The sequence below is a fragment of the Leptodactylus fuscus genome, chromosome 7, assembly GCF_031893055.1.
Source record: "Leptodactylus fuscus isolate aLepFus1 chromosome 7, aLepFus1.hap2, whole genome shotgun sequence".
Lineage (NCBI taxonomy): Eukaryota > Metazoa > Chordata > Amphibia > Anura > Leptodactylidae > Leptodactylus > Leptodactylus fuscus.
Genome location: NC_134271.1, coordinates 25,410,382 through 25,471,329, shown reverse-complemented (window position 1 = coordinate 25,471,329; position 60,948 = coordinate 25,410,382). Strand labels below are relative to the sequence as shown.

The 60,948-nt window shown below is 41.9% G+C and overlaps 1 long non-coding RNA gene across 1 annotated transcript; it reads right to left on the bottom strand.

Annotated features, from left to right (window-relative positions):
- Positions 1-209: 209 nt before the first annotated feature.
- On the bottom strand, positions 210-20,929 carry LOC142213182 (uncharacterized). The gene is made up of 2 exons (XR_012717228.1): positions 20,871-20,929; positions 210-12,668 (listed from the first exon to the last, which is right to left on the bottom strand). It is a non-coding gene; the product is annotated as an uncharacterized LOC142213182 (long non-coding RNA).
- Between the last annotated feature and the right edge of the window lie 40,019 nt (positions 20,930-60,948).

Genomic DNA, 60,948 nt, shown 5'->3' with positions numbered 1-60,948 from the left:
CAGCGGCATCCAGTCACTGCTACCGGTTTTTTGGTCTGGAATCTGAGGCCTCAAATTCTGGACCAAGAAACTCTGTTTGAACTCAGCCTTATTGTGTTTTAGGGTGTGAAGGAGCTTACTTTGCCAAGCCACTTGGAAACCCCTGCAATCACCTTTCTTACCTTCCCACTCACCCCGTGTTTAGGCTCATAGGATAATACGAAACGTGCTTTATAAATTTTATATATTTATTAACCTCAATAGGCTGGTACTAGCCACTAACATATACAGAAATATATATATCAATGGATCGTCAAGCAAATACAAGTAACAGTACAGTACAAAACGGAACATAAAATGGCGATAAGAGTAGACAAGATAGAATACCAAACGAAGTTATGGTTTGGTTCGCTGGGGCGTCACTCCTACATGTCAGAGCGCCTTCTTAAATCAGTGTCCTTTACATGATGTCCCAGAGTCAGCACTCTTCTTATTGAGGGACCAAGAATCTAGGTCTTCCTGTCAGCATATAGCCAGTGTCTGACCGCCCCTCACTCCCAAGGCGCCCCCCCCCCCCCCCTGCTCCTTCCAGAATCCAGGGAAAGAGTGGTGTTTTCCTGGCTCAGGAAAAGCTGTTTGTCTTTGGTTCAATTGAGTGTCATTTGCCCTCCCTCGTGGACATCTGCCTGGGAAGAAAGGGCCATTCCCCATGATATATACATAAAACCAAGATAATAATTTCTAAAGCACAAGTTATATAGTAGTAGACAGAAGTAATTTTATTAACAACCTTGGCAAATAGAATTAAATAAAAAGGGTATAAAGCACAAAGTAGGTAACAGATTTACAGATCTTTATGTACAAAGTGACAGAGGAATCTCACAGTCCATTCAGGACATGCCAGTCTCTCAAGTCTTTACATTCGAAATCACAATTCAATTGCAGTTTTTTCATAGACAACTGGTGAAGACGCGGTGTAACTTTTATCTTCACGTCTAACATTTCAGTAAAGTGAAATGAGTCTTAGTTGTATGAAGTGAGGTAGCCATGAGAACTGCAGATAAAGGAACTATGGCATGTGGTTCTCTGCCGATGTCTCGATTTCTCAAAGCAAGGCGGCCACGGTAAACATCAGAACTGGAGAATGAAGAATTAGGGGATGTGGTTCTTCAGACGACGACTTGGATTCTCAAAGCAAGGTGGCCATGGTAACCAGCAGAATTGGAGATCAAGGAACTAAGGGATGCCGTTTTCTGATGTCTTCTAAGATCCTCAAGGCAAGATGGCCATGGTAACCATCAGAATTGGAGATCGAGGAACTACGCAATGTGGCTCTCAGGCGTCTTCTCAGATTCTCAAGGCAAGATGGCCACAGTAACCATTGGAACTGGTGAAGACGTAACTAAGGGGATGCGGTTTCTCATCTGCAGTCATCATTAGCAAACAAAGGAGGAGCACGGCATGGGGGCAAAACTGGGTCATCATCACAAGTGCTTAACTGGACTAAAAGAGAATATATTTTAAAAAATAAATTTGACGCTGATATAATTTCTTCATATTATTAAATTATTCGAGTGTGTAAAATAAAATGGCTATGATGATACAAGAACCTTGGCACTTGAGACTACACTAGTAAGATCAATAAGTCCCAAAAGCACTCAAAACCCACTCAAACAAATGACAATTTAGAAAAGGTCTTGCTCAAAACGGAAATGTACCCATTTTAGTTGGGGTTGTCTTTGTTCTGTACAGAAGCCAATGATCGTTTGGTTGTAGATGTTTATAGAACAGATTTAATAACTATAACTTTCTGTAAAAACATGCAAAGGTTCCTAACACTTGGACTGGACATCTGGAAATACATTAGGTGACCTCAGATCTAGTCCAGCTGAAATGAATACTAATAGTGTACTTGTGGCTTGTGTGGGCTGTGTTCAATATTAATAGCCTACTTGTATATCGTGGGGTCTGTATTCTTCAACCGCTAGGGTCTATTAAAGTGTGACTGATGGTAAATGGATTGGAAAAATACCAAGTGAGAAAAGCCTTTCCTGCCCTCACCTCATCTATAAAGGAATTACAATGTACCTCCGCTGCATCACTGCTCCCGGCATTATCCTCTCATAGATCTGTAATGAATTCCAATTCCAACTAAGGACAGTCTCCGACATCCATTTCCAACTTACACCAAAGATATATCCATATCAAAATCATATTATAGCAGAAAGTCCAATCTGAAAGTGCCCTTACATTTTTAGATGGGACGCTGGGTCTAATTCAGTGTCTTCCATGAACTGTGGTGATAAACAGTAAAGCAACACAAATATTCCCCCCCCAAATAACCGTGTATAACAAGAACACATACTGGTAAATGACTGTAGTCTAATGTATGTACAGTATATAGTTATGTATATTTACCACAGTACGCAGGGTCCTAGCAATCCTCAGTGATATCATACAGGGCTCTTGGCACTTGAGCTGCTCTGTGGAGACCAATAGAAGGACAAGAGACCCCAAACCCAATCCAACCAAACTGACAAGTGGGTAACGCTGTTGCTCAGGACTGACAGTGTACCTGCATGTTGTGTGGGGCTTAATTCTTCCGCCATTTTCTTCTACCAAAGAGACGATGATATCACATGTATCTGAAATATACCAAGTGAGAAAAGCTATTCCTGCACTCACCTGAACTACAAAGAACCTGCAATATTCCTCTGCCCCATCACTGTTCCTGGCATTATCCTCTCACATATCTGTAATGATTTCCAAATAAGGACACTCTCCATAGTCACCCAACTCCAACTTGTACCTCAAATATATTGACGTTGAAATCTATTCCCCATATTGTAGTATATAGTACAATATAGAACTGCTCTTACATTTCTGGACAGGGCGCTGTGTCAGAGACAGATTCTTCTGTTAACTCTGGTAATTAAAAACAGTAAAAAGCAACACAAATCCCCCCTCAATAACAGTGTATAACAGGAATACACACTGGTAAATGACTGTAGTATAATCTATGTACAGTATATATATCTGTGTATATTTACCACAGTACGCAGGGTCCCGGCAATCCTCAGTGATATCATACAGGGCTCTCGGCACTTGAGCTGCTCTGTGGAGGCCAATAGGAAGACAAGAGACCCCAAACCCAATCCAGCTAAACTAACAAGTGTGACACAATATTGCTCAGGACTGATCGTGTACTTGAATATTTTGGGTCTGTATTCTTCATCCACTGTTGAAAGAGACACTGGCAGAACATCTGAAAAATACCAAGCGAGAAAAGCCTTTCCTGCACTCACCTCATCTGACAAGGAGCTGCAATGTCCATCAGGTCTATGATCGCTCAACATTCTCCTCCTATAATACCAACTATATACAGTCTCCATCAACACCCAATTCCAGCCTATACCACCAATGGCTAGTCAATGTCCAAGTCAAAATCTTCACCACTTCATAGCTATAGCAAAGTGTATGAAATGAAAGAAGTCTTACATTTCTAGATGGGGCGCTGGGTCTAATTCAGTGTCATCCATGAACTCTGGTGATAAAGAACAGTAAAGAAACACAAATCCCCCCCACAACAATACAGACTGGCAAACAACTGATCGTATACTTGTATATTTTGGGACATTACTTTTCACCATATTCTAGCAAATAGTACAATATGGCAACTCTCATATTTCTAAATGTTGGAGGGGTAAAATTCTGTGTATTCCATGAACTCTGGCGAGAAAGAACAGTAAGGCAACACAAACCCCACACACAACAATACATACTGGCAAATGACAATAGTGTAATCTTTGTACAGTATATATGTGTGTATATATTTACCACAATACGCAGGGTCCTGGCAATCCTCAGTGATATCATACAGGACTCTCGGCACTTGGGCTTCACTGTGGAGATCAACAGGAAGACAAGAGACCCCAAACCCAGTCCAACTAAATTGACCATTTAGAAACCCTGTTCCTCAGGACTGATAATGTACTTGCATATTGTTAGGGCTTTATTCCTCAACCATTTTCTTCTACCAAAAAGATGGTGGTATCACACGTATCTGAAAAATACTAAGCGAGAAAAGCCTTTCCTGCTCACCTTCACTGAAAGGGATCGGCCTGTTACCTCCGCTGCACCGATCGTCATCGTCCTGTCAGAGATCTGTAATACATTTCATCGGCACCAAAAACCCAATCTTATAGCACAAATATGTCCAAGTGAAAACCTTTTCACCATATTCCAACAAATTGTACGACATGAAATATCTCTAACATTTCTGGATATTGGTGGGGTGTAAATTTAGTCTTCCTTTAACTCTGGAAAAAAAAAAATAAAACGAGCAACACAAATCCCCCCTTAACAATCCTGTACCACAACAATATATACTCAGTCATATATATCTGTATATTTACCACAATACGCAGCGTCCTGCCAATCCTCAGTGATATCATACAGGGCTCTCAGCACTTCAGCTTCACTATGGAGAGCAATAGGAAGACAAGAAACCCCAAACCCAATCCAACTAAATCGACCATTTAGAAACCCTGTTCCTCAGGACTGATAATGTACTTGCATATTGTTGGGGCTTTATTCTTCAACCACTGTCTTCTACCAAAGAGCCTGTGATATCACGTGTATCTGAAAAATATCAAGTGAAAAAACCTTTCCTGCACTCACCTTCACTACAAAGGACATGCAATGTACGTCCGCCCCATCACTGATCCTTGTCATAATCCTCTCATAGATCTGAAATAAATTCCAACTATGGACAGTCTCCGACAGTCGATTCCTCCTTACACTACACATATAACTGCTTCAAAATCTTTTCACCATATCATAGAAAATAGTCCGATATGAGAGAGCTCTTACATTTCCGGATGGGGGCGCTGTGTCAGATTCAGTTTCATCCTTTAACTCTGATGGTATAAAATAAAGAAAAAGCAACAAATCCCCCCCTCAACATAGAATTACAACAATACAGACTGACAACCAACTAGAATATGTGATTACATTTCTGCTTATTTACCAGAGCTGGCAGAGTCTTAGCAATATTCAAGAAATCTTACAGTACAGCAATCCAACAAAACAGGCAAGTATGTAACACTGATACCCCAGAGCGATTGTGCACTCACATATTGTGGGGCTGTATTCTTCAACCACTTCTACCAAAGAGACCCTGATGTCACATGGACCTGAAAAATACCCAGTGAGAAAAGCCTTTCCTGCACTCACCTCAACCAACAAGAAACTGCAATATTCCTCCGCTCCATCACTGCTTGTCATTATCCTGTCAGATCTGTAATAGAATCCAACCAAGAACAGTCTCCACTGACACCCAATTCCATCTTATACCACAAGTCAAACCCTTTTCACCATATCATAGCAGACAGTAGGGGAGGAAAGTTCTCTTACATTTCTGGACAGGGCGCGGAGTCTAATTCAGTTCCTTACATTTACTCTGGTGAATAAAAACAGTGAAAAGCAACACAAATCCCCCCTCAGTAACAGCGTATAACAGGAATACATACTGGGAAATGACTGTAGTATAATCTATGTACAGTATATATATCTGTGTATATTTACCACAGTACGCAGGGTCCCGGCAATCCTCAGTGATATCATACAGGGCTCTCGGCACTTGAGCTGCTCTGTGGAGACCAATAGGAAGACAAGAGACCCCAAACCCAATCCAGCTAAACTAACAAGTGTGGCACAATATTGCTCAGGACTGATCGTGTACTTGAATATTTTGGGTCTGTATTCTTCATCCACTGTCGAAAGAGACACTGGCAGAACATCTGAAAAATACCAAGCGAGAAAAGCCTTTCCTGCACTCACCTCATCTGACAAGGAGCTGCAATGTCCATCAGGTCTATGATCGCTCAACATTCTCCTCCTATAATACCAACTATATACAGTCTCCATCAACACCCAATTCCAGCCTATACCACCAATGGCTAGTCAATGTCCAAGTCAAAATCTTCACCATTTCATAGCTATAGCAAAGTGTATGAAATGAAAGAACTCTTACATTTCTAGATGGGCGCTGGGTCTAATTCAGTGTCATCCATGAACTCTGGTGATAAAGAACAGTAAAGAAACACAAATCCCCCCTCAACAATACAGACTGGCAAACAACTGATCGTGTACTTGTATATTTTGGGACATTACTTTTCACCATATTCTAGCAAATAGTACAATATGACAACGCTTACATTTCTGGATGTTGGAGGGGTGAAATTCTGTGTATTCCATGAACTCTGGCGAGAAAGAACAGTAAGGCAACACAAACCCCACACAGCAATACACACTGGTAAGTGACTATAGTGTAAGCTTTGTACAGTATAAATATATATATTTACCACAGTACGCAGGGTCCTGGCAATCCTCAGTGATATCATACAGGGCTCTCAGCACTTGGGCTTCACTGTGGAGATCAAAAGGAAGACAAGAGACCCCAAACCCAATCCAACTAAATTAACCATTTAGAAACCCTGTTCCTTAGGACTGATAATGTACTTGCATATTGTTAGGGATTTATTCTTCAACCACTGTCTTCTACTAAAAGATGGTGGTATCACACGTATAATAATAAGCGAGAAAAGCCTTTCCTGCTCACCTTCACTAAAAGGGATCGGCCTGTTACCTCCGCTGCACCGATCGTCATCGTCCTGTCAGATCTGTAATACATTTCATCGGCACCAAAATCCAACCTTATAGCACAAATACATCCAAGTGAAAACCTTTTCACCACATTCCAGCAAATTGTACGACACAAAATAACTCTTACATTTCTGGATGTTGGCGGAGGGTGAAATTTAGTCTTCCTTTAAATCTGGAAAAAAAAAAAAAAAAAAGAGCAACACAAATCCCCCCTCAACAATCCTGTACCACAACAATATATACTCAGTCATATCTGTATATTTACCACAGTACGCAGGGTCCTGGCAATCCTCAGTGATATCATACAGGGCTCTCGGCACTTGGGCTTCACTGTGGAGACCATTAGGAAGACAAGAGACCCCAAACCCAATCCAACTAAATTAACCAATTAGAAACCCTGTTCCTCAGGACTGATAATGTACTTGCATATTGTTGGGGTTGTGTTCCTCAAACAGTGTCTTCAATGAGACTGTGATATCACGTGTATCTGAAAAATATCAAGTGAAAATACCTTTCCTGCACTCACCTTTACTACAAAGAACCTGCAATGTACGTCCTCCCCATCACTGATCTTATCATAATCCGCTCAGATCTGAAACAAAATTCCAGCTATGGACAGTCTCCGACAGTCGATTCCTCCTTACACCACAAGTATAACCACTTAAAAATCTTTTCTTCATATGATAGCAATAGTACAATATGAGAGAGCTCTTACATTTCTGGATGGGGGCGCTGTGTCAGATTCAGTTTCTTCCTTTAACTCTGATGGTATAAAATAAAGAAAAAGCAACACAAATCCCCCCCTCAACATAGACTCACGACAGTACAGACTGGCAACCAACTATAATATGTGGTTACATTTCTGCTTATTTACCAGAGCTGGCAGAGTCTTAGCAATATTCAAGAAATCTTACAGTACAGCAATCCAACAAAACAGGCAAGTATGTAACACTCATACCCCAGAGCGATTGTGCACTCACATATTGTGGGGCTGTATTCTTCAACCACTTCTACCAAAGAGACCCTGATGTCACATGTACCTGAAAAATACCAAGTGAGAAAAGCCTTTCCTGCACTCACCTCATCTGACAAGGAGCTGCAATGTCCATCAGGTCTATGATCGCTCAACATTCTCCTCCTATAATACCAACTATGTACAGTCTCCATCAACACCCAATTCCAGCCTATACCACCAATGGCTAGTCAATGTCCAAGTCAAAATCTTCACCATTTCATAGCTATAGCAAAGTGTATGAAATGAAAGAACTCTTACATTCCTAGAGGGGGCGCTGGGTCTAATTCAGTGTCATCCATGAACTCTGGTGATAAAGAACAGTAAAGAAACACAAATCCCCCCCCCTCAACAATACAGACTGGCAAACAACTGATCATGTACTTGTATATTTTGGGACATTACTTATCACCATATTCTAGCAAATAGTACAATATGAAAACTCTTACATTTCTGGATGTTGGAGGGTATAGTGTAATCTTAGTACAATATATATATATATATATGTATGTTTACCACAGTACGCAGGGTCCTAGCAATCCTCAGTGATATCATACAGGGCTCTTGACACTTGGGTTTCACTGTGGAGATCAACAGGAAGACAAGATACCCCAAACCCAATCCAACTAAATTGACCATTTAGAAACCCTGTTCCTCAGGACTGATAATGTACTTGCATATTGTTAGGGCTTTATTCCTCAACCATTGTCTTCTACCAAAAAGATGGTGGTATCACACGTATCTGAAAAATACTAAGCGAGAAAAGCCTTTCCTGCTCACCTTCACTGAAAGGAATCAGCCTGTTACCTCCGCTGCACCGATCGTCATCGTCCTGTCAGAGATCTGTAATACATTTCATCGGCACCAAAATCCAACCTTATAGCACAAATACATCCAAACGAAAACCTTTTCACCATATTCCAGCAAATTGTACGACATGAAATAACTCTTACATTTCTGGATGTTGGCAGAGGGTGATATTTAGTCTTCCTTTAACTGTGGGAAAAAAAACCGAGCAACACAAATCTCCCCTCAACAATCCTGTACCACAACAATATATACTCAGTCATATATCTGTATATTTACCACAGTACGCAGGGTCCTGCCAATCCTCAGTGATATCATACAGGGCTCTCGGCACTTCAGCTTCACTATGGAGAGCAATAGGAAGACAAGAAACCCCAAACCCAATCCAACTAAATTGACCATTTAGAAACCCTGTTCCTCAGGACTGATAATGTACTTGCATATTGTTGGGGCTGAATTCTTCAACCACTGTCTTCTACCAAAGAGCCTGTGATATCACGTGTATCTGAAAAATATCAAGTGAAAAAACCTTTCCTGCACTCACCTGAACTACAAAGGACCTGCAATGTACGTCCGCCCCATCACTGATCTTATCATAATCCTCTCATAGACCTGAAATAAATTTCAACTATGGACAGTCTCCGACAGTCGATTCCTCCTTACACTACACATATAACTGCATCAAAACCTTTTCACCATATGATAGAAAATAGTCCGATATGAGAGAGCTCTTACATTTCTGGATGGGGGCGCTGTGTCAGATTCAGTTTCATCCTTTAATTTAACTCTGATGGTATAAAATAAAGAAAAAGCAACAAATCCACCCCCCTCAACATAGAATCACAACAATACAGACTGACAACCAACTAGAATATGTGATTACATTTCTGCTTATTTACCAGAGCTGGCAGAGTCTTAGCAATATTCAAGAAATCTTACAGTAAAGCAATCCAACAAAACCGCCAAGTATGTAACACTGATACCCCAGAGCGATTGTGCACTCACATATTGTGGGGCTGGATTCTTCAACCACTTCTACCAAAGAGACCCTGATGTCACATGGACCTGAAAAATACCAAGCGAGAAAAGCCTTTCCTGCACTCACCTCAACCAACAAGAAACTGCAATATTCCTCCGCTCCATCACTGCTTGTCATTATCCTGTCAGATCTGTGATAGAATCCAACCAAGAACAGTCTCCACTGACACCCAATTCCTTCTTATACCACAAGTCAAATCCTTTCCACCATATCATAGCAGATAGTAGGGGAGGAAAGTTCTCTTACATTTCTGGATAGGGCGCTGAGTCTAATTCAGTTCCTTACATTTACTCTGGTGAATAAAAACAGTGAAAAGCAACACAAATCCCCCCTCAGTAACAGCGTATAACAGGAACACATACTGGGAAATGACTGTAGTATAAACTATGTACAGTATATATATCTGTGTATATTTACCACATACGCAGGGTCCTAGCAATCCTCAGTGATATCATACAGGGCTCTCGGCACTTGGGCTTCACCGTGGAGAGCAATAGGAAGACAAGAGACCCCAAACCCAATCCATGTAAACTGAAGCGTGAAACCCTGTTGCTCAGTACTGACAGTGTACTTGCATATGGGGCGGGGGATTTATTCTTCAATCACTTTCTTCTACCAAAGAGCCAATGATGACAAATCGAGCTGAAAAATACCAAGAGAAAAGACTTTCCTGCACTAACCTCAATGAAAGTGACCTGCGGTGTTTTCTCTTCTGCTCTTCTCACCATCTTGTCACAGATCTGTAATAGAGCCCAACTAAGGACATTTCTCCATCGATACCCAAGTCCATCTTATACCACAAATATATCCCAAGTCACAATATTTCCATCATATTCTAGCAAATTGTACCACGTGAAAGTACTCTTACATTCCTAGAGGGGGCGCTGGGTCTAATTTCAGTGTCATCCATGAACTCTGGTGATAAAAAACAGGAAAGCAACAAAAATCCCTCCCTCAACAATACATACTATATATATATGCGTATATTTACCACAGTACGCAGGGTCCTGGCAATCCTCAGTGATATCATACAGGGCTCTTGGCACTTGCGCTTCACTGTGGAGATCAACAGGAAGACAAGAGACCCCAAACCCAATCCAACTAAATTGACCTTTTAGAAACCCTGTTCCTCAGGACTGATAATGTACTTGCATATTGTTGGGGTTGTATTCCTCAACCACTGTCTTCAATGAGACTGTGATATCACGTGTATCTGAAAAATATTAAGTGAAAAAACCTTTCCTGCACTCACCTGAACTACAAAGGACCTGCAATGTACGTCCGCCCCATCACTGATCTTATAATAATCCGCTCAGATCTGAAACAAAATTCCAGCTATGGACAGTCTCCGACAGTCGATTCCTCCTTACACCACAAATATAGCCACTTAAAAATCTTTTCACCATATGACAGCAATAGTCCGATATGAGAGAGCTCTTACATTTCCGGATGGGGGCGCTGTGTCAGATTCAGTTTCATCCTTTAACTCTGATGGTATAAAATAAAGAAAAAGCAACAAATCCCCCCCTCAACATAGACTCACGACAATACAGACTGGCAACCAACTAGAATATGTGATTACATTTCTGCTTATTTACCAGAGCTGGCAGAATCTTAGCAATATTCAAGAAATCTTACAGAGCTATTGACATTTGAGATGAGACTAATATAAAAGGACAAGAGACAGCAATCCAACAAAACAGGCAAGTATGTAACACTGATACCCCAGAGCAATTGTGCACTCACATATTGTGGGGCTGGATTCTTCAACCACTTCTACCAAAGAGACCCTGATGTCACATGGACCTGAAAAATACCAAGCGAGAAAAGCCTTTCCTGCACTCACCTCAACCAACAAGAAACTGCAATATTCCTCCGCTCCATCACTGCTTGTCATTATCCTGTCAGATCTGTAATAGAATCCAACCAAGAACAGTCTCCACTGACACCCAATTCCATCTTATATCACAAGTCAAACCCTTTTCACCATATCATAGCAGATAGTAGGGGAGGAAAGTTCTCTTACATTTCTGGACAGGGCGCTGAGTCTAATTCAGTTCCTTACATTTACTCTGGTGAATAAAAACAGTGAAAAGCAACACAAATCCCCCCTCAGTAACAGCGTATAACAGGAACACATACTGGAAAATGACTGTAGTATAATTATGTACAGTATATATCTATGTATATTTACCACAGTACGCAGGTCCTAGTAATCTTCATATCATACAGGGTTCTCGGCACTTGAGCTGCTCTGTCGAGACCAATAGAAGGACAAGAGACCCCAAACCCAATCCAGCTAAACTAACAAGTGTGACACAATATTGATCAGGACTGATCGTGTACTTGAATATTTTGGGTCTGTATTCTTCATCCACTGTCGAAAGAGACACTGGCAGCACATCTGAAAAATACCAAGCGAGAAAAGCCTTTCCTGCACTCACCTCATCTGACAAGGAGCTGCAATGTCCATCAGGTCTATGATCGCTCAGCATTCTCCTCCTATAATACCAACTATGTACAGTCTCCATCAACACCCAATTCCAGCCTATACCACCAATGGCTAGTCAATGTCCAAGTCAAAATCTTCACCGCTTCATAGCTATAGCAAAGTGTATGAAATGAAAGAACTCTTACATTTCTAGAGGGGGCGCTGGGTCTAATTCAGTGTCATCCATGAACTCTGGTGATAAAGAACAGTAAAGAAACACAAATCCCCCCTCAACAATACAGACTGGCAAACAACTGATCGTGTACTTGTATATTTTGGGACATTACTTTTCACCATATTCTAGCAAATAGTACAATATGACAACGCTTACATTTCTGGATGTTGGAGGGGTAAAATTCTGTGTATTCAATGAACTCTTGCGAGAAAGAACAGTAAGGCAACACAAACCCCACACAGCAATACACACTGGTAAATAACTATAGTGTAATCTTAGTACAGTATATATATTTCTATATGTGTGTGTATATATATATATTTACCACAGTACGCAGTGTCCTGGCAATCCTCAGTGATATCATACAGGGCTCTCGGCACTTGGGCTTCACTGTGGAGATCAATAGGAAGACAAGAGACCCCCAAACCCAATCCAACTAAATTGACCATTTAGAAACCTTGTTCCTCAGGACTGATAATGTACTTGCATATTGTTGGGGCTTTATTCTTCAACCACTGTCTACCAAACAGCCTGTGATATCACGCGTATCTGAAAAATATCAAGTGAAAAAACCTTTCCTGCACTCACCTGAACTACAAAGGACCTGCAATGTATGTCCGCCCCATCACTGATCTTGTCATAATCCTCTCATAGATCTGAAATAAATTCCAGCTATAGACAGTCTCCGACAGTCTCCGCCCCATCACTGATCTTGTCATAATCCTCTCATAGATCTGAAATAAATTCCAGCTATAGACAGTCTCCGACAGTCGATTCCTCCTTACACTACACATATAACTGCTTCAAAACCTTTTCACCATATGATAGAAAATAGTCCGATATGAGAGAGCGCTTACATTTCTGGAAGGGAGCGCTGTGTCAGATTCAGTTTCATTCTTTAACTCTGATGGTATAAAATAAAGAAAAAGCAACAAATCCCCCCCTCAACATAGAATCACAACAATACAGACTGGCAACCAACTAGAATATGTGATTACATTTCTGCTTATTTACCAGAGCTGGCAGAGTCTTAGCAATATTCAAGAAATCTTACAGTAAAGCAATCCAACAAAACAGGCAAGTATGTAACACTCATACTCCAGAGCGATTGTGCACTCACATATTGTGGGTCTGTATTCTTCAACCACTTCTATCAGAGACCCTGATGTCACATGGACCTGAAAAATACCAAGCGAGAAAAGCCTTTCCTGCACTCACCTCATCTGACAAGGAGCTGCAATGTCCATCAGGTCTATGATCGCTCAACATTCTCCTCCTATAATACCAACTATGTACAGTCTCCATCAACACCCAATTCCAGCCTATACCACCAATGGCTAGTCAATGTCCAAGTCAAAATCTTCACCATTTCATAGCTATAGCAAAGTGTATGAAATGAAAGAACTCTTACATTTCTAGATGGGGCGCTGGGTCTAATTCAGTGTCATCCATGAACTCTGGTGATAAAGAACAGTAAAGAAACACAAATCCCCCCCCTCAACAATACAAACTGGCAAACAACTGATCGTATACTTGTATATTTTGGGACATTACTTTTCACCATATTCTAGCAAATAGTACAATATGACAACGCTTACATTTCTGGATGTTGGAGGGGTGAAATTCTGTGTATTCCATGAACTCTGGCGAGAAAGAACAGTAAGGCAACACAAACCCCACACAGCAATACATACTGGTAAATGACTGTAGTCTATTCTGTGTACAGTATATATATATGTATATTTACCACAGTACGCAGGGTCCTAGCAATCCTCAGTGATATCATACAGGGCTCTTGACACTTGGGCTTCACTATGGAGATCAATAGGAAGACAAGAGACCCCAAACCCAATCCAACTAAATTGACCTTTTAGAAACCGTTTCTCAGGAGTGATCGTGTACTTGCATATTGTTGGAGCTCAGATCTTCAACCACTGTCTTCTACTAAAGAGACGGCAATGTCCATGTATCTGAAAAATACCAAGGTAGAAAAAAAACCTTTCCTGCACTCACCTTAACTACAAAGGACCTGCAATGTGCGTCCGCCCCATCACTGATCTTGGCACTCTCCTTTCATAGATCTGAAACAAATTCCAACTATGGACAGTCCATCGACCACAAATATAACCACTTCAAAAACCTTTCACCATATGATAGAAAATAGTCCGATATGAGAGAGCTCTTACATTTCTGGATGGGGGCGCTGTGTCAGATTCAGTTTCTTCCTTTCATTCTGGGAAAGAAAAAAAAAAAAACAACACAAATCCCCCCCTCAACATAGAATCACAACAATACACAATGGCAACCAACTATAATACACGAGTAGATTTCTGTATATTTACCACAGTAAGCAGAGTCCTAGCAGTCCTTAGTGACGTCATACAGGGCTCTTGTGGAGAATAATAGACACTTGACCCCAAACCAAATTGAAATAAATTGTCCATTTACAAACCCTGTTCCTCAGAGCTAATTATGGACTTCAATATTGTGGGAGCCTTGTTCTTCATTCTATTGAAAACACCCTGATGTCACATGTACCTGAAAAATACCAAGCGAGAAAAGCCTTTCCTGCACTCACCTAAACCAATAAGAAACTGCAATATTCCTCCGCTCCATCACTGCTTGTCATTATCCTGTCAGATCTGTAATAGAATCCAACCAAGAACAGTCTCCACTGACACCCAATTCCTTCTTATACCACAAGTCAAATCCTTTTCACCATATCATAGCAGATAGTAGGGGAGGAAAGTTCTCTTACATTTCTGGATAGGGCGCTGAGTCTAATTCAGTTCCTTACGTTTACTCTGCTGAATAAAAATAGTAAAAAGCAACACAAATCCCCCCTCAACAATTTTTTATCATAACAATACATATTGGCAAACAACTGTAGTCTAATGTATGTAAATTATATATATCTGTGTATATTTACCACAGTACGCAGGTCCTAGTAATCCTCATATCATACAGGGCTCTCGGCACTTGAGCTGCTCTGTGGAGACCAAAAGGAAGACAAGAGACCCCAAACCCAATCCAGCAGAACTAACAAGTGTGGCACAATATTGCTCAGGACTGATCGTGTACTTGAATATTTTGGGTCTGTATTCTTCATCCACTGTCGAAAGAGACACTGGCAGCACATCTGAAAAATACCAAGCGAGAAAAGCCTTTCCTGCACTCACCTCATCTGACAAGGAGCTGCAATGTCCATCAGGTCTATGATCGCTCAACATTCTCCTCCTATAATACCAACTATGTACAGTCTCCATCAACACCCAATTCCAGCCTATACCACCAATGGCTAGTCAATGTCCAAGTCAAAAACTTCACCACTTCATAGCTATAGCAAAGTGTATGAAATGAAAGAACTCTTACATTTCTAGATGGGCGCTGGGTCTAATTCAGTGTCATCCATGAACTCTGGTGATAAAGAACAGTAAAGAAACACAAATCCCCCCTCAACAATACAGACTGGCAAACAACTGATCGTGTACTTGTATATTTTGGGACATTACTATTCACCATATTCTAGCAAATAGTACAATATGACAACTCTTACATTTCTGGATGTTGGAGGGGTGATATTCTGTGTATTCCATGAACTCTGGCGAGAAAGAACAGTAAGGCAAAACAAACCCCACACAGCAATACACACTGGTAAATGACTATAGTGTAATCTTAGTACAGTATATATATGTATATTTACCACAGTACGCAGGGTCCTAGCAATCCTCAGTGATATCATACAGGGCTCTTGACACTTGGGCTTCACTATGGAGATCAATAGGAAGACAAGAGACCCCCAAACCCAATCCAACTAAATTGACCTTTTAGAAACCGTTTCTCAGGAGTGATCGTGTACTTGCATATTGTTGGAGCTCAGATCTTCAACCACTGTCTTCTACTAAAGAGACGGCGATGTCCATGTATCTGAAAAATACCAAAGTAGAAAAAAAAAAACCTTTCCCGCACTCACCTTAACTACAAAGGACCTGCAATGTGCGTCCGCCCCATCACTGATATTGGCATTTCTCCTCTCATAGATCTGAAACAAATTCCAACTATGGACAGTCCATCGACCACAAATATAACCACTTCAAAAACCTTTCACCATATGATAGCAAATAGTCCGATATGAGAGAGCTCTTACATTTCTGGATGGAGCCGCTGTGTCAGATTAAGTTTCTTCCTTTAACGCTGGCAAAGAAAAAAAGAAAGCAACACAAATACCCCCCCCCCCCCCCCATAGAATCACAACAATACACAATGGCAACTATAATACGTGAGTAGATTTCTGTATATTTACCACGGTAAGCAGAGTCCTAGCAGTCCTTAGAGACATCATACAGGGCTCTTGTGGAGAATAATAGTAAGACACTTGACCCCAAACCCAATTGAAATAAATTGTCCATTTACAAACCCTGTTCCTCAGAACTAATCATGGACCTCAATATCGTGGGAGCCTTGTTCTTCATTCTATTGAAAACACCCTGATGTCACATGTACCTGAAAAATACCAAGCGAGAAAAGCCTTTCCTGCACTCACATCAACCAACAAGAAACTGCAATATTCCTCCGCTCCATCACGGCTTGTCATTATCCTGTCAGATCTGTAATAGAATCCAACCAAGAACAGTCTCCACTGACACCAAATTCCTTCTTATACCACAAGTCAAATTCATTTCACCATATCATAGCAGATAGTAGGGGTGGAAAGTTCTCTTACATTTCTGGACAGGGCGCCGAGTCTAATTCCGTTCCTTACATTTACTCTGCTGAATAAAAACAGTGAAAAGCAACACAAACCCCCCTCAACAATTTTTTTATTATAACAATACATATTGGCAAACAAATGTAGTCTAATGTATGTAAAGTATATATATCTGTGTATATTTACCACAGTACGCAGGGTCCTGGCAATCCTCAGTGATATCATACAGGGCTCTCGGCACTTGGGCTTCACTGTGGAGACCATTAGGAAGACAAGAGACCCCAAACCCAATCCAACTAAATTAACCAATTAGAAACCCTGTTCCTCAGGACTGATAATGTACTTGCATATTGTTGGGGTTGTATTCCTCAAACAGTGTCTTCAATGAGACTGTGATATCACGTGTATCTGAAAAATATCAAGTGAAAAAACCTTTCCTGCACTCACCTTTACTACAAAGAACCTGCAATGTACGTCCGCCCCATCACTGATCTTATCATAATCCGCTCAAATCTGAAACAAAATTCCAGCTATGGACAGTCTCCGACAGTCGATTCCTCCTTACACCACAAATATAACCACTTAAAAATCTTTTCACCATATCATAGCAATAGTACAATATGAGAGAGCTCTTACATTTCTGGATGGGGCGCTGTGTCAGATTCAGTTTCTTCCTTTAACTCTGATGGTATAAAATAAAGAAAAAGCAACACAAATCCCCCCCTCAACATAGAATCACGACAATACAGACTGGCAACCAACTAGAATATGTGATTACATTTCTGCTTATTTACCAGAGCTGGCAGAGTCTTAGCAATATTCAAGAAATCTTACTGTGCTATTGACATTTGAGATGAGACTAATATAAAAGGACAAGAGACAGCAATCCAACAAAACAGGCAAGTATGTAACACTGATACCCCAGAGCGATTGTGCACTCACATATTGTGGGGCTGTATTCTTCAACCACTTCTACCAAAGAGACCCTGATGTCACATGGACCTGAAAAATACCAAGCGAGAAAAGCCTTTCCTGCACTCACCTCAACCAACAAGAAACTGCAATATTCCTCCGCTCCATCACTGCTTGTCATTATCCTGTCAGATCTGTAATAGAATCCAACCAAGAACAGTCTCCACTGACACCCAATTCCATCTTATATCACAAGTCAAACCCTTTCCACCATATCATAGCAGACAGTAGAGAAGGAAAGTTCTCTTACATTTCTGGACAGGGTGCGGAGTCTAATTCAGTTCCTTACATTTACTCTGGTGAATAAAAACAGTGAAAAGCAACACAAATCCCCCCTCAGTAACAGCGTATAACAGGAATACATACTGGGAAATGACTGTAGTATAATCTATGTACAGTATATATATCTGTGTATATTTACCACAGTACGCAGGTCCTAGTAATCCTCATATCATACAGGGCTCTCGGCACTTGAGCTGCTCTGTGGAGACCAATAGGAAGACAAGAGACCCCAAACCCAATCCAGCAGAACTAACAAGTGTGGCACAATATTGCTCAGGACTGATCGTGTACTTGAATATTTTGGGTCTGTATTCTTCATCCACTGTCGAAAAGAGACACTGGCAGAACATCTGAAAAATACCAAGCGAGAAAAGCCTTTCCTGCACTCACCTCATCTGACAAGGAGCTGCAATGTCCATCAGGTCTATGATCGCTCAGCATTCTCCTCCTATAATACCAACTATATACAGTCTCCATCAACACCCAATTCCAGCCTATACCACCAATGGCTAGTCAATGTCCAAGTCAAAATCTTCACCATTTCATAGCTATAGCAAAGTGTATGAAATGAAAGAACTCTTACATTTCTAGATGGGCGCTGGGTCTAATTCAGTGTCATCCATGAACCCTGGTGATAAAGGACAGTAAAGAAACACAAATCCCCCCTCAACAATACAGACTGGCAAACAACTGATCGTGTACTTGTATATTTTGGGACATTACTTTTCACCATATTCTAGCAAATAGTACAATATGACAACGCTTACATTTCTGGATGTTGGAGGGGTGATATTCTGTGTATTCCATGAACTCTGGCGAGAAAGAACAGTAAGGCAACACAAACCCCACACAGCAAAACACACTGGTAAATGACTGTAGTCTATTCTGTGTACAGTATATATATATGTATATTTACCACAGTACGCAGGGTCCTAGCAATCCTCAGTGATATCATACAGGGCTCTTGACACTTGGGCTTCACTATGGAGATCAATAGGAAGACAAGAGACCCCAAACCCAATCCAACTAAATTGACCTTTTAGAAACCGTTTCTCAGGAGTGATCGTGTACTTGCATATTGTTGGAGCTCAGATCTTCAACCACTGTCTTCTACTAAAGAGACGGCAATGTCCATATATCTGAAAAATACCAAAGTAGAAAAAAAAAAACTTTCCCGCACTCACCTTAACTACAAAGGACCTGCAATGTGCGTCCACCCCATCACTGATATTGGCATTTCTCCTCTCATAGATCTGAAACAAATTCCAACTATGGACAGTCCATCGACCACAAATATAACCACTTCAAAAATCTTTCACCATATGATAGCAAATAGTCCAATATGAGAGAGCTCTTACATTTCTGGATGGGGGCGCTGTGTCAGATTAAGTTTCTTCCTTTCATTCTGGGAAAGAAAAAAAAAAAACAACACAAATCTCCCCCCCCCCTCAACATAGAATCACAACAATACACAATGGCAACTATAATACGTAAGTAGATTGCTGTATATTTACCACAGTAAGCAGAGTCCTAGCAGTCCTTAGTGACATCATACAGGGCTCTTGTGGAGAATAATAGTAAGACACGTGACCCCAATCCCAATTGAAATAAATTGTCCATTTACAAACCCTGTTCCTCAGAGCTAATCATGGACTTCAATATCGTGGGAGCCTTGTTCTTTATTCTACTGAAAACACCCTGATGTCACATGTACCTGAAAAATACCAAGTGAGAAAAGCCTTTCCTGCACTCACATCAACCAACAAGAAACTGCAATATTCCTCCGCTGCATCACTGCTTGTCATTATCCTGTCAGATCTGTAATAGAATCCAACCAAGAACAGTCTCCACTGACACCCAATTCCTTCTCATACCACAAGTCAAATCCTTTTCACCATATCATAGCAGATAGTAGGGGAGGAAAGTTCTCTTACACTTTTATGGACAGGGCGCCGAGTCTAATTCAGTTCCTTACATTTACTCTGGTGAATAAAAATAGTAAAAAGCAACACAAATCCCCCCTCAGTAACAGCGTATAACAGGAATACATACTGGGAAATGACATTTCGCTCGACATTCTCCTCCTATAATACCAACTATGTACAGTCTCCATCAACACCCAATTCCAGCCTATACCACCAATGGCTAGTCAATGTCCAAGTCAAAATCTTCACCACTTCATAGCTATAGCAAAGTGTATGAAATGAAAGAACTCTTACATTTCTAGATGGGGCGCTGGGTCTAATTCAGTGTCATCCATGAACTCTGGTGATAAAGAACAGTAAAGAAACACAAATCCCCCCTCAACAATACAGACTGGCAAACAACTGATCGTGTACTTGTATATTTTGGGACATTATATTTCACCATATTCTAGCAAATAGTACAATATGACAACTCTTACTTTTCTGGATGTTGGAGGGGTGAAATTCTGTGTATTCCATGAACTCTGGCGAGAAAGAACAGTAAGGCAACACAAACCCCACACAGCAATACACACTGGTAAATGACTATAGTGTAATCTTAGTACAATATATATCTGTATATTTACCACAATACGCAGGGTCCTGGCAATCCTCAGTGATATCATACAGGGCTCTCGGCACTTGGGCTTCACTATGGAGATCAATAGGAAGACAAGAGACCCCAAACCCAATCCAACTAAATTGACCTTTTAGAAACCGTTTCTCAGGAGTGATCGTGTACTTGCATATTGTTGGAGCTCAGATCTTCAACCACTGTCTTCTACCAAACAGCCTGTGATATCACGTGTATCTGAAAAATATCAAGTGAAAAAACCTTTCCTGCACTCACCTTTACTACAAAGGACCTGCAATGTATGTCCGCCCCATCACTGATCTTATCATAATCCTCTCATAGATCTGAAATAAATTCCAACTATAGACAGTCTCCGACAGTCGATTCCTCCTTACACTACACATATAACTGCTTCAAAACCTTTTCACCATATGATAGAAAATAGTCCGATATGAGAGAGCGCTTACATTTCTGGAAGGGAGCGCTGTGTCAGATTCAGTTTCATCCTTTAACTCTGATGGTATAAAATAAAGAAAAAGCAACAAATCCCCCCTCAACATAGAATCACAACAATACAGACTGGCAACCAACTAGAATATGTGATTACATTTCTGCTTATTTACCAGAGCTGGCAGAGTCTTAGCAATATTCAATAAATCTTACAGTACAGCAATCCAACAAAACCGCCAAGTATGTAACACTGATACCCCAGAGCGATTGTGCACTCACATATTGTGGGGCTGGATTCTTCAACCACTTCTACTAAAGAGACCCTGATGTCACATGGACCTGAAAAATACCAAGCGAGAAAAGCCTTTCCTGCACTCACCTCAACCAACAAGAAACTGCAATATTCCTCCGCTCCATCACTGCTTGTCATTATCCTGTCAGATCTGTAATAGAATCCAACCAAGAACAGTCTCTACTGACACCCAATTCCTTCTTATACCATAAGTCAAATCCTTTTCACCATATCATAGCAGATAGTAGGAGAGGAAAGTTCTCTTACATTTCTGGATAGGGCGCTGAGTCTAATTCAGTTCCTTACGTTTACTCTGCTGAATAAAAATAGTAAAAAGCAACACAAATCCCCCCTCAACAATTTTTTATCATAACAATACATATTGGCAAACAACTGTAGTCTAATGTATGTAAATTATATATATCTGTGTGTATTTACCACAGTACGCAGGTCCTAGTAATCCTCATATCATACAGGGCTCTCGGCACTTGAGCTGCTCTGTGGAGACCAAAAGGAAGACAAGAGACCCCAAACCCAATCCAGCTAAACTAACAAGTGTGACACAATATTGCTCAGGACTGATCGTGTACTTGAATATTTTGGGTCTGTATTCTTCATCCACTGTCGAAAGAGACACTGGCAGAACATCTGAAAAATACCAAGCGAGAAAAGCCTTTCCTGCACTCACCTCATCTGACAAGGAGCTGCAATGTCCATCAGGTCTATGATCGCTCAGCATTCTCCTCCTATAATACCAACTATGTACAGTCTCCATCAACACCCAATTCCAGCCTATACCACCAATGGCTAGTCAATGTCCAAGTCAAAATCTTCACCACTTCATAGCTATAGCAAAGTGTATGAAATGAAAGAACTCTTACATTCCTAGAGGGGGCGCTGGGTCTAATTCAGTGTCATCCATGAACTCTGGTGATAAAGAACAGTAAAGAAACACAAATCCCCCCCTCAACAATACAGACTGGCAAACAACTGATCGTATACTTGTATATTTTGGGACATTACTTTTCACCATATTCTAGCAAATAGTACAATATGACAACGCTTACATTTCTGGATGTTGGAGGGGTGAAATTCTGTGTATTCCATGAACTCTGGCGAGAAAGAACAGTAAGGCAAAACAAACCCCACACAGCAATACACACTGGTAAATGACTATAGTGTAATCTTAGTACATTATATATCTGTATATTTACCACAATACGCAGGTCCTAGCAATCCTTAGTGATATCATACAGGGCTCTCGGCACTTGGGCTTCACTGTGGAGATCAATAGGAAGACAAGAGACCCCCAAACCCAATCCAACTAAATTGACCATTTAGAAACCTTGTTCCTCAGGACTGATAATGTACTTGCATATTGTTGGGGTTTTATTCCTCAACCACTGTCTTCTACCAAACAGCCTGTGATATCACGCGTATCTGAAAAATATCAAGTGAAAAAACCTTTCCTGCACTCACCTGAACTACAAAGGACCTGCAATGTACGTCCGCCCCATCACTGATCTTGTCATAATCCGCTCATAGATCTGAAATAAATTCCAACTATGGACAGTCTCCGACAGTCGATTCCTCCTTACACTACACATATAACTGCTTCAAAATCTTTTTATCATATGATAGCAAATAGTCCGATATGAGAGAGCGCTTACATTTCTGGATGGGGGCGCTGTGTCAGATTCAGTTTCATTGTTTAAATCTGAATATAAAAAAACAAACAGAAAAAAGAACACAAATCTCCCCCACAAGAATACAGACTGGGGAAAACGACTGTAGTGTATCCTGTGTATATTTACCACAGTGGGCCGGGTCCTTGTAATCTTCACTAATATTATACAGGGCTCTTGATACTTGAGCTGACCTGGGGAGATCAACAGGAAAACAAGAGACCCCCAAACCTGATCCACCTAAATAGATAATTCAGAAATCCTGCAGCTCAGGACAGATCGTGTACTTGTATATTGTGAGGGCGACATTCCTGGACCACTTTCTTGTATCATAGAGACCCTGATGTCACATGTACCTGAAAAATACCAAGTGAGAAAAGCCTTTCCTGCACTCACCTCAACCAACAAGAAACTGCAATATTCCTCCGCTGCATCACTGTTTGTCATTAACCTGTCAGATCTGTAATAGAATCCAACCAAGAACAGTCTCCACTGACATCCTTCTTATACCACAAGTCAAATCCTTTTCACCATATCATAGCAGATAGTAGGGGAGGAAAGTTCTCTTACATTTCTGGACAGGGCGCTGAGTCTAATTCAGTTCCTTACATTTACTCTGGTGAATAAAAACAGTAAAAAGCAACACAAATCCCCCCTCAGTAACAGCGTATAACAGGAATACATACTGGGAAATGACTAATCTAATCTGTGTATATTTACCACAGAATGCAGGGTCCTAGTAATCCTCAGTGATATCATACAGGGCTCTCGGCACTTGGGCTTCACTGTGGAGATCAATAGGAAGACAAGAGACCCCAAACCCAATCCAACTAAACTGAAGTGCAAAATGTTTCTGCTCAGGACAGACCGTGTACTTGCATATTGTTAGGGATGTATTTTCAACCCGTTTCTTCTAGGTCGATGTCCGTGTAACTGAAAAATACCAAGCTGTAAAAGCCTCTCCTGCAACTCACCTGAACTAAATGTGACCGGCCTTGTACCTCTGCATCATCGTCCTGTCAGAGATCTGTAATACAGTCCCACTAAGGACAATTCTCCATCGGCACAAACACATCCAAGTGAACCTCTTCACCATATTCTAGCACATAGCACGTTACTAAAGTACGATAATTCTGGATTTTGGCAGCGTGTGACATTCAGCGTCATCCTCCAGGACAGCTCATATTATAGCATATAGTACATACTAATATGAAAGAGCCCTTACACTTTTAGATGGGGCGGTGTGTCTAACTCAGTGTCTTCTATGAACTCTGGCGATTAAAAAGAAAAAAAAAAAAGACAGAAAAGCAACACATATCCCACTCTCAATAATGACCATATGTATTGATACGATGCAAACCGTAGTCTAATCTATGTAGCGTATGTATTTGTGTATACGGTAGTTACCGCAGTAGCCAGGGTCCTAGCCATCTTCAGTGACAGGGTTCTTGACACTTGAGCTGTGGAAACCAAAACTAACACAAGAGACCCCCAAACCCCAGTCCAACTGAACTGACAATTCAGAAACATTAACACTCAGGACTGACAAAGTACTTGTATATTGTGCTCGCTGTATTCTTGTGTATTTTTCAACCACTATCTTCTAAAATGGGTGATGTCCATGTATCTGAAAAATACTAAGAAAGAAAAGCCTTTCCTGCACTCACCTCATCTAATAGGGGGCAGTATTGTACCTCTGTGTCATGACTTTATCCTCTTATCTGTAATGAATTACAACCAAGGACATTTTCCATCGACACCCAGTTCCAACTTCTACCACATCCAAACCTTTTCTCCATTTTATACCAAATAGCAAGACATGAAAGAACTCTTACATTTCTAGATGGGGCGGCGTGTCTGGTTCAGTGGCTCCCATGAACTCTGGTGATAAATGAGAGTAAACAACACAAACAACCCCCCTTCTCAACAACACATACTGGTAAGTGACTGTAGTCATCTGTGTACAGTATATACTTGGTGTATACAGTGCGCAGGGTCCTAGCAATCCTCAGTGATATCATACAGTACTCTTGGTGCTTGAGCTGCTCTGTGGAGATCAATAAGAAGAGAAGAGACCCCAAACCCAATCCTACTGACCTGACCATTCAGAATCATTGCTGCTCAGGACAGGTCGTGAACTTATGGGAACCATGTGCAACCACTTCCTTCTACACCCTATATAGTGCATGCATCTGAAAAATACAGAGCGAGAAAACCTTTCCTGCACTCACCTCATCTAAAAATGTACAGCACCTCCATGTGGTGCAGCGTTACCCTTATAGATCTGTAGTCCATTCCAACTATGGAGTCTCGGCCGACACCTCCAGTCTGTTATACCAATAATATATCCCACATAAAACAACATGACAAGAGCTCTTACAGGCCTGGATGGGATTGCCGTGCGAAATTCTATTTCTTCCTTTAACTCTGAAGATGAAACATAATAAAGCGACACAAATCCCCAACAGGATTGTAGTTCTAGATAAACTGGTGCAGATTTAGTTACCACAGGGTCCGAGCCATCTTCAGTGATATACAGGGCTCTTGGCACTTGAGCTGCTCTGTGGAGACCAATAGAAGGACAAGAGACCCCAATCCAGTTGACGATTTAGGACCACTGCTTCTCAGTAACGATCATGTACTGGCATATTGGAGAAGGAGCTGCATTCTTCAACCATTTTCTTTTACCAAGGAGACGTCGATAGGAAACCAATCTGAAAATTACCAAAGAAAAGCCTTTCCTGCAGCCATCGTAACTAAAATGGCGGCCATGTACCTCTGCTCCTCATTGTGCTAGAAGTTTTTCTGCGGAGATCTGTAAGAGTCCAACCAAGGACATTTCCCATAGACAAAGTCCAAAATATATCCAAGAAAGAATCTTTTCACCATATTATAACAGTACGGTATGTAAGGGCTCGAGTTACTGGACAGGGAGCTCAGTCTTAACCAGTTCTTTTAATTTTAATGATTAATAATAAAAACAGTAAAAAGCCCCCCTCCATACTGATAAAGAACTGTAGTGCATTACATGTACCGAATGAATCTGTGTATATTTTCCATTGTACCTCCGCCCCATCACTACCCTGTCAGATCTGTAAGAGACACCAACTAAGGACAGTCTCCAAATTATAGAATAAACCTAAATCTTTTCAATATATTGCAACAAATCATACAATGCAAAAGAGCGCTTATATTCTTGGATGGGGGCGCTGTGTCAAGTTAAGTGACCCCCAAACCCATGTTAACTAAACTGACACTATAAAAACACTGCTGCTGCTTGAGACTGAAAGCGCACTTGCAATTTCATCTTAGATTAGACTATAGTTAAGACCTTTTCATTGCAATGCATCGCACACTAGGAGCTCGAAATTATAGAGGGCTCAATTCGGATGGAATAAAAAAAATTTGATGTCATACAACCCCCCCCCCCCCCATCATAAATACCCAAAAACTAGTCAAATGTAAATGTCATATTTACCAGAGTACACAGGACCCTGACGTAGGATACTTGACACAACCGAACTGCACTGTGGAGATCAATAAGACAAATACCCCAACCCACTAGACCGATAGTTACGACATGTTGCTTTTATACCAAGCCTGTACAAGTATTTTGAGTTTGCATCCTTCTACTGTTTTCTGATTGAAAGCTACCAACAGATCTGAAAAATTTAAAGTCGAGAAAAACATTCCCGCACTTAGCTCAACATAAAGAAAAAAAAAAAAAGTGATTTACATGAGAAATCTAACAGAAGCCAGTGATATACAGTATAACTAAACTTTACAGTAAATAATTCCAATTGGTGAGGGGTCATTCGGTTTTCTTTCATACATTGATTTGCTTGACTCTCCCTCAACCAAGTTCACATCCATGCTGAAGACTCCACTACAGAAGCCTGGCACAGATATGACTCTAGCCTTATTCGATCTTTAACCCAGTGCTTTTTGCTTTATCAATTTTGTGACATATTATAGATTTGGAGAAGAATGTTACTCAAGAGTACAGTCCATTTGAACTTGCATTATTAAAACATGGACATTTCACTTGTTAAAGCTCTGGCTTGAATAGTAATGGTAGACACAAATGGCTTGCATTGTTGCTAAATGTAATGTTAACTCACAATTTGCAGTATGCGAAAATTTTAACCAAAAGGTTTCATTCCTGTGAGTAATCCTATGCACCATGGAGGAGTAAACCATTTTACAGCACACACAGGAAACCTCCAGTGCACAGAAACCACATGTCCCACTTCTGCTCTAATTGTAAAGGGTCAATGTGATTGCAGCCCATAGTAATAAGGTACAGATATGTTAGGCAGTATAATCAGCGGCCAAAATGTCACTTTTAATCCCCTCTTGCAGTATAGCAAGAAAAATGGCAGCTATTGATCAGCGTTTGTATGTATGCCGACATTATTGTAAACCTTGGATTCAAAAAAGTGTAAAATGACTTGTGTGCCAGAATGTACAAGTTGCTTTTTACCGTTTGGTGGTTCTTGCTGTAGTCCCTTTGTTGTGAGCAGGATGATAGATGGCACCCACATGAGGACTACAGCATCCAGGCTCCATTTCTCACACGTGTTGTACCCTCTCCCGATGCTCGGTAAATGTTTGGACCTGTGTTCACCAAGCGTTCTGACTTGATCCACTCGACCTACATGCTATAGTGCGCACTTGCTTGGATATGAGAGGACCTAACGTAATACTTTTGGAACTGCAACCTTGCATGTCCAGGGCTTTTCAATGACTCTATAAATAAAGATTCATACATTGGGAAACAAGTTATTGGCGACGGATTATTAAATGGGTTTTTAGACTGTAAAGAAGAAACTTGCACTGAACGTATCAGTGTTACTTGATGAAGTGGGAGTTTTTATTCCCTAGAAGACATGCAGGTATACATGGATTACCTTGTGCTTTCAGCCATGTGTACGTTGATAGGATGTGGGAAACCTGAAGCAGGACACGAGTGTGGCTGTAAAGCCTCTGACACTTAGAGCAGTATGAATTCTTGTGATGAAGAATTACGCATCTTAGGTAAGACGTCTGAGCAGTGTGACCACGGACAGACCACCAAAGTTTGATCTTAAACTTCTACAATGACATTTTTCAAAGCTTGTCTGGGTTAACCTGAAAGCATGCACTCCTGTATATACCTCCCTCTATATAGTTACATACTTATCCCAGGCATAGTAGCATACATACAGAGGATGAGGATGATGGCTCCGCTCACACCTCCCTTACTATGAGCATAGGATATTTATAATTAATCTTTAATCATACTGGAAGATAAGGAAAACCATCTTCCAAACCAGCCCATTTTATAACGAGTATAAATAGTAACACTATCCGCACATCCTTTTAATTCAGTTTTTGTGGTAATCTCACTGTATGTATACTTGCACTGAACAGATTTCTGACACTGCATTTTAATCCAGTCTGTACTACAAGTTACTGGTACTATTCACTACGATACTTTACACCATCTAAGATGTAGCACGTGAGCATACCTGTTTAGTGCTGCTAAGACACGATATACCAAGATGCCCAGACATCATACCATTTGGTGATCAGCAATCGCACTTGATAAAAGTTCCTGACCGGGCAGAACAGGAAACTTGGGTACGTCTCTGTACTCCATCTCCGAGCATGGAGAGACCACAAAAGACAAGAAATGCATGAACTGTACGTTAACTGGTTAAAGCGCTTTCTATGTATTTGAAATTAGTTGTCAGTGACAATGAATAATCTTTGTGTTGTACAACAGTAACTTGTTATAAAAGTTGCTGGAACCCTTAAGTAGTCTGGAGACCATGAGAGGACAAGCGTGCACTGCCAATCGCAAGCCTCCGGTAATATTTGACGCAATCAGGTTATTATTCACTTTGGCTGCTTATTTGAGGTAACCACCATTATTATTAAGAAGACTTCACTAAACATGAAGCCATAAGAGGCTGAAGCCAGGAAAGTTTCCTTTTAGGTGGTGGTAAAGCCAATAAATCAGGCTACATAATGATGGCAATGCATGTAGACAAATGTGTGAACTACAATTAGAAAAATATATAACATTAAATAAATTAAACAAATGTAGGTGTCGCTGGTGTCGAATTAAGTGTAAATCATGCAGGCTTGTCAACCTTATAAAAGACTTATCTGCTAGAGACGCTGCTGACTTTAGTAGTATCACTTGACATCTCCATTGAGGGCATGTAACCTGACTCATTCAGGATGAGTAACCTGTCCAAGGAAATGAAACCAAAACATCTTTCAGACAGCTAATAGTCTCAAATAATGGATGTGTCACATTTAACCTTGAGGCACAAGGCCAGCGAAATACAAATCCAAGACCTTTTGTTTGAGTGGGTTTACCAAGCATAACCAAAATGTAGTTGACTTGGCATCAGCGGACCGATGGGAACCGGGATAGGTTGGTACCAATATGACCTACACCATGAGCACTTCACTCCTGCCTGAAAATTATCACTGCGCATTTGCACCAAACCTTCAAGAAAGAGACATGGAAACAATACATTCATTTATTTTTCAATTTAATAAATCATTTTTGCCCAATTTTCAAAACACAGCAAATACTTAAAAATACAGCAACGTACACCAAGGAAAGACCTTACTTGTATACACAGGTTTATCAAAGTATTCTCTGATGTCAGGCAACAGTAACAGCAACTAGACAACATCCTAGGAAGAAATGTAAAGAAAATATACATCCACGTGTTACAGTGCTATGTAGGACATATAGTTATGTTTGGTCAGTGAGCACCACTACTGACATCTTTATGATATTTGGAGGTAGATGTCAAACCCCATTAAATTAAGTATCTAGTTACGGTAGGGGAGGAAGACAAGCTATTAGTACAGATAAACTACAAAATAACCAACACAAAAGGTGTGGTAGATTAGTATTCTGCATTTGTCAGCATGGGGAAACTCACAAAAAACCCCACAAGGCTAAAACACATGTGGAGCTGTTCACAGCAACCTAACAAGTCACTGTAGAAACGGGGGGGTTTCAGTCCAGCTTCAATTCCCTTGACTGAGCCAATATACAAGCTTTTAAGGTGGGCAAACTGTTCAGGGGGTAGGAAGTTTTATTTTATTCTGTTTGCTTACCAGGCAATGGATGCTTGAATATTCTGACATGCTAAAATCTTGGACGGTCCTGCTTACCATTAACTATGAACCAGCCACACATGGGTGAAGTATCTTCCCAGATGTGATTTCATTTTAGAGAGGCTATGAACTGCTAAAAAAATTAAAAAAAAAAAAAAAAAGGAAAAGTGTTTGATTCCCAGACACCTTGCACCAAACCCACTGATGGTGCCTGAAGTACAGAGGTGACAAGAGGGCAGGGATCACAAAACAGGGCTCTGACTGCAGCCTAAAGAAAAAAAACTTAAATTATACAGAGTAATTGCAAAGTAACAGTTGTCAGGTAAATACTTAAAGGGGTTACCCCAAAGACACTTATCCCCTATCACAAGACTAAAATTACCTTGCTGGGGATCCAACTATCAAGTCCCCAAGAGCTGGTCTCCAGACCCGAGTCTGTAGATAGGGGACAAATGTCTAAAGCACCAAACCCTTTAAACTTAGCAAATGTGATAAAGTCAGTCACAAGATATACAAGTTAATAAAGTATTTACAATTAATTCCCCAGTGCTAAGAAAAATAATAAGGTTACACTGGGCATTTAATGCGATACTTAACCCACTGACACAATACTTATCCCACTGACACTGATAACTTGGGTTGGTAAAAATGCAAGAAAAATTGGTGTAAACTTTAACACAATGAAAGTCCTTGGATATGAATCATTAAGGTGGAGCTCTAAACGCCCCAACACAAGCAACTCTGCTTCAGATTGGTTCAGTCTTTTGAGTTATGGAAGATCTCAACAGTCTTTTTTTCTGTATTGCAGCTCCAGCAATGCTTCTCGTTGTAATAAATCTTCAGAGAATATAAAGGTGATGTTTTTCCGGCTATTAAAGATTTAGTTCTAAAACTAACTTGATGAAAAATATAAATTAAGTCTCCCATAAATACCATTTTACCAAGATATAGCATACTATATCCAATTACACCTCCTGGATCTACACTGAACTGCATAAAAACAGACAGTAGGTGGCGCATACAAAACAATGGCTGTGTACTTCCAGAATTTACCCATGTTCAACACTAGAGGGCAGTAGTGAGCACGATGAATAGTAGTAATTTTGTAGCTCCTCCCAGTAAAGGGAGTTACATACCCATACTGTAAACGCCAAACACACCCACGGGGAGGGGGGATAATCCTTTCATCAGCTCCGGCAAGCACAGGGAGAGAAGTGGCCATTAGTGAGAGGGGCCACATAATTCAATCAAGCCCCACCCAACGGTAACAACCGTCTATACATTAACTCCGCCCCGAACATCACGTACAAACGGTAACTACGCAGAGAACCCGACGTAATGACGTCACATGCGTTGGCTCCGCCCAGCACCATGAGCGCGGCAGCCATCTTATAACGCTAATAGCCCCGCCCACTACCAGGAGACTGTCGGCCATTTTAGGAGACTAGTGTATCACGTCACAACCTTCGGCTCCGCCCTCCTCTAGCGGAGTGGCGGCCATATTTGTAGATTAAAACTCTTTCTCCAGCCAGTACAAAGAACGGCCATATTTTTCAGCTGGCGGAAACCTTCCCCCAATTATATACCCATACTGATACGAGGTGGCTAAAAGTCACCCCCGAATAACCACAATGGACTCTACCCGTTTACTGTGAGGGCAAAAAAAAAGACCTTCAACCCCCATAGCTCATACATATAAGACACCCTAGCGTCTACCACAATAAAATAACTCTTACACCCCTAGTAAGCCATAACCCACTGTCTGTAAAAAGAACAAAGCTCTCCTCCCGCCATATCGTCTGGTAAAATGGTATTGTAATACGTAATAAAGCCAATAAGAGCAAATAACTTACATGGGAGATAGCAAGCATTGAAACCAGGGCGTCTAAAATAGCCGGAAAAAGAACATATAGAAATGAAAAGACGTAACATCACGACGGCGGCCGCTTCTTCAGTCGTCAGCAACAAGCTTCCTCTCTCAGTCAGCGACGCAGCAACACTGAATAATGGAATCAAGGCGGATGAACTTATAGACTCCCATTGTGACGTCAGTAGGACGTAGCACTCAGTACTGTACGCATCCACGACATCGCTATGTGGGGAACGTGATATAGTCCCCATTCACTTTACAGTATACCGTACCCTATAATCTTACACTCGTTCTGAAAGTCATCGTAAAAAAATCCTGAAACGTTAACATGTAATAACTGGCGATATTATAACTTCAGGCATGTCATTAACAATAACACATGATAACTACCGAACACTAATATTTACCAATTCTAAGACAACTCCATACTGTCATTTACATTAACAGCATCAATATTCCAGTCACAAGAAATAGATAACTATCATCTAAGGGGGCAATAGGACTTAGACTAACTTCATATAGATGACTCAGGCGCCTTAGAAAATGGCGGCTCGCCTTGGCGTAGTGATATTCGCATTCTTGAGGGAGTAGTACGTGTCTAGTTCCGGCCAAAGTCCGGTTTAGACGAGTTGAAGCTGGTTATTAACCATGTGCTGGCCGTGGGTGACTAATAACAATGCGCCTGGTGTACAAACACTGACAGGAACATAACATGGCCGCTTATATAACTATACTGGAGAGAGGGAACACGTCAGGAAATAATCTATAAAATACTGGGAGCTTTCTTATAAAGATTATATTAGGCATTAGGGCGAAGTCATGGAAAAATAAATGGTTTTCACTAATAAAAACTTAGCTGACAATGATGTGTAAAAACACGACCGTCTGAGGTAAATGTGGTCAAACACGGAGGCCTTATTATACAAAAGCCAGACACTGCCATTATTGATACCTCGGTTTCAATGGGGTGATTCACACAGCTGGTCTGTCATAAAAAAAAAATAAAAATTATGTGCTATTTTTTCCTTCACGGCCATCTTGCACCCCATGGGCACCTGGTTTTCATCGATCCTCCATACATTTGAGTTTATGGAGGGATCCATGAAAATGTCCGAGAATAGGATATGACCTATATCTTGTCAGTCATGTTGCTAAGATTGTAAATATATAAATCACAAAAAAGACATTGTTAGGGCGGATTCACACCTGCGCCCGGTCTCCGCTTTTGGGTTTCTGCCGAGAGAAACTGGACAGGAGACGGAAACACGGCTGTCAGTTTTCGAACCCATTCACTGGAATGGGTTGGAAAAGTGACCGCCCGTGAGCGTCTTCTGCCTCTCCGTGGTGAAACTTTTTATTTTTTTAACCGGACACAAAGTCAGACATGCAGGACTTTGTATCCGGTTAAAAAAAAAACAGCAGTTTCGCCGTGTAGAGGCACAAGACGCTGACGGGCGGTCTCTTTGCAATGCTTTCAAGGGATTCTACCATTAAAACCCTTTTTTTGTGGATAAGACGTCGAAATAGCCTTTAGAAAGGCTATTCGTCTCTTACCTTTAGATGTGATCTCCGCTGCGCCGTTCCTTAGAAATACCGGTTTTTACCGGTAGGCAAATTAGTTTTCTCGCAGTGATGGGGGGCAGGCCCCAGTGCTGTAAATGCAATGGGGGCATCCCCACTACTGCTCGAGAACAGGCTCCAGCAACGCCTCTATCTTCGGCTGGATCCTCCCCTTCTTTCGTCGTCTTTCTTCAGCGTCACCTCCAATGCCAGTTCGCTCTGCCAGTGAGACACTAGTAGAACCGACTGCACATGCCGGCTGGCAGCCATAGTTCCAAGGCCGCAATTGCGCGCCTGCGCAGTCGGCTCTACTAGTGTCTCACTGGCAGAGCCAACTGCGCAGGCATCGGAGGTGACGCCAAAGAAAGACGACGAAAGAAGGGGAGGATCCAGCCGAAGATAGAGGCGTCGCAGGATCGTGTTCTCGAGCAGCAGTGGGGACGCCCCAATCGCATTTACAGCGCTGGGGCCCGCCCCCCATCACTGCGAGAGAACTAATTTGCATACCGGTAAAAAACGGTATTTCTAAGGAACGGCGCGGCGGAGATCACATCTAGAGGTAAGAGACAAATAGTCTTTCTAAAGGCTATTCCGACGTCTTATCCACAAAAAAAAGGGTTTTAATGGCAGAATCCCTTTAATGTTTGTGTGCAAAGTGCCTGTAAAGCAGTACACAGGGTCCCCATAATACTTCATGAAACATAAATGGACCTGCATTTGAGTTTCCATTTGAAGGGTTCACTAGGGGACCCCCTGAACGGAATCCTAATCTGCTTAAAAAAAGTGGTTACCTTTGGAAATCCGTGCACCCAATAGACTATAATGGGGTCTGTCAGGTTTCTGTCTGAATTGGGCAGAAAATGCGGAGAGAAAAGTGTTGCTTGCAGGAATTTTTTCTCCGCATTTTTAATGGGGAATGGAACCCCCAGGTGGCGACTGAACGAAGGTGTGAACGCAGCCTTATTTCTATGAAAACTGGAAGAAAAGATATAAGCAAAAAATTTGTGGTTTATAAAAGTTACAGAGACCTCACATACCTCAGACTCAGCGGTCTGTTGTCATCGACCCAAATAGTCTATTGAGGTGAACGAATATGTGAAAAAAAACGGATGCTACATGTATTTTTTGAAACACTGGGACGAGAATCATCACGCTTGTGTTAATAAGCACCAAAGCTACATTGTATTTTTTTCCCGCACTATCGTAACCACAACGTTACCCAACTGTGTCTGAGCCACAGAAAGACTGAGCAGTGATAGATCTTGCATTTCGGAGTTGCAGCAACACTGAGGACAGAGTGGAAATCCATTAACACAGATGTCACAGGACAACACGAAATTGTAGCTCTCACGTTGCGGAAATACAACTTTTTTGGTTGCAGATTTTGCGGCGTTTTTTTTTTTAGCCAAAGCTAGTAGTGGATTGAGCAGAAGGGAGAATTCTAAGAACTTCTTATATATTTCCCATTCCTTTGTAGCCATTCTAGGCTTTGGTTCAAAAAAGTGCAGTATAATCTACAACAAAAAGTGCAGCATTTACACAACATGGGGCCTCGTGCACACTTCCACGTGCGGGCAGCCAGTTGTGAATCAATAAATGGGAGCCATGGAAGCCCGTCTGCAAATCTGGACAGGAATAGGACCTGTCCTGAGTTTTGAGGCTCAGACTGTGGGCCAGTGTGCTATCTGGGAAAAGGAGAGAACACTGAACTAGCCCACGGTCACCTGGAAGGGCCCTTAACCTGAGGCCATGTTGCGCAAAAGCCTAATTTTTATTGCAGATCTTGTTGTGTTCCTTTTATATTTTGAGCCAAAGACCGGAATTGATTTAACAAAAGGTACAGTGGAAGGGTAAGAGCTTTCTGTACATTTCTTATTCCTTTTAAAGCCACTCTTGGCTTTGGCTCAGCAGCTTTTTCGCAACGCGTAGCCTCAGATTCAAGAAGTCTTTATTGCTTTGTTGTCAGTTGCTCAGCACTTAAGTTTCCTATAGAGAAATAAAGTCCGTGGCCAAGGCTACACTGTTGTGTGTCGTGCAATAAAAACGTACAGACAAATCGCAGCTCATAATTGTCTACAGCGTCATTTTCTAACTTCGTGTGACTGTGACACAACAGTCACAAAAATTCCAAGTGTCAGATTTTGGTTGCTCACATGCAACTTCTTCCCATGAACTTTAATAGACTTTGCACGTGACATACAGTCCTATGAAAAAGTTTGGGCACCCCTATTAATCTTAATCATTTTTAGTTCTAAATATTTTGGTGTTTGCAGCAGCCATTTCAGTTTGATATATCTAATAACTGATGGACACAGTAATATTTCAGGATTGAAATGAGGTTTATTGTACTAACAGAAAATGTGCAATATGCATTAAACCAAAATTTGACCGGTGCAAAAGTATGGGCACCTCAACAGAAAAGTGACATTAATATTTAGTAGATCCTCCTTTTGCAAAGATAACAGCCACTAGTCGCTTCCTGTAGCTTTTAATCAGTTCCTGGATCCTGGATAAAGGTATTTTGGACAAACAATTCAAGTTCAGTTAAGTTAGATGGTTGCCGAGCATGGACAGCCCGCTTCAAATCATCCCACAGATGTTCAATGATATTCAGGTCTGGGGACTGGGATGGCCATTCCAGAACATTGTAATTGTTCCTCTGCATGAATGCCTGAGGATTTGGAGCGGTGTTTTGGATCATTGTCTTGCTGAAATATCCATCCCCGGCGTAACTTCAACTTCGTCACTGATTCTTGAACATTATTCTCAAGAATCTGCTGATACTGAGTGGAATCCATGCGACTCTCAACTTTAACAAGATTCCCGATGCCGGCATTGGCCACACAGCCCCAAAGCATGATGGAACCTCCACCAAATTTTACAGTGGGTAGCATGTGTTTTTCTTGGAATGCTGTTTCTTTTTGGACGCCATGCATAACGCCTTTTTTTATAACCAAACAACTCAATTTTTGTTTCCAAAATGAAGCTGCCTTGTCCAAATGTGCTTTTGCATACCTCAGGCAACTCTATTTGTGGCGTACGTGCAGAAACGGCTTCTTTCTCATCACTCTCCCATACAGCTTCTATTTGTGCAAAGTGCGCTGTATAGTTGACCGATGCACAGTGACACCATCTGCAGCAAGATGATGCTGCAGCTCTTTGGAGGTGGTCTGTGGATTGTCCTTGACTGTTCTCACCATTCTTCTTCTCTGCCTTTCTGATATTTTTCTTGGCCTGCCACTTCTGGGCTTAACAAGAACTGTCCCTGTGGTCTTCCATTTCCTTACTATGTTCCTCACAGTGGAAACTGACAGGTTGAATCTCTGAGACAACTTTTTGTATCCTTCCCCTGAACAACTATGTTGAACAATCTTTGTTTTCAGATCATTTGAGAGTTGTTTTGAGTAGCCCATGATGCCACTCTTCAGAGGAGATTCAAATAGGAGATCAACTTGCAATTGGCCACCTTAAATACCTTTTCTTATGATTGGATACATCTGGCTATGAAGTTCAAAGCTCACTGAGGTTACAAAACCAATTTTGTGCTTCAGTAAGTCAGTAAAAAGTAGTTAGGGGAATTCAAATCAATAAAATGATAAGGGTGCCCATACTTTTGCACCGGTCAAATTTTGGTTTAATGCATATTGCACATTTTCTGTTAATACAATAAACCTCATTTCAATCCTGAAATATTACTGTGTCCATCAGTTATTAGATATATCAAACTGAAATGGCTGTTGCAAACACCAAAATATTTAGAACAAAAAATGATTAAGATTAATAGGGGTGCCCAAACTTTTTCATAGGACTGTATCTGTAACTTAGCTGTTTGTTTTTTTTTACCGCCAAATCATAGCATTAAAAAGTTGTGACTAAGTCGCTGAACTGCTTTAGTTCTTCATCTTGTCTGCAAGTTTTTTCAATGCTATGATATTGAGTGGATGGATCCAAGAGAGTGTATCCCTGTAATATAGTGCTGTATACTATAGAGCAGTGAGGGTGAAACCAAGTGCCCAAACTGCAACCCAAAACTCACTAAATTATTACAAAGTGTCAACACATCAATTTAACCTTGAGACTGTGCGGATCCACAACTGCAGACAATTATGAACCCGCAAAATCCAGTGTGGTGCTTTAGAGAGATTTCAATTATAGAAACAATTTTGTACCACATTTGGTATAATTTTGAACAATTAATGTTCACCATTTACATTGTACAGATCCTTTTTATAGTGACAATGCAATGTTATTATGACCTATAATAATATCACATGTCTGCTATATAACCAATACTGTGTGATATAAAAGGGAAAGGCCCCCCCTTAGTACAATCTGCCCCACAGTGGCCCCCCACACAGTCCAATCTGCTTCACAGTGGACCATACACAGTATAATCTGCCCCACTGTGGCTCCACACAGTACATTTTGCTCCACAGTGGCCTCCACAGAGTATGATCAGTGCCACAGATGGGTGCCCACAGAGAGGTGCCATAGAGTCGCCATCACTGCTATAGAGACACTTGAAGGGCCTACAACATTGAGGTACAAGAGCCAAAGGGACTTACTTGTGCATATGTACAGGCTTAGTGCACATGGCTAGGACACGTGCAGGCTGCAATAAACTGGAAAAACAAAGAACAAACCAGAACTGAGTCAGCCACACAAGTAATTACTGTCAAAATATTTCATACCTTGCTTGTCGCCTTAAAAAAGTTCAATGAATGATGTCGTAATGACTCACATGATGTTTATTTATCGTGTCATCACCGTTATGTTAATTCCTGCTGTTTAGGTTCCATTCATACTTTGTCTATTTGCCAAACCAGTCTAATGTGTCCCCATTTACGCAATACAGGGCCAAACAGTGTCTAAGAACGTCTACATAGTGGTATACATAGCGACAGCTGCCCAAGGTATACATTGCAAAATCCTCCTAAAATATACCTCCAAGGTTCATACGCCCTGTGAATCGATCCTTAGCCCTCTTCTTCCAAAAAGTTAAGGCCGATGAGCACTTAATTTATGCGGGCACCTTGTACCATTTAATAATCTATATGATGTACGAGGGAAGCTGGAAATAAAATTCAGAATGGAGTGGAATTACAGAAAAAGTGTGTTTGAGCAACTTTTTTTTACGAACTTTATTTTTGACAGCATTCACTGTGCAGCCAAAATAACATGTTCGGCTGCTTTGACACGGAGTTAACACTCCGCTCATTGTGACACGTAAATACATTCAGAGTGAGCGGAGTAAAACAGGATCCCATTGACTTCAATGGGTTCGGTCTTACATTGAAGTCAATGGGAAGCATTTTTACCTATTGCTTTCAATGTGATACGCATAGGGTTGAGCCGATTTTGACTTTTCAGGATCGATTTTGAAATCCGATTTCCGATCATTTTTCATTCGAACCCGATCTCGATCCCTATTCCGATCCCAATGCAAGTCAATGGGATTTTTTTACTAATTGGAGATCAGATTTTAAAAACAATCCTATTCACTATACAGCATGGGATCTAACAATTGAACGCTTTAATTGTTAGAATCCACGCTGTGTAGTGATTTTTTTTAATCACTAAGTAGCCAGAGGATTTTTTTTAATCCTCTGGCTACTTAGTCCCCCCCTGGTGTCCACTTACCTGCAGAGTTGACTGGTCCGGTGCCCGGTGTTCTCGTTCTTCTTCACCTCGCTGCCCCCGCCTCCCAGGTTAAGAGAGTGTGGGCGGGTACTGGGAGGGGAGATGTCACTTCTCCCCTCCCAGTACCCGCCCACACTCTCCTAAGCCACAAGCCCTGCCTTCTTCCTAGCTCTTTAACACTTACCTGGGAGGCGGGGGCAGCGAGGCGAAGAAGAACAAGAACACCGGGCACCGGACCAGCCATCTCTGCAGGTAAGTAGCTAATAGAGATGTTAGCTAGTCTCCCATTAGAATTAATGATTGAAATAAGAGCTTCACACAAACGATGTTAGATGAATCACCAGTAGTATTTTAATGGTAGAGTGCAGATTACATAAAACGTTTTTCGGTCATCCTGACCTTCGTCAGACTCTACACAAAATGAAAATAATAATATAAGAAAATGGTGCAACAATAAACCATCGTGAAAATATCATAATGTACATATATACATACACAAGAAAATAGCCATACATATGAAAAGGCAGGGTAATGGTTAACAAGGTGTTCCTATAATAAGTTAATATCTGATTGTAATCAGGGTTAAGGAGAACAATACAGTAAAACTATGCCCAAAATAGTGTAAACGTCAGTGTAATCACCTGCACATTGGAGGATGCCAGAGATGCGATACTGCATAGAAGTGCCTGCGTGCAAGTGGAGCAGGAGTAATCTGTGGTCAGATGAATAAAATGATCCATGAATAACCAGCATAATATGGACTATAGGTGTAAGAGGCTCGTAGTCTAGGGGTCCTTACCTCCACAAGAGGCCTGTCCAGGCCCGCAATGACCGTCCGGTCGTCACAAAAATAGAAGTGCTACGCCAGGTGAATGGCCTTACCGGCACAGGGATCAGCGCTAGCCACATGAGGAAGCGCTGGTGTTTTAAAGAGGCGCCGGACCGAGATCATTGGTCCGCGCCGTCGGAAAAGCCCGCGAAGCGGGAAAAAGGGACTGCGCATGCGCGAACTCCTGAGTTCGCGCGATATCATCCATAGTCGGTGTGACTAAGTATAGGTAATGCGCATGCGCGAACCTCCGTTCGCGCAACATACAAAGCACAGTGGGCATATAGTAGTATGATATAGCGGCATCCCGGTGTAACGGTTAACCATTCAGTCACCAGGCTATATTGAAAAGAGCAGGACAAACAAAATCATGGGTAAAAGAAGGTAACTGATGATGAGAGATGGTTACTTAAATGGAAAATGAAGAACAATGTAAAAATTGATTGAAAGGAGGATGGAAAATTATTAAAACAGGGAAATAAAAATGAAAAATTGAATAAAATAAAAAATAAAAAAATAAATAAAAAACGATAAATGATAAATAATGAATAATAAAAAAATAAACAGAAAAAAATATATATCAGAACCTGGATGGTACCCATCGAAAAATATGAAGAAATAATGAAAAAATAATGAAAAAAATAATAATAAAATAATAATAAAAAAATTAATAATAAAAAAATAATAAAAACATACAACGTATAAAAAATATAAAAAAATTGAGAATGTGTATGTCAAAAGGATATGATGGCGGGCCTGGGGGTCAGTGGAGGATGGTCCTAGCGAGCCTGCGGAAGGAAAGAAGAGGAAAATGGTGAGTATATGGTACAAGGGCATAGTTACCGAATAGCAAATACATAGTCAATATACATTTATATGAAAGCCTGGATCTCATACTCCCGATTGAGACCTCTAGGTTGCATAGTTTGTAAACGGTGAATCCAGTAGGCCTCTCTTCTCTTGAGAATCGAGACCCTATTACCACCCCTTCTTGGCATAGGTACGTGTTCCAGGACATGAAATTTCAGTTGCGATACATTATGACCGGCCCTATCAAAATGGGCTGGAATGGGAAGCAGCAGATTTTTACAGCGAATATTAGATTTATGCTGCTTAATGCGGTCTCGCACACGTTGGGTTGTCTCCCCAACGTATGCGAGACCGCATGGACACTTAATCAGGTAAACCACGTAATTCGAATTACAGGAAAAGTACTCCTTAATAGCAATGGTCTGTCCAGTTTGGGGGTGATACACCTTGTCCCCCTTGATGATGTTAGAGCACTGGTGGCAGGAAAGACATGGGAAGGTCCCCATGCGAGGGGTACTCAAAAATGTCTGACGTGGTATCCTAATGTTGGAGCCCAGGTCAGCCCTGACCAGTCTGTCTCGGAGATTCCGTGGTCGTTTAAAGCAAGGGCGAAATGGGAGAGTGAATTCTGGTATGTCTGGATAGGCACGGGTCAGTAAGGGCCAATGCCGCCGGATAATGCTATGGACTTTATATGAGAAGGGGTGAAATGCATGTACGAAGATAATCCGTTTATTGTTGGGTGCGTCAGTGATGGGGCTCACAGCCCTATCCTGTCTTGTTTCTCTTAGGGCCTTATCAAGGATATTCTGAGGGTAGCCCCTTGATCTGAATTTAGCCTCCATCTCCTTGTATCTGATGTCCCTAATTTCAGTGTCTTGGACAATTCTTTTCACACGTAAGAACTGGGACTTGAGTAAGGATTTTTTTGTAGCAGTGGGATGACAACTGGAATAATGGAGAAGGCTATTCCTATCCGTTTCTTTTCTATAGATGTCAGATTGTAACTTCCCATCCTGAGTTTTAGTGATAAGTGTGTCCAGAAAGCTGACACTGGTTATACTGTGATGGAGGGTAAAGTTCAGCTCGGGCCAAATATCATTCAGATACGTGACAAATTCAGTTAATGCAGACGTTGAACCCTTCCAAATGCAGAAGATGTCATCTATGTACCTCTTCCAGGCGATGACATGGTCCTGGAAGAGGGGACTGGTATAGACAAAATGGTCCTCAAAATATGACATATACGCGTTAGCGTAAGGTGGTGCAACGTTGGAACCCATTGCGGTCCCCCGTTTCTGGACATAAAATGTGTCTTGGAACAGAAAATAGTTCTCCTCAAGAATAATCCTGAGGAGATCAGTGGTAAGGTCAATAATACGAGAATCTACATTGTTATTTTCCAATAAAGTCTGGCTGGCAAGAATGCCTTTATCATGTTTGATGCAAGTATATAGACTAACTACATCAAGGGTTACAAGGACCGTGTCAGATGGAAGGGTGTCAAGGTCCCGAATAAGCCTAAGGAAGTCAGAAGTATCCAACAAGAAGGAACGTGTCTTCTTGATATGTGGGGTAAGTATCTTTTCTACAAAGACCGATAATGGAGTAAACACAGAATCACTGGAAGCTACAATCGGTCTGCCCGGAGGGTCAACAAGACTTTTGTGTATCTTTGGCAAGATGTAAATAACCGGTGTAATGGGGTCTTGTTTCCTGAGAAAAGTGGCCGTGTACTTACAGTCCTATGAAAAAGTTTGGGCACCCCTATTAATCTTAATCATTTTTAGTTCTAAATATTTTGGTGTTTGCAGCAGCCATTTCAGTTTGATATATCTAATAACTGATGGACACAGTAATATTTCAGGATTGAAATGAGGTTTATTGTACTAACAGAAAATGTGCAATATGCATTAAACCAAAATTTGACCGATGCAAAAGTATGGGCACCTCAACAGAAAAGTGACATTAATATTTAGTACATCCTCCTTTTGCAAAGATAACAGCCTCTAGTCGCTTTCTGTAGCTTTTAATCAGTTCCTGGATCCTGGATAAAGGTATTTTGGACAAACAATTCAAGTTCAGTTAAGTTAGATGGTCGCCGAGCATGGACAGCCCACTTCAAATCATCCCACAGATGTTCAATGATATTCAGGTCTGGGGACTGGGATGGCCATTCCAGAACATTGCAATTGTTCCTCTGCATGAATGCCTGAGGATTTGGAGCGGTGTTTTGGATCATTGTCTTGCTGAAATATCCATCCCCGGCGCAACTTCAACTTCGTCACTGATTCTTGAACATTATTCTCAAGAATCTGCTGATACTGAGTGGAATCCATGCGACTCTCAACTTTAACAAGATTCCCGATGCCGGCAATGGCCACACAGCCCCAAAGCATGATGGAACCTCCACCAAATTTTACAGTGGGTAGCATGTGTTTTTCTTGGAATGCTGTTTCTTTTTGGACGCCATGCATAACGCCTTTTTTTATAACCAAACAACTCAATTTTTGTTTCCAAAATGAAGCTGCCTTGTCCAAATGTGCTTTTTCATACCTCAGGCAACTCTATTTGTGGCGTACGTGCAGAAACGGCTTCTTTCTCATCACTCTCCCATACAGCTTCTATTTGTGCAAAGTGCGCTGTATAGTTGACCGATGCACAGTGACACTATCTGCAGCAAGATGATGCTGCAGCTCTTTGGAGGTGGTCTGTGGATTGTCCTTGACTGTTCTCACCATTCTTCTTCTCTGCCTTTCTGATATTTTTCTTGGCCTGCCACTTCTGGGCTTAACAAGAACTGTCCCTGTGGTCTTCCATTTCCTTACTATGTTCCTCACAGTGGAAACTGACAGGTTGAATCTCTGAGACAACTTTTTGTATCCTTCCCCTGAACAACTATGTTGAACAATCTTTGTTTTCAGATCATTTGAGAGTTGTTTTGAGTAGCCCATGATGCCACTCTTCAGAGGAGATTCAAATAGGAGATCAACTTGCAATTGGCCACCTTAAATACCTTTTCTTATGATTGGATACATCTGGCTATGAAGTTCAAAGCTCACTGAGGTTACAAAACCAATTTTGTGCTTCAGTAAGTCAGTAAAAAGTAGTTAGGGGAATTCAAATCAATAAAATGATAAGGGTGCCCATACTTTTGCACCGGTCAAATTTTGGTTTAATGCATATTGCACATTTTCTGTTAGTACAATAAACCTCATTTCAATCCTGAAATATTACTGTGTCCATCAGTTATTAGATATATCTATATAACTTTTTCATAGGACTGTATCAATGGTATTAAGGGTCTGATGTTTAGTTAATATGTTATCAACTTTGTTAATGATTTTAGGAAGGGGGTCATGGGTCAGAGGGGCATTAACCTCAAGGTCAGCCAATTGTCGGTTGATTTCCCTAACGTAACTAGATTTATCCATCACAACAATGGCACCCCCTTTATCGGCTGGTTTAAATGTGAGGGTGTCATTCCGTGTGAGCTGTTCCAGTGCCATTTTGTCAATGTTGGATAAATTGGAAGAACAAGTGAATCTATCCCTCTCAATGATGTTCCTAAGTGTATCCAGATCTCGTTGGATAAGGGAAATGACCGTCTCGACAGCAGGAGAATTCTTAGGGGGATAGTAAGTACTCTTGACTGAGAGACCCATGTCTCTACAAGACACCAGACTAGGGTTATCTGATGCCGTAGTGTTACATGGATTGTTAGAGAAATGCACTCTCAGTCTGAGTGTGCGGAAAAAGCGTTGGATGTCTAAATCTAGTTGAAACAAATTAAAGCCATACGACGGGCAAAATGACAATCCGCGTTGTAATAGCTGTAACTGGGCGGGGCTCAGGGTTTTAGAAGAAATATTTACAACAAGGGAATCATTCCCATTTGTATTTGGTGTGACCGGGCCCGACCCAATCTGAGGTGGTATGGGAACAGAGGGACAATAATCCCCTACCTGTGACCTTGTAGACATAGTAGATGTAGATGGTGTAGGATTTTGCCTTCCCCGTCTTCTATTGGCTCCCCGTGTATAGAGGCCAGTCTGACGAGTACCATAAGATCTGTTGCTGGCCACACTAGAGTCAGACGAATCTGGGGATGTGAATCTTTGGCGAGAATTAGTACGAATACCTTGGTATCCCTCTTTCCACTTATAGACACGATTATTGCAATAATCCTCCTGATCCCTCAGGAATTTTTTCCTTTTTTGTGCCTGTACGTCTTTTTTGAACTGAGACAGATTACTGTCCATTTTCTCTTTAAGACTAGAAAACTCACCATTGGGACAGGAGGTGCGCAGTTGTAGTTCAGCCCCTTCAATCTGCTTCTGTAATGAAATAATGCTTTTTTGAAGAAAGGTAATAGTGAGAGTCATGAGATCGAACGAGCATTTGTTCAAGATTAATTCGAATTGATTACAATACTCCTTGTCCTCTCTGAAGAGAGTAGGAACCACATTCATTCTGAGGCCCCTTGGGATCCTCAAATTTTTTACATATTCAGCTAATGTCACACAGTGTAGCTGCATACTAATCAATTTCCTAGAGTCCCTTTCCAGGTCTCTAGATTTTATCTCAATAGGAGCAGTCTCAACGTGTGCGAGACCGCATTAAGCAGCATAAATCTAATATTCGCTGTAAAAATCTGCTGCTTCCCATTCCAGCCCATTTTGATAGGGCCGGTCATAATGTATCGCAACTGAAATTTCAGGTCCTGGAACACGTACCTATGCCAAGAAGGGGTGGTAATAGGGTCTCGATTCTCAAGAGAAGAGAGGCCTACTGGATTCACCGTTTACAAACTATGCAACCTAGAGGTCTCAATCGGGAGTATGAGATCCAGGCTTTCATATAAATGTATATTGACTATGTATTTGCTATTCGGTAACTATGCCCTTGTACCATATACTCACCATTTTCCTCTTCTTTCCTTCCGCAGGCTCGCTAGGACCATCCTCCACTGACCCCCAGGCCCGCCATCATATCCTTTTGACATACACATTCTCAATTTTTTTATATTTTTTATACGTTGTATGTTTTTATTATTTTTTTATTATTAATTTTTTTATTATTATTTTATTATTATTTTTTTCATTATTTTTTCATTATTTCTTCATATTTTTCGATGGGTACCATCCAGGTTCTGATATATATTTTTTTCTGTTTAATTTTTTATTATTCATTATTTATCATTTATCGTTTTTTATTTATTTTTTTATTTTTTATTTTATTCAATTTTTCATTTTTATTTCCCTGTTTTAATAATTTTCCATCCTCCTTTCAATCAATTTTTACATTGTTCTTCATTTTCCATTTAAGTAACCATCTCTCATCATCAGTTACCTTCTTTTACCCATGATTTTGTTTGTCCTGCTCTTTTCAATATAGCCTGGTGACTGAATGGTTAACCGTTACACCGGGATGCCGCTATATCATACTATTATATGCCCACTGTGCTTTGTATGTTGCGCGAACGGAGGTTCGCGCATGCGCATTACCTATACTTAGTCACACCGACTATGGATGATATCGCGCGAACTCAGGAGTTCGCGCATGCGCAGTCCCTTTTTCCCGCTTCGCGGGCTTTTCCGACGGCGCGGACCAATGATCTCGGTCCGGCGCCTCTTTAAAACACCAGCGCTTCCTCATGTGGCTAGCGCTGATCCCTGTGCCGGTAAGGCCATTCACCTGGCGTAGCACTTCTATTTTTGTGACGACCGGACGGTCATTGCGGGCCTGGACAGGCCTCTTGTGGAGGTAAGGACCCCTAGACTACGAGCCTCTTACACCTATAGTCCATATTATGCTGGTTATTCATGGATCATTTTATTCATCTGACCACAGATTACTCCTGCTCCACTTGCACGCAGGCACTTCTATGCAGTATCGCATCTCTGGCATCCTCCAATGTGCAGGTGATTACACTGACGTTTACACTATTTTGGGCATAGTTTTACTGTATTGTTCTCCTTAACCCTGATTACAATCAGATATTAACTTATTATAGGAACACCTTGTTAACCATTACCCTGCCTTTTCATATGTATGGCTATTTTCTTGTGTATGTATATATGTACATTATGATATTTTCACGATGGTTTATTGTTGCACCATTTTCTTATATTATTATTTTCATTTTGTGTAGAGTCTGACGAAGGTCAGGATGACCGAAAAACGTTTTATGTAATCTGCACTCTACCATTAAAATACTACTGGTGATTCATCTAACATCGTTTGTGTGACGCTCTTATTTCAATTCTGAATACGGGGTGGGACCCTCGCTTCACCTAGTACCACTGCATCCCTTGACGTAGCCATTAGAATTAATGGACGCAGCCAGCGTGCAGGGCGTTAAGGCTGTGTGCCGGCTGCTTCCATTCATTCCTATGGAACCGGAGCCTTCACTCTGAGTATAAACTCCGCTTAGAATGAGTGGAGCGTATATTCAGTGTGAAGGCTAACATTGTTAGCTTTTCCCACAATGCTTGGCCAGTAGCAAAGCATTGTGGGAAATAATCACCAATCTCGATCCCACCTAAAAAGATCGTGTTCGGAATTCCGATCGCGATCGTGAAATTTTCTCGATCGCCGATCGGAATCCGATCTTTTCCAAACACGATCGCTCAACCCTAGATACGCGCGTTTGTATAATTGAAGCAGAGAGTCCACAGAGAAAGACTCTGTGGTCTTTCTGTGAAAAGCTCCAGGAAAAAAACATGATGCATTTCTGCCCCGGTTTTTCCCACAGCACTTTTTCACTGCAGCTTGCTACATGGGGCCTTAGCCTTAGGCTGAGGCCCCATGTTGCAGAAACACAGTTTCTTTTGTTGCAGATTTTGCTGCGTTTTTTTTTTTTCAGCCAAACCTAGGGGTGGATACAAATTGAATGGGAAATATATAGGAAGCTGTTATACCTCTACCTTCTGCTCACCCCACTCCTGATTTTGTCTCAAAATACCGCAACAAAATCATCAACAAAAAAAGAGCTTTATTCGTTGCAGATTTTGCTGCAGTTTTTTTGAGCCAAAGCCAAGAATAGCTATAAAAGGAATGAAAAATATATAGGAAGTTCTTATACTTCTACCTTCTGCTCAATCCACTCTTGGCTTTGACTCAAAAAAACCCACAGCAAAATCTGCAACAAAAAAAGCTGCATTCCTGCAACATGGGGCCTCAGCCTTAGTCAGATATACCCCTGTAACCTTTTGGTGACATGTGACGTAATTATATGTCGAATGCACACAGAGGATGTATAGAGTGGGCTCAGGAGCCGTGTTTTGCCACTGCGAGCAGCTTCTGGGATCAGAGAGAGATTGTATAAGTTTAACCCCTCATATTTCACGGTCATTATTGACTGTAGCATCTGAACAGGTAGTCAGGGAGAGGGGGCTCCTTCTGTCCCGATAGCCTCAATTCATTCCCACATTTCTATTGCAGACTCCGCCACGGAATTTGCTTAAAATCAGTGAATAGAAAAGTCCTGCAAGGAGGAAACCAAATGGACCCCATTATAGTCTATAGTTTCCTGATATAGATGCTTTTTAAGCAGACAGGGTCTCTGTTTTTCGAGTCCTCCTGGGGACTCAAAGGACAGAAACCCAAATGCTAGTGTGAACCCAGTGGTGTAACTAGGAAAGGCGGGGCCCCGAGGCGAACTTTTGACATGCCCCCCCCCCCCCGACGACCTTGACCGACCCCCTCCTACGCATTCCTGCGCACTCTATTATCCCCCATAGTGGCCCCTGCACACAGTATTATCCCCCATAGTGGCCCCTGCACACAGTATTATCCCCCATAGTGGCCCCTGCACACAGTATTATCCCCCATAGTGGCCCCTGCACACAGTATTATCCCCCATAGTGGCCCCTGCACACAGTATTATCCCCCATAGTGGCCCCTGCACAAAGTATTATCCCCTATAGTGACCCCTCCACACAGTATTATCCCCCATAGTGGCCCCTTCACACAGTATCATCCCCATAGTGGCCCCTGCACACACTATTATGTCCCTTAGTGGCCTCTGCACACAGTATTATGTCCCTTAGTGGCCTCTGCACACAGTATTATGTCTTTTCACAACCCCAAGGTATAATAATTGGAGACCCAGGGGGAGAAAAACAAAAAAACCCTCTGTAACTCACCTATCTCCCGTCTCCTACGCTGTCGGCCTCCGAAGTAGTCGATCTTCAATGATGTCAGACGTCACATGACCCGGGACGCAGGCAGGGGTCATGAGACGTCAGACGACTAGGCCGAAGTCTGCCTGGATCTTGGAGAGGTAAGTAACAGTGTTTTTTATGTTTCTTACCTCTCCCGGGCCGCCAATCATTATACTCAGGGGTCTGAAAAGACCCCCCGAGTATAATGATAGCAGCGGTAGTGGCTGTCACCGGGCCCCTAATGTTCCGGGCCCTGTGGCAGCTGCCTCTGCTGCTATGGCGGTAGTTACGCCACTGTGTGAACCTAGCGGTGGTGAAGTTTTAGACTGTTTACATTTTTGGGCAGCTTCCATGACAGCAGTATATAGAGTGGTGACCCGGCGCACAATCTACGTCTCCATTCCCATGGGGCATTTAGGGACCCCTACTCTAGGTACAGTTGGAGATACCAGGAGTCAGACCACCAGCGATCAAACACTTTCATTAGTGGGAAAAAGTCTCCTTTCCTGCCTTCATAAAATATAAATGGAATTTTTGTTGCAAGCTAAAGGCAGAGGAGTGAATAGCAAAGTGAAGATAAGAATCTGTTCAGCAGAATTGTAATTGTACAAGCAGACAGTTGGATTTGGCACAGTTTATCCCTGCAATGCAGAATTCTCTGTCGACTGGAAATTTCCAGAGAATAGAAGCACGTAGGTCATGTTTGTGCAGCAGAATAGACCTCGCCTTCCAATAGGTGTATTCACTTTCTAACTGTACTGAAAGTTGCCAATCTGATTATTTACATCATATTCTAGCTTCTAATTTTCACCCTATTTTTTCTTTTATTTTATGCTAAATAAGGCCCTATTCACATCTGCGTTTGGGTTTCCGTTCAGGGAGTCCACTTGGGGCCCCATTATAGTCTATGGGGTCCGCAGATTTTCCTAGGTAACCGCTTTTTATTTGTATAGGTTTCCGTTCGGGGGTCCACAAGTAGACTCCCTGAACGGAAACCCGAACGCAGATGTGAATAGGGCCTAAGCGACCCCTTCACATGATCTGACTATTTGATGAGGGCCTGTCATGAGGTCTGAAAAGCCCATCTCATCTCAGCATATGGGGGTTTTGTTTATCCAATTCTATTCAGCCATTCCAAAGATATAAGGCCTTTTAGTGTTGATGCAAATCAGAGTTTACTATTCAAGTTGGTGCTAACACTGATCACAGAAGACCCCACCCCAGATAAACCTCAGTGTTACCGCCCATTTGGCTAATATACCCTAGTTCACCAACACTGACGTGTCTTATATCTTTGGAATGGCTGAACAGAAAGATTTTGCAATCGTTTTTTTGTTTAACAGTTTTCTACAAAGGTATTGCAAAGATTTAAAGGGACAGACCTACGTCTATTCATCCACAGGATGCCGTAAGGAGGGTTCCAAAGGGGTTTTCCAGACCCAAATGGATTTTTGATACTGATGACCAATACACAGGATAGGTCATCAGTATGTGATCTGTGGGGGTCCGAAACCTGAACCCTGCAGAGATCAGCCTCCACTTCCAGAAGCAGCTGCAGTGAACAGAGACTGCATTCAGATCGCAACTATTCAAGTACAATATTAACATAGTAATGAACTGGTACATTGGGATAGAGGATCCCACCCGTACGGGCTTACAGTCTATCAGGGAAGGGGGATAGACAGTAGGTGAGGGTAGAAGTAAGCCCTTGACTTGGTCAGTGGGTTCGCTGGATTTACTGGCCTGACCTTTATGACGGGAGCAGGAGTCCTAGTGTCATAGTTATTTAAGATGTTAGGAGTCCATGCCTCCCAGCGACATAGTGGCCCATACTATAATAGGTTCAGGACAGTATATTGTGGGGGGAAAAGGACTCCTAACATCCCCGATAACTATGATGCTAGGAGTCCTGCTCGGTAAATCTGGTGAGCACACAGATCGAGTTTAACGGGTGAAATTTGGTTGTGTGACTAGGCTTATTCTTATGGTGAGGTAGTGTGGTGCCAGTAGGGTTATTGAAGAGTGTAGGCTTTGCTGAAGAGATGAGTCTTCAGAGTCCTCTTGAAGGTGATTGTGGGGGAAAGTCTTATGTATCATGAGAGTAATAAGATACGAGTGGCGCTGCAATTCCACGGAATACTGCTAGACAGTGGAAAGGGCTGGAATAAAGCAGCCTGCAGCATTTTCTGGCACCTGGATTTGTGCGGGTTCCAGATTTCGAACCCCCACAGATCACATACTTATGCTCTATCCTTTAAAGTATGAATGGTCCCTGCATGTAAGGACCTAAGTAAGGCCGGGTTCACATCTGCGTATGGTATTCCATTTGAGGAGTCTGCATGGGGATCCCTAGAACGCAATACCGAACGAAGATGTGAACCAGGCCTAAAGGAAAATAGAGTACAGAAGGAATGGGAGGTTTCTTGCAACAGTGCATAGCATGACTTAGGCTAGGTTCACACTTGCACAGGGATCTCCATCGTTCAAGTCTACAATGGAGACTCTGACGCAGATGTGAACTTGGCCTTAGCATCGCATTCTCTCCTCTCCCTTAGTGGATGTTTGGCTTGATGTGGAAATGCCGTGGCCTACAGTTTGAGGGAACTTGGCTGGAGACACCGACATCCTTTTGCTCTTTGGATTATTAGGAGCAATGTAGATGAATATACTGAGATGTTGTGATACGTATTTTTATAAGTTTTGCTACACAGAAATTAAAATGAGATAATTTAACACTTAAAGGGATCCTATCATACAAACCCTTTTTTCTGACTACCACGTTGGAATAGCCTTAAGAAAGGCTATTCTTCTCCTACCTTTCGTTGTCTCCTCCGCGCCGCCGTTCTGTAGGAATGCCAGTTCTTGTCGATATGCAAATGAATTTTCTCACAGCACTGGGGGCGGTCCCCAACGCTCAAACAGCACAGGGGGTGTCCTCAATGCTGCGAGAGAACTCTCTCCAGCACTGCCTCCATCTGCGTCAGCAGCGTCCTCTTCATCCGGCGGTGGCTTGTAATTTCTAGGCCTCGGGCCTTGGGCAGAGCGGACTGCGCATGCCCACAGGCCCTGAGAAAATGGCCACTTGCACAGTATTGTAAGCGGCCATTTACACGTGGCCTGTGGGCATGCGCAGTCTGCTCTGCCCAAGGCCTAGAAGTTACAAGCCACCACCGGAAGAAGAAGATGAAGAGGACGCTGCTGACGAAGATGGAGGCGGTGCTGGAGAGAGTTCTCTCGCAGCATTGGGGACGTCCCCAGTGCTGTTTCAGTGCTGACTCACGTTCCCGTCCAAAAGCTGGGTAGCCGTGACTGAATGCCAATGCACTGCACTGCCATCCAGCCGCGCGCGCACTCTGCTCCAGATTAGGCCCAATGAATGGGCCTAGTCCAGAGGAGGGAGTGTCTTCAGGCTGAATCGTGAGGCGACTCAGCCTGAAGAATGAGCACCTCACTTCTTTTTTCCAGGAGCCAGAAGAAACGGCTCCCGTTAAAAACTCCTGAGCAGCTCCCATTGATTTCAATAGGAGCCGTCTATTTGGTCAGGATTTTGAGGCAGATACGGCCTCAAAATCCTGACCAAAAAACTCCATGTGAACTTACCCTAAGACACAGTGGTCACTAGTGACCATGGCATTTTGGTGGATAGACAAAGGGAGGTGGACACCTCTGCCATCCCATCAGTACCCCATGTTACAGCTGTACAGTCCCATAGACGTACAGTGAGTCAGCACTATAGCTGGAAGAGGAAACAGCTGATCTGTGGGTGCCTCGAATAACGCCCAGTGATCTAAAATTGATGTCCTACCTTATGATTACATATAAATGGAAAAAAAAAGGATAACTCATTAAATGCAAAAATTGTCTTGCATCAATTGCCTTGACATTCCTCATGACTGCATCATCACGTTGCTGCTCGGAATGTTTTGCTACTATGTATCAGACACTTATTTTTGGCCGTAGGGACAGGTATTAAAAATGAAGCTGACTCAGATACGGGCCTGCAGAATTCGTGTAATGGAGATGGCAGTCAAGTGATGAAAAATGTAATAATAGGAAATACAAAGTAAGGAACTCAATAAACACATGGAATGGGTGGAATTTACGAAGACTGGCGTTTCATAAGCCAGTCTTCACTGTGCTGGAGTGAGATGCACCTCATTTATTAAAGGGAGTCTGTCAACAGAACACAGCCTATTGACCTGGTCCCACAGATGGATAGGTTAGAGTCACCTGAATCAAACTGTGTTTTCCTTGAGAATTGTTTCCTCCATTGCCACAATATCAATGTTTTGTTAAAGGGGTTGTCCCGTCACAAGGATCCTATCTATACTGCTTGTAAATGTGGATGTAAGCCTTTTCCTAAATACAATGCTTCAGCAAAACTGCTTTGTTTGGCCACTATCTCACTTTATTCATTTTTTTGTGGCCACAGCCCTGACCTGAGTCAAGTGATGTATCTGCTGCTCTCAGGGGGGAGGGAGGAGGGGCTAAGTACACGGGAGCGAGCCTGGAGGGGGGGGGGGGTAGTTTACCCTTTGGGGGACAGGTGAAGTCAGCAACATCGCTATGCTCCTGCCCTGCATGAAGACAGCAGCGGCAGAAGCGATGGTGCTATTCCAGGGCGGAGGAGCGGAATAACAGCATCGCTTCTGCCGCTGCTGGCTTCATGCAGGGCAGAAGCATAGCGATGTTGCTGACTTCACCTGTGCCGGCATCTAACTCCCCAGCATCCGCTGTAATAGGCGGATGCTGGGGACTGTTAGACGCCGGCACAGGCACATCGCTATGCTTCTGCCCTGCATGAAGACAGCAGCGGCAGAAGCGATGCTGTTCCGCTCCGGGGTCACATAGGCAAAGCCAAGCGGCGAGATGCCGCCGGCCCTGCGTGCGCGCTCATACACCAGTCTACCCTTCACAATGCGAATACAGACCCGCAGGGAGTCGGGTCTGTATTTGCACTGTGAAGGCTAGACTGGTGTATGAGCGCGCACGCAGGGCCGGCGGCATCTCGCCGCTTGGCTTTGCATATGTGACCCCGCCCATCAATGATGAGACAAAGCCGGAAGACAGAAGATTTTAGAGGAACGAAGACGGGTGAGTATGTGACGTGGGAATACCCCTTTAATACCCAAATGCGGTATTTGGAGCAACAAGGGTGTTGCTGCTTACATCTTTGGAGGGATAGCAATGCCCTCATTGCTCCAAAGCGCTCATATGCACATTAAATCTTGTGACCAATCACGGGACATCCCAGTTCCTTTCATTAGGCCTCTGATTGGCATCAGCGTTCACGTGAGGTAAGGAATTCTGCCAGAATACAGCCATAAAAACGCTGCAGAAAGAAACGCGTTGGAAAGGCATTGTGTTTTTTTCCGCAGCATTTCTCATGCCAGTTTCGCAGAGTTTCCCTCTGCCGACTTTCTGCTTCTATTACACCTTTATGGAAAATTCCAGCGTATCCGCAGATATAATTAACATACCGCGGTTTACAATAACCCAGGCATTTTTGAAAACGCAGCCTTTCTGCTGTGGATTTTTTTCTGCAATGTGTGGATGGGATTAGCCAGTATTCCATTCACTTTGGAGGTAATGTAAAACACAGCTTTTTTGCAACGTGGGGCTTCAGTCTTAGGCCCGTTCACATGGGGCAAGAGGGGGCAGATTTTGGCGCGGAATCCACATCATAATCCGCCCCTTCATAATGGTGGTCTATGGAGACTGCTATCGTTCTTTTTTCCGCTAACGGCATGTTACCGCTAGCGGAAAAAAGAAACGAGTTGCACTTTCTTAAGGCGGGTGTCCGCCTCGTGACAGCACCCTCCAGACTAGGCCCAATCATTTGGGCCTAATCCGGAGCGGAAAGTCGCGACGGAATATGCACAGTAAACTAGCCCTTATAGGGTCCATTCACACGGAGGAAAATGGCGCTTTATTTGGTGCTGAATTTTCAGCGCTGAAAAAAAAGCCTCCCATTGACTTCTAACTAGTGGGGAAAAAAAGCTAGCAGAACCCATTGAAATCAATGGGAGGCTTTTTTTCAGCGCTGAAAATTCAGCACCAAATAATGCGCCACTTTCCTCCGTGTGAATGGACCCCTAAGGGCTAATTCACATGTAAAAACCGCCTGGCTTATTTTGGTCCTGAAAAAAATCCTGAAAAGAAATTTTGACCTTGAGGCGTTTTTTGGAGCTTCAGAAAATGCCAGGTGGTTTTCCCCTCCCCTAAAAATGAATGGACTGTAAAAAAAAAAAAACCACGTCGCGATTTCGGCCGACGCATTTTTCGCCTCCCATTCACTTCTATTGCTTTCCTCAAGCGTAATCCACCTGAAGAAAGGTCACGTCACTTCTTTGTTCTGCTAGCAGAAAAAAACTGCTAGCAGAAAAACGAAATCTAGCGATCTCCATAGATCACCATTGTATGGAGGCAGATTTTGAGGCGAAATCTGCACTCAAAATCTGCCTCATTGCCCCAGTGTGAACTAGCCCTAAGATGATGCCCTGTGTTGCAGAAACGTAGCTTTTTTGGTTACAGTTTGTTACGTTTTGTTTTTTTTCAGACAAGCTCAGGATTGGATTCAGCGATGGGAGAAGTTCTTCTTATATTTTTCCTATTCCTTTTATAGACAGTCTTGGCTTTAGCAGCAAATTCTGCAACAACAGAAGAAAAGCTGCGTTTCACACCATCTGTGTGAATATACCCTTATCCACTTTATGTCTGTGCAAACAGAATACGCACAGGCTACCCGTGTGAACACACACCTAGTGTATAAGTTAGAAGGACATAACCTCTTCCTAATCTTCCTATGACACCAAACAGCATTATTGTTATTCTTTGAGTCACACATTACTCGCCATAACTACACTCCAGCTAGTCAGTCCCGACCAGTCACCGCCCCGCCCTATGACGTCACTCCCATCACCCGCATTCCAAGACCAGAACGTTCACGAACATTCAGCCCCGCGACGCATGCGCACCAGCGCTATGCAGCAGCACAATATTTTGCTGCGCCACAAGGCCTCCTACCAGTGCCGAGTCAGCGTCACACAGATCCTTCCGCCAGCCACGCGCCGGATCTAGATGTGGGCGGTTGTTTACCTGTAATAGCGCAGATGTTTTCAACAGCGCGAGCTGTGATTGGGCGGAAGAATATTTGGCGTCGCGTATAAAAGCCAGCGCTAGGCGTCTACCAGCAGACTTACGGAAGAGCAGGACAGGCGTAGGGCGGTGTTGTGGACGGTTTGCATTGAGGGTTTTGTGTTATTTTATATAGACTGTGGCAGTTATGCTTGTCTTCTAGTGATATTTTGGGTAGGTTTGGGGGCAGGAGTGACAGCTGGGGTGGTTGTGTTATTGTGTAGTTGTATCTGTTTTGTGCTTCCTTTCTATGTAGCACTGAGCGCCTTTAGGTGTTTGCTGGTGGACTCTGTCCTGGCCATATGCAGCTGTGTCCTCTTATGTAGCCATATAAGGCTTGATACTCTGAATAGCTGTCAGCAAGGGGCAGTGAAGACTTAGACATGGATGAAGTATAGTCAGCCTGTGAAGATCTAGCTGAAAAAAACTCAAGGTTACAAGACTAGAACAGTGAGAAAAACAGAAGACTAGAACATAATGAAGTCTCAGGACTGGAGAAAAGTCAGGAAGGCAGCAAAGGTTAAACCTAGTTGGAAGATACTCAAGACTGCAATAGGAGAAAAGCTAGAATATTGTATCAAGATTGAGAAAATACTGAAGGCTAGAACATATGTATTCTGGAAAAGGAACTCTTTGAAAACTTAAAAATTAAGAATATATTGAAAATCAAGATGGAAGTTAATGCCAGGAGGTTAGGAAAGGGTTAACTCCACCTGCGCCAAGTAAAAAGAAAAGGCAGGTTGGAAAAAAAATACTCAAGTCTTGAGAAGATAAGAATTATCTAAGAAAATAGAAGATTTTCGGGAGACCTAGAACAATGTCTTAAGTAATGTTTTATCCGTTCTTAAATCTAAAGGGGCAGATGGGTTCTAGGAGACAGCGCAAGGACTTGGGTGGTTAGTTGCCGTATATACAAGTACTTAAGATGGCAATGAAGGGAGGGCCTTAGATTTTCTTCTTAGGATGAAGGAGGAAGACTTAGAAGAACATGAAGTAAGAAGCAGGATCTTCTTGAAGTTCAGTGAAAGGAAGGCCAGAAAACTGCTGAGGACTGAGATTACAGATTAGCAATGCTGCTAGGAGACATTGGCAGTGAAGTAAGGACTCGAGTTGTATCTATGCGGGAGGACTGCCGGACTTGTTTGCAAGTGTACCCAGGAGGTCTTGTTGAAATTGATGTTTCTGATTGCCGGTCAGTGAATGAGCTGTCATATTTGATGTGGGCAAATGGAAAAAAAAAAGGATCTAGGCTGAGCAAGTACCAAGAATGAATGGCATAAAGGTCCAGATGCATTAAGAAGCGCTTGGGGAGACGCGTAGTCAAATCTAGTCTTTGGCCCCCCTGAAGATAGAATTACAGCTTCTTTAATAGTAGTCTCTTCTGCGTGGCGCTGACTACCTGACTTGGTTTGTAAGTAAGGGTTTTGGGTTCTCTGGGGGGAAACCTGTGGCTTTTGTTTTTCAGGTATTCTTTCTAGGGTCATGTCCTATCTCTTATCAAGCGTATTTCCGGTCCGTACTGTTATCCTATAAGTGGATTTGAGGCAAGAGAACCTGATCGTTCCCTATTGTGTAGATAGCTTTAATAAGGTGGTTATGGCAAAATTTCAGAAAGCGGATCAGCGGCCTCTAGTGGAATTTGGTAAGACTTCATCTTTATGGGCTCAAGTCAGGATTATATAGTAGTTACCCTGTAAAACGTTGTCCCCTTTATTTCACTTCCCTTCTTATATGGGGGGGGGGGGTCATAAAACTCTTTCCTAGATTTTTGCAGATATTCATAGTCTCTTAGAAGAAGGCAGATCTGCAGTTCTTTCAGAAACTGGACTGAAACATTTGCTCAGGTATCTCAAAACCCGTTTTACTTGCTACCGAATAGTGTAGGTTTATAAAGAATGAAACCTTAAGGTTTCGGTACGTTCAGTACTGCTCTGTTTTATTAATACACAATTATACAATACTAGATATAGTAACATGGCTTGATACTAAAACTAAGCCGTTAATATGAATATTAAGTTATAATCGGAACTGGATTGAACTAATAAACTAGTCAATGATAAAGTTGGGATGGTTTACTATTGTAAGAGGTATCAACGTTGTAACACTTTATAACATATGTAACGTACATTGCTTTGGGCCTTATCTTATGACCCATTCCTATCTTGTGCTACTAGCTGTGTTCATGTAGAGAGGTTAATAAAACAAACTTATAAGAAAAGTAGTTCTATATATGTTGAGTGTCTTGTTTCTGGTCATCGGGGTGGGGTTGTGTGGCAATATCTTTTGTCTAGACTCTTTCAGATTCATCTTTGAGACCAATCGGTAATTGAGAATGGTGCTTGGCGTACTAACATATTAAGGTATTTCTGACGATTGGATGAATGAAAACAGAATAGCGATCTGTAAGAGCTATAAGATGTGAGAAGGCAACAACCCGGAATATGTATGGGAAAGCAGATGTCTTGTGCAGGCCAAAATTCTTCCGAGAATCTCTTAATATTACAGTCTCTTATCTACATTCCCAAAATGAAGTTATAAGAAAAGAATCTTGATAAAACCAAAATATCACAAAGCAGGATTCGAAAGGTTAAATTCTTTACCTTTCCGAAAGACTCATTCTACCATTTAAGTATATTCGAAGAAATCAAGTATTTGAGATAAAAAAGTGAAATAAGCCAAAGAATAATCTATCAATATCAATCATCCTAATAAGAATACACCAATAAGTGAGTGGTCAAGGAATTTAGCATGGCCGTGACCCCCGTTGCGTCGAGCTAGTGAGGAAGTGGCTGAACAGCTTCAGGCCCGAGTGAGTGTGTGTGATTTGCGCATCCGAGGCAGGCATGCAAGGCTGAATACTAGTTCTTCACCAGTCTTGGGAATTGGATACTACATCTGTTAACAGATAAGTGCTGATACTTGTTACCTATGCATGCTAATGGAAATTCACTTTATTGGAAATTGGCCCAAAACGCCATTATTAACATTAATTTCATCATGTTCTGTTCGTAGCTCACTTTTTTTCCAGCTATCTTGTTTTTGGATTTTTCTCTTCACTTTCTTGTGAATGATTCTTAACACATTAATGTTTTTTTCACATCAAAGCTATAAAAATCTGTAATGCTGCAAAATTGAGTGAAGATTAATATTTCTGGCAGGTGGGAGACTTGCAAAGGCTTTTTGTGTTTTGCTTCTCCTCTTTAATACTAGATTAAAGGATAAAACATTGCCCGTGGTGATGCTGAAAAAATATAACCCGGCAAGTGATTATTATTTTCTTCCTTTTTGCTAATTTATGGCTAACACTATTTGGTCAAGACTGGCCCAGAAAAGCAGAATATTTCTATTAAATTAACAGCTGGATTTTATTGGAGAACTAACTAGAATTCAACACTATTACCTAATAGTATCTAAAGAGAAATTTAGCTTGCTTTATTTTGCTATCCTCTAATTTTAAGGCTTGAGGGCTATTTGTCATGCTTTTATAGATTTTGGGGGGGAAAGGGGCAACTTTGTTTCAGATTTTCTTTTCAGAAACCTCATGGTGTAAAGTCAAAGCTGAACAGAAACCTCATGGTGTAAAGTCAAAGCATTCCTGACAACTTGGCTTCTGAGAGGGAAAAGGCTTGCAAAGCTTGGCTCTGTGTCCTGGTTTTCCATGCAGTATGGCATGTAGCGTTTTGTAAGGTGAAATTGTGAGAGTCTCTTCTTGGCGTATGGCACATTGGGAAGGGGCATGGGGGAATTCCACAACTTGTCCGGCTTGTTCTTGCAGACTACATAGAACAAAGTGCTTGGAGTCTGTAGCAGGTAACGTGCAACGTGTGCATGAATCTCCTCATCCTCGTAGATGTTGTGTATACTGTATGGAATGTCTTCACACTTCCCTTCTGTATGGGCACTGGATATATGTGAGCAACTGCTTCATGTTTGTTACTACAGCTGGAGTGTGAAAGTTTTGATTGTTGTAAACTACTCTCGGGTTGGATGGGATTTGTTTTCTGTTTTCTTCCAGAAACCTCTACAAAAAAAACCCCTAACTTGAAGTGATTTGTACAGCAAGTGAAGGATTAGTCAATTTCTTGGTAATATATACATACATCGGGTACAGTCTCTTCAGCAACAAAGTCTTGATCTAGTTTTGTGAAGCCCCACGGCAAGGAAGAGAGGATTTCTCTAGTCTTTTATCCCACAGATTTAAACATGGAATTGAAGATGTTATGGGGGAACTAATGGAAGAATGTAAGGAGGAACTAGCAGTTTAAGTATTGAGTTATCCACCATGTTAATTGAAAAATCCACAGTCTGCAGTGAGGTTGGTCTCGTCTTCACTTTGGTAGAGGTATCATCTTTCACATTTCAGATTCTCTTCATAGAAACTTCCATATTGGATTTTTTTTTTCTTTAACTTTGGTCCAACACCATATTTTTCTTTAGGTACTCACTAGCCGTTATAAATAACCTAATTTAATTTTTATTTTATTATAGCATTTACCATTTAGTGCTTACTACATGGAATGAGGGGGAGGGGGGCTTAACATCCCACCTTGTCTCCAGATTCTCTTTCAGGTTGGCGATATCAGGCTCCAGTTCGCATAGGAATAGTTCCAGTAAGGATAGAGTTTTGTGTTTCGTAAAGCGCATCAGGGCGGGTTTAGTTTGGCTTGTGTATTATACAAAGGTACTACCTCTTCCGTCGCCGTATTTACA